Source organism: Oncorhynchus clarkii, chromosome 30 (assembly GCF_045791955.1).
Source record: "Oncorhynchus clarkii lewisi isolate Uvic-CL-2024 chromosome 30, UVic_Ocla_1.0, whole genome shotgun sequence".
In the NCBI taxonomy this organism is placed as follows: Eukaryota; Metazoa; Chordata; class Actinopteri; order Salmoniformes; family Salmonidae; genus Oncorhynchus; species Oncorhynchus clarkii.
In genome coordinates this window covers 38,140,311-38,212,399 of record NC_092176.1, presented here as the reverse complement: position 1 = coordinate 38,212,399, position 72,089 = coordinate 38,140,311, and the positions used below count along the sequence as shown (strand labels likewise).

Genomic DNA, 72,089 nt, shown 5'->3' with positions numbered 1-72,089 from the left:
GATTAACCTCTACATCACCAGAGGAACAGAGGAGAAGTAGGATAAGGGTACGGCTAAATGCTATACGAACTGGCCGTCTAGCACGTTCGGAACAGAGAGTAAAAGGAGCAGGTTTCTGGGCACGATAGCGTAGACTCAAGGCATAGTGTACAGACAAAGGTAAGGTAGGATGTGAGTACATTGGAGGTAAACCTAGGCATTGAGTAATGATGACAGAGATATAGTCTCTAGAGACGTTTAAACCAGGTGATGCCATCGCATATGTAGGAGGTGGAACAACATGGTTGGTTAAGGCATATTGAGCAGGGCTAGAGGCTCTACAGTGAAATAAGACAGTAATCACTAACCAGGACAGTAATGGACGAGGCATATACTATACCGACATCTATGGATAGCATACTTGTGTCTGTCAAACAGGTAGGCTTACCACTTATTTTTGGGAATAGGATGAAATAGGCTCCGATTATATATGTAATTCAATGATTATGCCCATAACAAAAGTAGGTGCACATGTGCACCTATAGGAGGTCCCAGGCAGAAGGGAATTTGACTTTAACCCCTGCATCGGAGAGTTACATTGTTGCTATCACTATGCAGCCAGTTGCCTATAGTAGGAAACAGAGTTTCTTACTAATAACATGTAACGGTTTTCTTGGTGAGAAGGAGAGTCGGACCAAAAGGCAGCGTGTAGATTGCGATCCATGTTTATTCAACAAACGAAACACGAATCTAAATACAAACACTACAAAACAATAAACGTAACGAAAACCGAAACAGCCTATACTAGTGTAAACTAACACAGAATAATGACATCAAGACACTAAGGACAATCACCCACGACAAACTCAAAGAATATGGCTGCCTAAATATGGTTCCCAATCAGAGACAACGATAAACACCTGCCTCTGATTGAGAACCACTCCAGACAGCCATAGACTTTGCTAGATAACCCCACTAGCTACAATCCCAATACATACACACCAAAACCCCCAGACAAAACACACCACAATACAAAAACCCGATGCCACACCCTGGCCTGACCCAATACATGAAGAAAAACACAAAATACTTAGACCAGGGCGTGACATAATATGACACCTGTTATCAAACATGGCACAACCCCACAATTGTTACAATAAAATAACACTTTTATGTTTTTAATATACGAGTAGAACTGTAAAAAAAAAAAAATTAAAAAAAGAGTGAGATAATTGTAGCTTTAGAAACGAGTGCTTTCATAAATGCATGGTGGGCCTCGTTTCACTGGAGCTGTGTAAAATAAGCTTTATGTCAATGACTCAGCTTCAACAGAATTTTGTTTATTTACATATTGAATTTCATTGACCAACATCAGTTTCACCATTTATTTATTTTGTCTGCGCCTAAAGTTGGCATCTTTCCTCTTCTGTGGCGCTGCAATGCAAGTCAGCGATGTTTTCTCTCGGTAGCTGTCCATGGTCCTGAAATCATATCATCTGAGAGAGAGAGAGAGAGAGAGAGAGATGTAGTCTATTTCAATCAAAAAAACAACAACAAAGTAAACAGGTGATAGATAATTGAGTAATCTTACAAATGAATGCGAGTGTATGATCAACGCTTACCTTCTATTCAGACAAGTTGACTCGCCTGGCCTTCCAGGTAGCAAAAGCATGCACTGCTTCTTGGAGGTTGAATTTTGTAAGACAACTTGTGCTCAATTGATATGGTGGCGTGTCCTTTGAGTCTCTCTTGACTCATAGTAGAGCGCAGGTGGTTTTTGATGAGTTTGAGCTTGGAGAATGTGCGCTCTCCACTGTCACCGGGAGTGGGAGAAGAACTCTCGGGGCAACAAAGGCATTGGGATATAAGGAGGCCATTTGGTGTCTGGATATGTACTCGAGTGCGTCCAGTGGTTTTGCCTCACAGTCCAGTCTCTTGCTCAAGACTTTGAGCTCATTAAACACATCTTTTGCCTCGATGTCCCTAGAATCCCCATATGTAAGGGCCCTCTCCAGTGTTGCGCAGTCCCTGGTAAGTGCTGCAGTGTCCATGTCCTTGATGGTGGGGATGTTGTACAGGATGCTGAAAACACTGCTGTGCTCTCAAGATGCATAAAGCGTTCGTTGACGGACTGGATAGCAGAATCCAGAATCTGATTAAAGAAAACTACTTTGAATTTCTGCTGAGGGTCAGTCACAGGCTCATCCTCTCCCTCGTAGCCAAACAAAACAGATTAATTTTCTTCCTGGGACGGACCGTGGGCTGCCCTGGGAAACAGGGCTCAATACCCATCTCCTCTGCCAACTCTTCTGCGCTTGCTAATGCGCCAGTGAAAGCTGCATCGGAGCGGTAGTCTTGGCGGAATACCCTGGTTGAGTTCAATTGAGCCACTGCTAGTGAAAGGTTAAAACTAACTGCCTGCAAACTCTTACTGGTCATGTTCACTTCGAACAAGATGTCATACCAAACGACCACTGCGCACATGAAGCCCAAAGTTGTTCATCTTGGCAGCAATGCTGTTTGCCCCCAACCTTGTTTTAGCACCACAGCTGCCTGTGAGCTTGGTGTCGGTGGCGATCGACAACAGGGCATCATAAATCTCCCCGAGTTGGTAACGCACAGGTTTCACAGCCTCCACCCGGCTCTCCCATCTCGTGGTGATGAGGGGTTTCACAGCCTCCACCCGGCTCTCCCATCTCGTGGTGCTGAGGGGTTTCACAGCCTCCACCCGGCTCTCCCATCTCGTGGTGCTGAGGGGTTTCACAGCCTCCACCCGGCTCTCCCATCTCGTGGTGCTGAGGGGTTTCACAGCCTCCACCCGGCTCTCCCATCTCGTGGTGCTGAGGGGTTTCACAGCCTCCACCCGGCTCTCCCATCTCGTGGTGCTGAGGGGTTTCACAGCCTCCACCCGGCTCTCCCATCTCGTGGTGCTGAGGGGTTTCACAGCCTCCACCCGGCTCTCCCATCTCGTGGTGCTGAGGGGTTTCACAGCCTCCACCCGGCTCTCCCATCTCGTGGTGCTGAGGGGTTTCACAGACTCCACCCGGCTCTCCCATCTCGTGGTGCTGAGGGGTTTCACAGCCTCCACCTGGCTCTCCCATCTCGTGGTGCTGAGGGGTTTCACAGCCTCCACCCGGCTCTCCCATCTCATGGTGATGAGGGGATTCACAGCCTCCACCCGGCTCTCCCATCTCGTGGTGATGAGGGGTTTCACTTTGAGTCCATCTTTTACGTGCTCTTTCAGCAAGGCCCCAGCAGTGTGTAGATCCGGATAAAAATGTATAAATCTCTTGGATGGTGTTAAAAAAAACTCACCGCCTCAAAGCAACACCATGCTGCATCAGAGAGAACCAGGTTCAGCGAGTGCGCGCTGCTTGGCACAAAAAAGGCCCTCGGATTGATATCCTACACTCTCTTTTGAACTCTGCTGTGCCTCCCACGCATATTCACCCCGTTGTCATAACCCTGCCCTCTCATGTCCATGATGGCGATGCCATGTTTCAGTAGTTTTGAGATGAGCAACTCGGTCATGCCCCCCCCCTCCCCCCCCCCCCCTCCCCCGTTGTGTCAAGCAGTTCCCTCAACTCCAGGAAGTTGCTCTCTCGTGCGCACTGACCCATCATCCTCGATTGAAACAAAACGCACCACCATGGTCATCTGCTCTGTTTTGATCTTGTCTGGTGTGCAATCCAAAATGAGGTAAAATGTTTGTTTATATGATGATGATCCCATATAAACAGACACATCTGTGACACACACATTCTATATCACCTGTACGCCACACACAGAGACGTGTAGAAAGCTCTCCCTTGCCCTCTATTTGGTAAATCTGACCACAATTCTATCCTCCTGATTCCTGCTTACAAGCAAAAATTAAAGCAGGAAGCACCAGTGACTCGGTCTATAAAAAGTGGTTCGATTAAGCAGATGCTACGCTACAGGACTGTTTTGCTATCACAGACTGGAATATGTTCTGGGATTCTTCCGATGACATTGAGGAGCACACCACATCAGTCACTGGCTTCATCAATAAGTGCGTTGAGGACGTCGTCCTCACAGTGACTGTACGTACATACCCCAACCAGAAGCCATGGATTACAGGCAACATTCGCACTGAGCTAAAGGGTAGAGCTGCCACTTTCAGGGTGCGGGACTCTAACCTTGAAGCTTATCAGAAATCCTGCTATGCCCTGTGACGAACCAACAAACAGGCAAAGAGCCAATACAGGGCTAAGATTGAATCATACTACACTGGCTCCGACGCTTGTTTTATGTGGCAGGGCTTGCAAACTATTACAGACTACAAAGGGAAGCACAGCCGCGAGCTGACCAGTGACACGAGCCTACCAGACGAGCTAAATCACTTCTATGCTCACTTCGAGGCAAGCAACACAGAGGCATGTGTGAGAGAATCAGCTGTTCTGGACGACTGTGTGATCACGCTTTCCGTAGCCGACATGAGTAAGACCTTTAAACAGGTCAACATTCACAAGGCCGCTGGGCCAGACTGATTACCAGGACGTGTGCTCCGGGCATGTGCTGACTAACTGTCAGGTGTCTTCACTGACATTTTCAACATGTCCCTGATTGAGTCTGTAATACCAACATGTCTCAAGCCGACCAGCATAGTCCCTGTGCCCAAGTACACCAAGGCAACCTGCCTAAATGACTACAGACCCGTAGCACTCGCGTCCGCAGCCATGAAGTGCTTTGAAATGCTGGTAATGGCTCACATCAACATTATCCCAGAACCCCTAGATCCACTCCAATTTGCATACCGTCCAAACAGATCCACAGATGACGCAATCTCTATTGCACTCCACACTGCCCTTTCCCATTAGCTATTTGTATCTAGTCTCTTAATAATTGCATTAAGGTGCAAGTTAGATATGTTCATTATAGTCATTCCGAGTCGGTGATGCAATGATTCGCTATCTTGCTAGATCCTCCAGAGACGCACAGGCCCTGTTGCATTTTTTTTTAAAGAAAAGAAAACCACGGAACCACCACTGCAGTATAGGCCTATACTCAGATAAAAGATGCTATCTACAACCTAAAAGGATTATTCCGCTGACCCCCCCCCCCCCCCCCACACACACACACACAACTGTAGCATCTCGTTTACATTTCTCACATTTTAGGCGTCCAGTTGAGGCCTTGGATTGATCATGTTGCAATGAGATGGGCACAGACCTTTTCAGTGTGGTGGCAAATGAGTTGAACAGGAGAAGAGGATGTGGTTGCTTGTGGAGCAGAGCAGAGCAGTGGGGGGGTAGAACAGCTGCAGTGAAGTTGATTGGTTGCTCTGACTCATCACTTCTTGACTAAAAGATAGATTTAGAAATTAGTTCGACTTTGACATAGTTCAACAGCTGAAAAGCCTTCATTAACATACTCCCAGAGATAGCAAGACATTCATTATTCACTGAATGAAGTAGCCTACCCATCCCCATTTACAATGTCATTCATCAATTAAATAACTTATAGTATAGCACATTCGATGACATCATTATTGTAGACTATAGACCACTCCTCTATCTACCTTGTACAATACCGTAATCATTGAATGAAGTAGCGTACCCATCCACATTTACAATTTCATCTATCAATTAGATAAATAATACTAGCACATAGTTACATTATTGTAGATTAGGCTACTCCTGTATCCACACTATATCAGGATAGCGTTATGATTGCATCGGCCTTGTCAGGCATGAATTTAGGTCTTCGATCAAAGTCGTATGTTGTACCACGTTTCCCTTCAGTAAAAAGTACTTAAGCATCCCCCATTCAATTCAGATCGAGTGTAAAATGTGTAGGCCTAGTGACAGTGGAAAAATAAACCCATAGCTCCAGCACACAATGGCATGTAGGAGTAGTGTATTACAATGTCAAATATGTACTGTAAATATGCTATAGTACAATGGCATGTAGGAGTAGTGTATTACAATGTCAAATATGTATACGTATATCCTATAGCATCACATATGCATCTTTTCATTTACAATTTAATCCATGAAATAAATAATACTAACATAAAATGACGTTATTATTATACACTATCCCACTCCCCTATCGACACAGTAAATAATATTGCCTACGTGCTTTCGACAATACGTTATCAACTCATTATCAACCAAAAGGATTTGCCTTTTCAACACAGTAGGCCTAAATATTTCCTAACGATATCGCCACTTAAATATAGCCTGCTTACTCCTCAATCAGATCAAGGACATCTTGGTAATTATTTTCATCGTCTCGAAGGAAACTATCTGGGGCATTAACTCACGTCTGCCTCTTGTAAAAAAAAAATGTTTTTAAATGAACGTCTGTGTCACCGCCGAGCTCTCAAATACCAAGTCCCTCTCTCACTTGTATGAACGGTCACTGCTATCCGGATTCCTTGGGACATCCCTACCCTAAACCCTAAACTATAACCCTTAACACTAAACTTAACCATTTTACATGCATACTTGATAGAGGTAGGGGCATCCCAAGGGTCCCGAATAGCACGGACCCGCTAGGAAGGCATATGAACTCCATTCGACTGAACGCCACAACTCTTATTGGTTGTCTGATGTAGGCTACTGGGAACTGGTAACAACACAGTCTGTGATTGGCTAACAACATTTAGATCTGTATACAGTGAGATAAGATAACATACCATGAGGTGTTGAGGGAAAGACAGATTACCTATTGATTGGACATCATCTTTTCTAGGCCATTAGCGATAACAGGAAATAAGGCGTTGGTATGACGACATGGTAGTTACACGCAGGCGTCATGCAGACGTTAGTATCGTGTCATGTCAGTCAGACGTTCAATGGTAGGCGACAGCCACACGGTAGTACGGTTGCCTAGGCTTAATTCTGGCACTTATCACCCCTCATATGGTTGAGACAGAGAACTTTTGCTGCTGCCGGCAGCTCAGCTGAGTCATGTCAGTGAGAGAGCAGCACACGCTCACATCATGAAGTCATGTGAGGTTCAACAACGGACAGCAGCACTAGCTAAAGTACACTAACCCCATTCCATACAAATGTGCGCAACCGCGACATTCAAACGAGGCTGCAGAGACAACTAATGGGACTGTAGCGACTGTGTTGACGTCAAAATCGGGGGTGTGAACTAGGTTTCTATTCAAGCGTTGATTGACATGGTAATGGCTCTATAGTATTGGAGAAAAGTTGAAAAAACTGGCCCCTCCGACGCTGTACGTTACATCGTGACGTGTCATGGCATAACGTACAGCACGCACAAAGCAACTAATTATGTCTTACAGCCTCTCTCCACCAGGTGGAGCACTTCTCTCACTGTTTAAAAACAAGAAAGGGACAGGGACAGGGATGGGGACAGGGATGGGGACAGGGTAAGGGACAGGGATGGGGATGGAGACAGGGATGGGGATGGGGACAGGGACAGGGTAAGGGACAGGGTAATGGGGATACCTAGTCATTTTCTGCGTCATCACTGCAAGCAACCAAGACTCTCAAAAGCCTCTGTTTACATCTGAAGATCACTTTAGCACCGCCCTAAAAACCAGATTCAGATTCAACACAAACCTTCAGATAGGTATGTAATGACACATTATATACTCTTTATTGTGTTTTATTTACATTTTAGAGGCGATAAGGTGATGAGTTGGACAGATCGTTTCCCCACACTCTCATCGCTCCTTCTCACTATCACGCAATAGGTTTAGCTTCCCCACGTGACATCTGTCTTTCTCACTATCACGCAATAGGTTTGGCTTCCCCACGTGACATCTCTCCTTCTCACTATCACGTAATAGGTTTGGCTTCCCCACGTGACATCTGTCTTTCTCACTATCACGCAATAGGTGTCGCTTCCCCACCCGCCATATTTAAAAAGACCAGACGGAGCTCACTGCCTTCTTGAATCATGCAGAGATGGGCATCATAAAGGTCTCATCAATGATTTTGTTGGAAAGGGGATAAAATTGTGCTTTACATTGGTATTAATATTACAGTTGATCTGGAAGTATTACATTTTTGGGGGCGCTAAAATAAGGTCAATTGTACGGACCAGCGCGATGTACAAAAGTGAGTGAGTTTACGTTAGCTACATACTTCCCCCTCAAAATGATTCTTTGCATCCTGACTGCCCCCAGTCTTAACAATTATTACAGGCAGCACAGCAAGGCAGAGAAATTGAGAAATAATTATCCAACAGCTTCAGAGAGAGGATCGAACAATGTGTTTTCTCTCTGGGTATGTAGCTTGCTAGCTAACATTGGCCAGAAAGTTGAAGTCAGAGGAGAGAGGACAGATCGATGAACCGATTTGACAGGCTAGTTTACTGGCCATCAGGCTGTTAAACAGCCATCACTAGCACAGAGAGGCTGCTGTCTACATACAGACTTGATATCATTGGCCACTTTAATAAATGGATCACTAGTCACTTTAATAATGCCACTTTAATCATGTTTACATATATTGCATTACTCATCTCATATGTATATACTGTATTTTATACCATCTATTGCATCTCAGCCTATGCCGCTCTGTCATTGCTCATCCATATATTTATATTTATATATTCTTATTCCATTCCTTTACTTAGATATGTGTGTATTAGGTATTTGTGACCAATAACATCTGCTAACCATGTGTATGTGACCAATAACATCTGCTAACCGTGTGTATGTGACCAATAACATCTGCTAACCGTGTGTATGTGACCAATAACATCTGCTAACCGTGTGTATGTGACCAATAACATCTGCTAACCATGTGTATGTGACCAATAACATCTGCTAACCATGTGTATGTGACCAATAACATCTGCTAACCATGTGTATGTGACCATTAACATCTGCTAACCGTGTGTATGTGACCAATAACATCTGCTAACCATGTGTATGTGACCAATAACATCTGCTAACCGTGTGTATGTGACCAATAACATCTGCTAACCGTGTGTATGTGACCAATAACATCTGCTAACCGTGTGTATGTGACCAATAACATCTGCTAACCATGTGTATGTGACCAATAACATCTGCTAACTGTGTGTATGTGACCAATAACATCTGCTAACCATGTGTATGTGACCAATAACATCTGCTAACCATGTGTATGTGACCAATAACATCTGCTAACCATGTGTATGTGACCAATAACATCTGCTAACCGTGTGTATGTGACCAATAACATCTGCTAACCATGTGTATGTGACCAATAAAAATTGATTCGATTTAGACACGATTCTACTGTCAGAATGCCAGGTAAATTGACAAAATATTGCAAAGACTGGTAAAGAGAATGGGGTATAAAAGGAAGGGATTAAGAGCATCCCAGGAGATGACAGAAAAACTTACTGTTAAGGTATTGCAAATCAGAAAAGCTCACCACGCCGATCTTATTTCTCATGCACAAACTCCAGCATTGCAACTGTAGATCGCCTGGGATGTGTTGTTGATGACATTGCAAAGAAAGGAATCAATATCCACAGAACAACATGCACAGCCCTCGTGAAGGGCCTGCAGTGCCATGAATAACTAATGAAAGGACACTGGGACTGACGTCACAACCAAGAAGCAGCTGTGTGTGGTGATAAGATACCACAGTAAGAAACTCTCTCAAATCACTGGAAAAACACAAGAAAAAAAGCAGGGTGAGTAACTTTTATTTTTTTATTTTTTTTACAAGCGTTATTTTTGAGTCTACAGACAGACACTTCCTGGAGTCTTCTGTTACGTCTCATTCCTCCCATTTCTCTAACACATCCCTCATTAGATCTCTGTCTGTGCCACGACGTTAAGCTTTATTTTAAAACGTTAGTTTTGGACTGATTCCATTAGCATTGGTAGCTAATGACAACATTGCCATCTGTCTAAAGTACATTTGACAATGTGATAATGCTGGCAAAGTAGTTTCCTACAAAACATTTGACTACTTTAGCGATGTCATCATATTTCCAGACACTATAGTGTAATTTAGACAAAACGGTTTATTAAACCCATCAGCTCTTATTGGCTCACAAAACAGACATTCAAGAAGATCTACATGCATATTACCATGAAACTGATTGACATCAATCGATCGCCATGCAGACGCAGTTAGTACATTTAGATAGAACGTGAAGAATTGTTATTCACGATCGCCATGCAGACGCAGTTAGTACATTTCTCTGATAGAACGTGAATAATTGTTATTCACAATTGACAGTGATTATGCCATAGGCATACCTAATCTCAAAATAGCCTAACTTGGTGTTTGAGGGTATAAAAAAAACGAACTATGGGTGCGTTCGTAAATTCACTCTGGCTGTCTACTCCGACTTTCAGAGCACTCGTCTGAGTGTGCCAGTGTGCAGAATAACTGATGAATTTACAAACACTCAACACCCGTTGAATATGGCCGGTGTCAGTAGACGTCGGCAAAAATGCTCCACGGTTCTGACTAGAGGGAATACAGCTGATCGGAAGTTACTTTTCCGTAAAAGGTTTAGGAGAATTTACCCAGCAGGTTAGGATAGTTAACGTAACAGGTTAGGAGAATTTACACAGCAGGTTAGGATAGTTAACGTAACAGGTTAGGAGAATTTACCCAGCAGGTTAGGATAGTTAACGTAACAGGTTAGGAGAATTTACCCAGCAGGTTAGGATAGTTAACGTAACATGTTAGGAGAATTTACACAGCAGGTTAGGATAGTTAACGTAACAGGTTAGGAGAATTTACCCAGCAGGTTAGGATAGTTAACGTAACAGGTTAAGAGACTTGGGTTAAGGTTAGGAAAGGTTAGGGTTAGCTAAAATGCTCTCCTAACCTGCTACTAAAAGTCATACTTGCACTCTAGTCAGAACTGAGCTTCACAGGGTCCGGACGTCATTTAGACATTAATTGTAGCCATGGACGCTCTGTAGAGTTGCTATTGGGCGCATCTGAGTAGTAAGACGAAAGTAGCAGACTTCTGGAGACAACTTCTACTGTTTCTAGAAAACACAACAGTAGCAGACTTCTGGAGACAACTTCTACTGTTTCTAGAAAACACAACAGTAGCAGACTTCTGGAGACAACTTCTACTGTTTCTAGAAAACACAACAGTAGCAGACTTCTGGAGACAACTTCTACTGTTTCTAGAAAACACAACAGTAGCAGACTTCTGGAGACAACTTCTACTGTTTCTAGAAAACACAACAGTAGCAGACTTCTGGAGACAACTTCTACTGTTTCTAGAAAACACAACAATGGCAGACATTCACCTTCGGGTTATTGCCGATGAAGTGGATGCTATCAAAATTCCTCGTCTCCTTCTCGTTCTTGTCTCGGTATTGGATACATTTGTGCTCATCGGACATTGATGACTCATAATTTCTTCCTGAGACCAACAGAGTAAATAACTCAGCTTCCATTCAGTCAGCACATAAAAACGCTTCGCCAGGCCAAATACAGTATATACACTCCTTTCTTATAACATGCATATTGTACCTGCAGTCATGACGGACTTAAGACAGTGGTGCAGAACGCTTCAAGATAAAAAGGTCATATTGAAAATCTGTAAATTTGACTAAATATTAGCACTTCACTCCACATACTGTTCTCATGGGAAATAACCTTCAATCTGGGAAAACAACACAACACAAATGATAAGGCTAGAGAAACGTATCGACCAATAATGCCAACACAGTCAACACCAAAACACGTCAGAGAGTAAGCATGGAGAACCAAACCCCAAAAGAAAACGAGACTCCTCGACAGACATGGGCGATCTAGGCTTTACTCCAACGGGGAATGGTAAGTGTAGAAACCGACTTGCTACAGTTGATAGATGATAAACTGGGCATACTTAAACTAGTCAGTGAAGATATAAAGGAGTTGGAAGGCAAGCCTCGAGACGAGTGACCACAAAGCTGCAACAAAGGAGAAAGTGTCGTGGAAATATTCAGTCAATCACATTTCTCAAATACCAGAGCCTGTGAGTTCAAATAGACTTTTATTATAATATAACAAAAGCCGACCTTGGTTCATGAAAAACAACTAACTTTCCAATCTTGGCACATACTTCTTATACATTTTTTCCTACCCCTGCTCCCTAACAAAGCAGAGGCTAGGAAAGAGATGAACCTAACCCCTGCTCCCTAACAAAGCAGAGGTTAGGAAAGAGATTAACCTAACCCCTGCTCCCTAACAAAGCAGAGGCTAGGAAAGAGATGATGAACCTAACCCCTGCTCCCTAACAAAGCAGAGGCTAGGAAAGAGATGATGAACCTAACCCCTGCTCCCTAACAAAGCAGAGGCTAGGAAAGAGATGAACCTAACCCCTGCTCCCTAACAAAGCAGAGGTTAGGAAAGAGATGAACCTAACCCCTGCTCCCTAACAAAGCAGAGGCTAGGAAAGAGATGATGAACCTAACCCCTGCTCCCTAACAAAGCAGAGGCTAGGAAAGAGATGAACCTAACCCCTGCTCCCTAACAAAGCAGAGGTTAGGAAAGAGATGAAGACCCTACCCCTGCTCCCTAACAAAGCAGAGGTTAGGAAAGAGATGATGAACCTAACCCCTGCTCCCTAACAAAGCAGAGGTTAGGAAAGAGAAGGCTGTTTCAAAATATCACCTTTTTTTTGACAGTGTTAAGTTCCCATGACAAGTTGTGTAGGAAAATACGATGTATTTTTTTCTCTTTTATGCCGTTATATTCTTAATGTAAAATATGCGTTGACTGTGATCAGGGTAGGTGTGTTTAATCTGTTTTAATTAACAACATACTGAACTATTGATTTCATTCATTTGACATTCTATTGTTTTATAAATCTATTTTATTAATCTTATGTTTCTTAGGACATGCCTAAACAAATTAATAATGGATTTATTTTTGATGGTGTATATTCAATGGATTTATTCAAATAAACCTCACCCACATCTGCACACCACTACCACCAGTCCTCATCGGCATCGGAAGGTACAAAAGGCTATACAGGCAAGAATGTGGTAAAAATGTTCCTGTTTCTAAATGGGTCATATAAACATTGCACATACAATTTTTTTTTTGTGGTAAAATACTGTAAATCCTGTGTGAAAGTAGTATTATTGTACAATGATGTTACTGTGTTCTCTGCCGCCCTCTACCCCCTCTCTCACTGGCTGGTATGTTATGTGTATGTGTGATAGGGAGTGTCTGTGTACATGTCAAGACCTGAGGAAGAGAGAACATTCTAGAAGTGCATTCTAATGTTCTTTGAATCTGTCCTGGAATTGCATGCGTTTCTTTACAGAGAAATGTTAAGTCAAAGACATTTGAATGCATGTGAAACCTAGCTAACAGTCTTTAGAAAATACATTTAAAATGATGTTTATATTCTATGGTACAACGCATGGTTTAGAAGAAAAAGAAACGCACACCTATTAAGACGTTTCAGCGCATGGTTAACAATGTGTTGCTAACTGGCTGTGTCCATCAAAACACATCTACACACTGGACAGAATAATCTCAAGAATTAATTTATGTTTTTATAGCTGGGGGCTAATTTGATCCAGACTATCGGGTACAATTTCCAAGTTCGGATTAATTTGAAATTAATAGGACTAAGATCGGGGAGCGCATGAAAGAAAATTTTACCCAGTCAGTCAATCAGTAAACAAAGTGTGTTTGTCCTTCTTGAAGAGCCCAGGGTACACCACGTTGGGAAATAACATATTAAGTATAGTATAACAATAGTTTATGGGGAGGGGCCCAGGGTACACCACGTTGGGAAATAACATATTAAGTATAGTATAACAATAGTTTATGGGGAGGGGCCCAGGGTACACCACGTTGGGAAATAACATATTAAGTATAGTATAACTGTAATATATGGGGAGGGGCCCAGGGTACACCACGTTGGGAAATAACATATTAAGTATAGTATAACTGTAATATATGGGGAGGGGCCCAGGGTACACCACGTGGTGAAATAACATATTAAGTATAGTATAACAATAGTTTATGGGGAGGGGCCCAGGGTACACCACGTGGTGAAATAACATATTAAGTATAGTATAACTGTAATATATGGGGAGGGGCCAGGGTACACCACGTTGGGAAATAACATATTAAGTACAGTATAACTGTAATACAGTGCCTTGCGAAAGTATTCGGCCCCCTTGAACTTTGCGAACTTTTGCCACATTTTAGGCTTCAAACATAAAGATATAAAACTGTATTTTTTTGTGAAGAATCAACAACAAGTGGGACACAATCATGAAGTGGAACGACATTTATTTGATATTTCAAACTTTTTTTACAAATCAAAAACTGAAAAATTGGGCGTGCAAAATTATTCAGCCCCCTTAAGTTAATACTTTGTAGCGCCACCTTTTGCTGCGATTACATCTGTAAGTCGCTTGGGGTATGTCTCTATCAGTTTTGCACATCGAGAGACTGACATTTTTTCCCATTCCTCCTTGCAAAACAGCTCGAGCTCAGTGAGGTTGGATGGAGAGCATTTGTGAACAGCAGTTTTCAGTTCTTTCCACAGATTCTCGATTGGATTCAGGTCTGGACTTTGACTTGGCCATTCTAACACCTGGATATGTTTATTTTTGAACCATTCCATTGTAGATTTTTCTTTATGTTTTGGATCATTGTCTTGTTGGAAGACAAATCTCCGTCCCAGTCTCAGGTCTTTTGCAGACTCCATCAGGTTCTTCCAGAATGGTCCTGTATTTGGCTCCATCCATCTTCCCATCAATTTTAACCATCTTCCCTGTCCCTGCTGAAGAAAAGCAGGCCCAAACCATGATGCTGCCACCACCATGTTTGACAGTGGGGATGGTGTGTTCAGCTGTGTTGCTTTTACGCCAAACATAACGTTTTGCATTGTTGCCAAAAAGTTCAATTTTGGTTTCATCTGACCAGAGCACCTTCTTCCACATGTTTGGTGTGTCTCCCAGGTGGCTTGTGGCAAACTTTAAACGACACTTTTTATGGATATCTTTAAGAAATGGCTTTCTTCTTGCCACTCTTCCATAAAGGCCAGATTTGTGCAATATACGACTGATTGTTGTCCTATGGACAGAGTCTCCCACCTCAGCTGTAGATCTCTGCAGTTCATCCAGAGTGATCATGGGCCTCTTGGCTGCATCTCTGATCAGTCTTCTCCTTGTATGAGCTGAAAGTTTAGAGGGACGGCCAGGTCTTGGTAGATTTGCAGTGGTCTGATACTCCTTCCATTTCAATATTATCGCTTGCACAGTGCTCCTTGGGATGTTTAAAGCTTGGGAAATCTTTTTGTATCCAAATCCGGCTTTAAACTTCTTCACAACAGTATCTCGGACCTGCCTGGTGTGTTCCTTGTTCTTCATGATGCTCTCTGCGCTTTTAACGGACCTCTGAGACTATCACAGTGCAGGTGCATTTATACGGAGACTTGATTACACACAGGTGGATTGTATTTATCATCATTAGTCATTTAGGTCAACATTGGATCATTCAGAGATCCTCACTGAACTTCTGGAGAGAGTTTGCTGCACTGAAAGTAAAGGGGCTGAATAATTTTGCACGCCCAAGTTTTCAGTTTTTGATTTGTTAAAAAAGTTTGAAATATCCAATAAATGTCGTTCCACTTCATGATTGTGTCCCACTTGTTGTTGATTCTTCACAAAAAAATACAGTTTTATATCTTTATGTTTGAAGCCTGAAATGTGGCAAAAGGTCGCAAAGTTCAAGGGGGCCGAATACTTTCGCAAGGCACTGTATATGGGGAGGGGCCCAGGGTACACCACGTGGTGAAATAACATATTAAGTATAGTATAACTGTAATATATGGGGAGGGGCCAGGGTACACCACGTGGTGAAATAACATTTTAATAGGGGTCAGAAGTGGAAGAGTATCTTCTTGTTTCTGCCACTGTCACTATGGATGTACGCATCACCAGGAACCCTGTGTCACCTTTTCCTATTGGACACCTGTCTTCCTGTTCCCCCCATCACTAGGGGAGCACTTCAGCACTGTGACACCTCTTCCCACAGAATATCTGTCTCTTCCATCACTAGGGGAACACTTCAGCACTGTGACACCTCTTCCCACAGAATATCTGTCTCTTCCATCACTAGGGGAACACTTCAGCACTGTGACACTTTTCCTACAGAACATCTGCAGACACGCAGGGCTGAGCTTCACAGGAGAGCAGAGAGCGAGAGAGAGAGAGAGAGAGAGAGAGAGAGAGAGAGAGAGAGAGAGAGAGAGAGAGAGAGGGGAACTTACACCGGGGAGGCTCAGAAACTGTCTGCCTCTTATCTCTTAAGATTCTCTCTTTCCTTTCTTCAGTAAGTGAGAAGTTGTCAAAATGTCTCGGTGTTGCCTTAATCTTTTTCACCCTCCTTCCATTTTTATACGACTACCTGATGATAAACAACGTGGCGCCGAGAGACACGGTCTCCCTGTTTCTAGCTCTTAGCCAATTTCACAGTATGAGCCGTTGTTGCTCCTAGACGTTTCCACTTCACAAGAACAGCACTTACAGTTGACCAGGGGGAAGCTCTAGCAGGGCAGAAATTTGACTTGAACTGACTTGTTGTTATGGTGGCATCCTATGACGGTGCCACATTGAAAGTCACTGAGCTCTTCAGTAAGGTCATTCTACTGCCAATGTTTCCCGATGGAGATTGTATGGCTATGTGCTCGATTTTACACAGTGGCTAATTTAAAGGGGTGTCCACATTTATTTATATATAATATAGTGTACATGACACAGGCCATCCTGCAGGGATACACAACACACAGATGCACTGAGTGTACAAAACGACAAGAACACCTGCTCTTTCCATTACATAATAATCAGTACATAATAATCAGTACATAATAATCATTACATAATAATCAGTACATAATAATCAGTACATAATAATCAGTACATAATAATCAGTACATAATAATCAGTACATAATAACCATTACATAATAATCAAATAATACATGGGACTTATGTAGCGCTTTTGGGGGGGGGGGGGGTGCACCGGTTTGTGTCAAGAACTGCAACGCTGCTGGGTTTTTCATGCTCAACAATTTCCTGTGTGTATAAAGAATCGGCCACCAACCAAAGCACATCCAGCCTTCTTTACACAACTGCGGGAAGCATTGGAGTCAACATGGGCCAGCATCCCTGTGGGACGTTTTTGACATCTTGCAGAGCCCCGACGAATTGAGCCGGTTCTGAGCCAGCAGTGGGATGCAGGGTGTTGTGCTGCTGGATAGTTGTTGGCTCTATGACTGGAAGTCTATGGGAACAGCTAGCATGTCATCATTCTGCCACCACTAACAAACAAAGATCCTAGAGGAAATACTGAATACCTCAGAGTAGCAGCCTCTCACTAATGAGAAACCAATACCTCAGAGTAGCAGCCTCTCACTAATGAGAAACCAATACTTCAGAGTAGCAGCCTCTCACTAATGACCTAGCTAGTTAGCAATCTAGTTAGCTACAGATAGTTAGCCAGTTAACTATACAGAACAAAAATATGTAAAGTGTTGGTCCCATATTGCAAGAGCTGAAATAAAAGATCCCAGAAATGTTCCATACAAACAAAAAACGTATTTCTCTCAGATTTTGTCCACAATTTTGTTTACATCCATGTTAGTGAGTAGTTCTCATTTGCCAAAATAATCCATCCACCTGACAGGTGTGGCATATCAAGAAGCTGATTTAAACAGCATGATCATTAAACAGGTGCACCTTCAAATCAAATCAAATTGGTCACATACACATGGTTAGCAGATTTTAATGCAAGTGTAGCGAAATGCTTGTGCTTCTAGTTCCGACCATGCAGTCATAACAAGTAATCTAACAATTTCACAAAAACTACCTTATACACACAAGTGTAAAGGAATGAGTAAGAGTATGTACATAAAAATATACACTGCTCAAAAAAAATAAAGGGAACACTTAAACAACACAATGTAACTCCAAGTCAATCACACTCCTGTGAAATCAAACTGTCCACTTAGGAAGCAACACTGATTGACAATAAATTTCACATGCTGTTGTGCAAATGGAATAGACAACAGGTGGAAATTATAGGCATTTAGCAAGACACCCCCCAATAAAGGAGTGGTTCTGCAGGTGGTGACCACAGACCACTTCTCAGTTCCTATGCTTCCTGGCTGATGTTTTGGTCACTTTTGAATGCTGGCGGTGCTTTCACTCTAGTGGTAACATGAGACGGAGTCTACAACCCACACAAGTGGCTCAGGTAGTGCAGTTCATCCAGGATGGAACATCAATGCGAGCTGTGGCAAGAAGGTTTGCTGTGTCTGTCAGCGTAGTGTCCAGAGCATGGAGGCGCTACCAGGAGACAGGCCAGTACATCAGGAGATGTGGAGGAGGCCGTAGGAGGGCAACAACCCAGCAGCAGGACCGCTACCTCCGCCTTTGTGCAAGGAGGAGCAGGAGGAGCACTGCCAGAGCCCTGCAAAATGACCTCCAGCAGGCCACAAATGTGTACGTGTCTGCTCAAACGGTCAGAAACAGACTTCATGAGGGTGGTATGAGGGCCCGACATCCACAGGTGGGGGTTGTGCTTACAGCCCAACACCGTGCAGGACGTTTGGCATTTGCCAGAGAACACCAAGATTGGCAAATTCGCCACTGGCGCCCTGTGCTCTTCACAGATGAAAGCAGGTTCACACTGAGCACATGTGACAGAGGCTGGAGACGCCGTGGAGAACGTTCTGCTGCCTGCAACATCCTCCAGCATGACCGGTTTGGCTGTGGGTCAGTCATGGTGTGGCATTTCTTTGGGGGACCGCACAGCCCTCCATGTGCTCGCCAGAGGTAGCCTGACTGACATTAGGTACCGAGATGAGATCCTCAGACCCCTTGTGAGACCATATGCTGGTGCGGTTGGCACTGGGTTCCTCCTAATGCAAGACCTCATGTGGCTGGAGTGTGTCAGCAGTTCCTGCAAGAGGAAGGCATTGATGCTATGGACTGGCCCGCCGTTCCCCAGACCTGAATCCAATTGAGCACATCTGGGACATCATGTCTCGCTCCATCCACCAACGCCACGTTGCACCACAGACTGTCCAGGAGTTGGCGGATGCTTTAGTCCAGGTCTGGGAGGAGATCCCTCAGGAGACCAACCGCCACCTCATCAGGAGCATGCCCAGGCGTTGTAGGGAGGTCATACAGGCACGTGGAGGCCACACACACTACTGAGCCTCATTTTGACTTGTTTTAAGGACATTACATCAAAGTTGGATCAGCCTGTAGTGTGGTTTTCCACTTTAATTTTGAGTCCAGATTAATTTTTGAGTCCAAATCCAGACCTCCATGGGTTGATACATTTGATTTCCATTGATCATTTTTGTGTGATTTTGTTGACAGCACATTCAACTATGTAAAGAAAAAAGTATTTATTAAGAATATTTCATTCATTCAGATCTAGGATGTGTTATTTTAGTGTTCCCTTAATTTTTTTTGAGCAGTGTATATGGATGAGCGATGGCCGGACGGCATAGGCAAGATGCAGTAGATGGTATAGAGTACAGTATATACATATGAGATGAGTAGTGTAGGGTATGTAAACATTATATAAAGTGGCATAGTTTAAAGTGACTAGGTGCTGGGAACAATAAAAGGCCACTCAAAAAATTGCAGTTTTGTCACAATACAATGCCATAGATGTCTACATTTTTAATTGAGTGTGCAATTGGCATGCTGACTGCAGGAATGTCCCCCAGAGCTGTTGCCCGAGAATTGAATGTAAATGTTTCTACCATAAGCCACCTCTGTCATTTTAGAGAATTTGGCAGTACTTGCAACTGTCCTCACAACAGCAGACCACATGTAAGCACGCCAACCCAGGACCATCCTCATCCGGCTTCTTCCCCTGCGGGATCATCTGAGACCAGACACCCGGACAGCTGATGAAACTGTGGGTTTGCACAACCAAATAATTTCTGCACAAACTGTCAGGAACCATCTCAGGGAAGCTCATCTGCATGCTCGTCGTTCTCACCAGGGTCTTGACCTGACTGTAGTTCAGCGTCGTAACCGACTTCCTTCCTGGCACGCTGGAGAAGCGTGCTCTTCATAGATGAATCCCGGTCTCAACTGTACCGGGCAGATGTGGGCGAGCGGTTTGTTCATGTCCACGTTGTGAACACAGTGCCCCATGGTGGCAGTGGGGTTATGCTATGAGCAGGCATAAGCCACGGATAACAAACACAATTGCATTTTATCAACAGCAATTAGAACGCACAGATACCGTGACGAGATCCTGAGGCCCATTGTCGCTCGACTCGTGTCATTCATCTGCCGCCATCACCTCATGTTTCATTATGATAATGCAATGCCCCATGTCACAAGGATCTGTATACAATTCCTGGAAGCTGAAAGTGTCCCAGTTCTTCCATGGCCTACATACTCACCAGACATGTCACCCATTGAGCCTGTTTGGGATGCTCTGGATCGACGTGTACAACAGCGTGTTCCAGTTCCCGCCAATATCCAGCAACTTCACACAGCCATTGAAGAGGAGTGGGACAACATCCCACAGGTCAAAATCAACAACCTGATCAACTCTATGTGAAGGAGATGTGTCACGCTGCATGAGACAAATGGTGGTCACACCAGATACTGACTGGTTGTCTGATCCACAACCCTACTTCTTCTCTTTAAAAGGTATCTGTGACCAACAGATGCATATCTGTATTCCCAGTCATGTGAAACCCATATTAGAGCCTTATGAATTTATTTCAAATTGACTGATTTCCTTTTGAACTTTAACTCTTTGAAATAGTTACATTCATATTTTTGTTCAGTGAAGCTACACATAGTGAGCTGGCAAATCATTCAGCTCAAAACGAGTTGGTTTGTATGTACTAGCAAGCTTAGCTACAAAGCATTGGTTAACCCCATTAAACCAGGTCATTGTCCATAAGCACAATGATAAACTCACCTCTTTTGTAATCTATGGCCATTATGAACTGTGCCACTTGAAGTGTTTATAAACACCCATTACAAAACCTCTTAGTGCCTATAGTACTTCAGAAATCATTCATAAGCAAATGTCATGTATTATAAAAGGGTGGCAAAAAAAAGCCAAGCTTTAAAACGTTAATTTATAAGTTATCTGTTTAGAATATATGTATTAGTTCAAAAAAAAAAAAGACTTTATGAAGTACTTTTAACGTTATACCTTGTATATTGTGTAACAAAGTAATGAGACACGAGTTAATTTAGGAAAATTGTTTATAAAAAAAAAAACACGTTCCCAGCTCCCACAACACACTGCAAAAAGTACAACACTTCCTTGACACCCACTATTCACCGACATCTTTACGTCACCAATAAATAACTTCTTTAAAAAGTCTAAAGTCAGTTTGAATCAGAGTTGGGGTCAATTCCATTTGAATTCAGGAAGTACACCGAAATTCCAAATCAGGAAGTACACCGACATTCCAAATCAGGAAGTACACCGAAATTCCAATTCAGGAAGTACACCGAAATTCCAAATCAGGAAGTACACCGAAATTCCAAATCAGGAAGTACACCGAAATTCCAAATCAGGAAGTACACCGAAATTCCAAATCAGGAAGTACACCGAAATTCCAAATCAAATTCTCAATTAACAACATTCGGAATTGGAATTTTGGTTTTACGTTCTGAATTGACACCAACCCTGGTAAGTCACACACAAGTAAGTGTTTCAGACAGCAAAATCCCGCATGGAGGTATGGACTTGTCGAAATGGAGACTGAAGACGTCGAGGTGGAAATGTGTGTTGACTGTGTATGTACTCTGATTTCATACGTGTTGTATTGATGTATCCATATGACTAACAAATCTGTTTTACATGTGCAAAAATGTAAAATGATCGCTAAGAAGAAAATGAATAAAAACAACAAAAAAATAGTGCAGCATTGTCTAGTTTCACATGGCTTGTATTTCTAAAACAAAAGAAGTGTGTAACGTGCATAAACTTAAAATGTAAAATGCATTTCAAAACATTATGGCTTAAACAATAACGCTGATTATCCATACAACTAACCGTTTCAAAACGTTCCAATACATTATGGTTGCCATTGTACAATTCATGAGATGGTTTATTTCATATAGATTAACTCAGAAAAGTGAAAGAACAATTACTCACCTAATCTTTAAGATTTTAATCTATTCTATGCCAATAAAAACAAGATAAATTTTGGCCCGACATTGAAGTCAATGCATAGCAACTATAGTACAGCTCTGAGCAAATACTCAATGAAGGGGGGGAAATATTATCCACTGCTTTATGCTGATTCATTTCAGAGGCAGTGTCTCCCTCTAGGGGTCACTTATAATATTACACACAATTGCATCTGCTAAATGGTACAATTCGTTCTCTCCAAATAAATTCTGTCGAGACTGAGGAAGCCTGAGGAAGGAAGTCCTGCATCATCATGGTCTTACAGTTTTGTTGACCTCCTGTCACAGCACATTTTTGTTACTACCACACCGGTCCCTGGTGGCAAAGCTATAACAACTGTTAACTTATAACTTCTCTCTTCGTATCAACTGTTATATAACCCTATAGCACTGTCATGACCCCAGCACTAATATAATACGTATTATATTATAATACGTACTTTATAACTCACTGATCTAATCAACCATTGACATTGTAGAAGCTGAATATTCATTACATGGCAAGCCTTACAGATTCAACCATGTGGTTTGGGCATTGCTACATGAATGACACCCTCGGTCACTGAAGGAGTGAGATGGTTTCTATAGGGTGTTGGATAAGGACAAAAACATCTTAAAAATTGAGTAGTTCAGTATTTTACAACTTTATGTTAGATGGTTCCTCACCCTGAAAGTAGTCTATGGCGCTGGAGTGCACCCTGACACGGTGTTTTCTCCGACACATTGATGCGGCTGGCTTCCTCGTTAAATGGGCATTGTTGTCAAGAAGCAGTGCGGCTTGGTTGTGTTTCGGAGAACGCACAGCTCTTGACCGCCTCTCCCAACACAACCTGCACTGCTTCTTGACACAATGCCCATTTAACGAGGAAGCCAGCCGCATGAATGTGTCAGGGTGCACTGTGCCTGGCCCGCCACAGGGGTCGCTAGTGCGCGATGGGACAAGAACATCCCTGCAGGCCAAACCTTCACCCTAACAGCGCTGGGGCAATTGTGCACAGCACCATGGGTCTCCCTGTCGCGGCCGGCTGTGACAGAGCCTGGCCTCGAACCCAGAATATCTAGTGGCACAGCTAGCACTGCTATGCAGTGCCTTGCGCCACTCGGGACTGACTGACTTGCCTAGTTAAATACAAAATTCCGTTTTCATTAAACAGCCATTACCAACTTCGGCCACCGCTAGCTAAACATCTATGGAAGTGATTGGGGCTGTGAGCATGTTTTTTTCTTTTTAAAGGCCAAATCACTTTAAAGTTACAGCACACAAAATATAGAATTGATTTTGGGCGATTTGGACATTTTACTTTTTAAAAGCTGCCCATCACTTCCATAGATTTTTAGCCAGCGATGGGGGCAAAAGCTGAAGTTTGTTGTGGATGTTTAAAGAAAACTGAACCATGGATTACAGTTTCTCCCGGCCCATCGACTATGTTCAGGGTGAGGAACCATCTCAACATTATCTTGTAAAATAGTGAACTCCTCCTTTAAGTGTGACTAGGATTCTGGGTGTACGGTCTTTGATTCTAAACATTCATTCATTACATACAAATAATACAACAATAGACGTTATCTCAAAATGACAACGGTATGGATAAGGAATGGAGGATTGCATTCATAGAGATTAGAGTCTTAGAAAAATCAGGTCAACGACATATGAAGGGCACAGATGGTTAGCTAGATGGGGGAACTGATCGGGAGAAATAGACCGTGGCGTCAGGTGCCACCATAGTCCGTCCATCCATCAAACATAGGCTCTGTCCAAAATGGCACTCTATTCCCTACAGAAAACCTTATTTTAGGAAGTGTACTATAATAGGGAGCTATTTGCTGAGATCTTAGTAGAGAACAATGACAACCGAGGAAACCAGGACAGAAAGCTACAAATCAGAGGAGGTTCTTGTTCTTCACACTTGTCACACTTTGGAGGAAAAACAAGTCCCAGTGGAGTCCATCATAAACGGTCTGTCTGTCCACATGTTGTTGTTGTTGTTAAAATTCACACGCGTTGCATTTGTCTGGTTCCTCCTGAAGTAAAACATAACACAGACACATCAGTCCTATGTTGGGGAAAGGATTTGATCTTCTTCACGGCGGCTTGCTCAACTTTCCAGTTGATCTGTGTGTTATATATATATATATATATATAGAACACTTTCTTTTTGGTATGTATTGAAAAAAAGGGTTTGCACTCTGACAATGAAAAAAAGGTCCAAGGATGTCTACAATACAACTGCTATTACCTGATTGTGCTGCGCAGGCCACCGTAGTTTGGCCCATGGGCACTCAGAGGCATATGGGTAACATAAATACACTATTTCCAAGTCGTTGGACCATGGGGTGGAATCATTACGCTGATTCTGTTGCAAAATGTTTTGCAACAGAAACCAAACAACCGTTTCTATTGGACAAATTCTGGTAGGTTCCTTACCATTTCGTTCCATTTGCTCTGTTTGCTACTGTTTGGTTCTCAAACGGTTTCCGTAATGAATACACCCCTGGTTGCTCAAAATGTCCAACTCGACGCTCATCATGCATGTCCAAACTAACCAATGACAGAATGATCTCCATGACAACAGCAAGAGTCTTTGTAGAGCCGAAATGGTCTCTCAGTAGTCTGGGGAACAAGGAAGTGTTTGATTAAATAACTTTATTTATACCTAGTTATAGTTTATATATGAACTGTGTTTGTATAAATGGTTTGTAGATATTGCATGTCTGTTGGTCATCAGCATAAGAGATAATATGGTGGTCCTACCCCCTGCCTATGACTCGTTCCTGTCCCTGCAGGTGGCATAGAACAGAGGGGAAAGGGATCTCTAGGCTAGTCACCTAGCTGGCAAGGGGGGGCTTGTCAGAGAAGGCCCAAGAGAGATGAGGGAGGGTGGTACCCCTGCCAGTGTACTAGGGGGGTCAGAGAAGGCCCAAGAGAGATAGATGGAGGGTGGTACCCCTGTCAGTGTACTAGGGGGGGGTCAGAGAAGGCCCAAGAGAGATAGATGGAGGGTGGTACCCCTGTCAGTGTACTAGGGGGGTCAGAGAAGGCCCAAGAGAGATAGATGGAGGGTGGTACCCCTGTCAGTGTACAAGGGGGGTCAGAGAAGGCCCAAGAGAGATGAGGGAGGGTGGTACCCCTGTCAGTGTACTAGGGGGGTCAGAGAAGGCCCAAGAGAGATGATGGCGGGCGGTTCCCCTGTCAGTGTACTAGGGGGGTCAGAGAAGGCCCAAGAGAGATGAGGGAGGGCGGTTCCCCTGCCAGTATACTAGGGGAGTCAGAGAAGGCCCAAGAGAGATGAGGGAGGGCGGTTCCCCTGCCAGTATACTAGGGGGGTCAGAGAAGGCCCAAGAGAGATGAGGGAGGCCTGTTCCCCTGCCAGTGTACTAGTAGCTACTGCATTTGGGAACTGCTTAAGTCTTATAGGGTGCGTTCCTGCCGCACTAGTACTGAAGCCCCGGGTCTCTAAAGTCCTGAGGGAGAATCGGGGGCAAAATGGGGCTTGAGAGGGAGCGGAGGGATAGGCGGGCATTTCCATTCAGCTCCAAAAGGAATCATTACAGTTGAAAGCGGTTGGATCTGGTTAAAACCGACAGGGTGTAGTTGTGTGAATAATAATGCTAGTCTATAGTGATGGCTCCAGAGTAGGTGGTCAGAAGCAGCATGATGGCAAAGCCGGTTAGGAGGCCCGCGTTCTGGATGATGAAGGTCACAAGGAAGCTGCTTCCACCCGCCTCCTCCTCCTCACGACTCACCTCGTTCATCTCCGGGAACTACGGATAGAAGGGGGGAGGGGGGGGGGGCAGGTCAGTTACTTATTGCCCACACACAGAGTTATCCTTAGACATAACATTGGATGGGCAAACGGTATGTTGTGCTCCATATCTATTATCAGTGGACACACAAACAGACCCCCCCCCCCCTCACTCCACCGGACCATCACATCACCGACCGTGTCCACCCCCCTACGCCCATCCCCTCTCTCACCATGTCTGCCAGGGCGATGTAGAGAAACATGCCCCCTGCCAGGGCAAAGATCCATTGAGGTGAGAAGCTGTTTCCTGCCAGGATGCCAAAACCCATGCCCAGGTAGCAGCAGCAGGCAGACAGGAAGTTAAAGAACAGAGCCTGCTGGATGCTCATCCCAGCATTCAACAAGATCACAAAGTCTCCTGGAGGGAGAGAAGGAGATGGTGAGAGAGAAGAGGACAATATCAGCACAGCCAGACATATATTGCTTGGATAGGTGGAAGAGTGCTGGATTCACATAAGCCTACTTATACAGTGCACTTGGGAAAGTATTCAGACCCCTTGACTTATTCCACATTTTGTTACGTTACAGCCTTATTCTAAAATGTATTAAATTGTTTTTTCCCCTTCATCAATCTACACACAATACCCCATAATAACAAAGCAAAAATAGGTGTAGACACCACCATGCTTCACCGTAAGGACGGTGCCAGATTTTCTCCAGATATGACGCTTGGCATTCAGGCAAAAGGGTTAAACCTTGGTTTCATCAGACCAGAGAAACTTGTTTCTCACTGTCAGAGTCCTTTAGGTGCCTTTTGGCAAACTCTAAGCAAGCGGTCATGTGCCTTTTACTGAGGAGTGGCTTTTGTCTGGCCACTCTACCATAAAGGCCTGATTGGTGGAGTGCTGCAGAGATGGTTGTCCTTCTGGAAGGTTCTTCCATCTCCACAGAGGAACTCTGGAGCTCTGTCAGAGTGACCATCGGGGTCTTGGTCACCTCCCTGACGAAGGCCCTTCTCCCCTGAATGCTCAGTTTGGCCTGGCGGCCAGAGGCTTGCTGGTTCCAAACTTCTTCCATTTAACAACGATGGAGGTCACTGTGTTCTTGGGGACCTTCAATGCTGCAGAATTTTTTTTTGTACCCTTCCCCAGATCTGTGCCTCGACACAATCCTGTCTCGGAGCTCTACGGACAATTCCTTCGATCTCATGGCTTGGTTTTTGCTCTGACATGCACTGTCAACTATGGGACCTTATATAGACAGGTGTGTGCCTTTCCAAATCATGCCCAATCAATTTAATTTACCGCAGGTGGACTCCAAGTTGTAGAAACATCTCAAGTATGATCAAAGGAAACAGGATGCACCTGAGCTCAATTTCAACTCTCATAGCAAAGGGTCTAAAAACCAGTTTTCGCTTTGTCATTATGGGGTATTGTGATGTCATTATGGGGTACTGTGATGTCATTATGGGGTGTTGTGATGTCATTATGGGGTACTGTGATGTCATTATGGGGTACTGTGATGTCATTATGGGGTACTGTGATGTCATTATGGGGTACTGTGATGTCATTATGGGGTACTGTGATGTCATTATGGGGTGTTGTGATGTCATTATGGGGTACTGTGCGCAGATTGATGAGTAAAAAAAATATATCTTTATTCCATTTTAGAATAAGACCGTAACGTTACAAAATGTGGTAAAAGTCAAGGGGTCTGAATACTTTCCGAATGCACTGTAAGCCCAAACATTAGAAAGTAAATGTAATGATTTATAGAGGTCTTTTGTTTTTGGGGTGCTGGACCCATTCATTAGACTGTAACACTCACCCAGTTCATGGGGAAACTCCTCACAGAGTATAGCCACGGAGGTGCTGATGCCCTGGAAGGTCGAGGCAGTGAAGGAGGCTCCGATGGCCAGGCCGTCGATGAAGTTATGGAGCCCGTCGCTCAACGTGATCATCCAGGCCAGAGTGCCGATGTCAGAGTATGCTGTACCCTTCAGCCAATAGCAGCCTCCTCTGCTGTTGTTCCCTCCACCCAGGCTCTGAGAGTCCTGTTGGAGAGGAGGAGAGGTGTGAGGGAGAGTGTATGACTCACCGGTGGGTTCGGTGCGGGCGTGTGAGTGAGTATGTGTGACGGCGTGTGTGTGCGCTCGCGCTCTCACACCGGTGGGGTACGTGCTGGGTGAGTATGTGTGTTTTAGAGCTGGGACAATTACCGACGTTCACTCGCTCTTACCGACACTGCCCTGCTCTTACCGACACTGCCCTGCTCTTACCGACAATCCCCTGCTCTTACCGACAATCCCCTGCTCTTACCGACAATCCCCTGCTCTTACCGACAATCCCCTGCTCTTACCGACAATCCCCTGATCTTACCGACAATCCCCTGCTCTTACCGACAATCCCCTGCTCTTACCGACAATCCCCTGCTCTTACCGACAATCCCCTGCTCTTACCGACAATCCCCTGCTCTTACCGACAATCCCCTGCTCTTACCGACAATCCCCTGATCTTACCGACAATGCCCTGCTCTTACCGACAATGCCCTGCTCTTACCGACAATCCCCTGCTCTTACCGACAATCCCCTGCTCTTACCGACAATCCCCTGCTCTTACCGACAATCCCCTGATCTTACCGACAATCCCCTGATCTTACCGACAATGCCCTGCTCTTACCGACAATCCCCTGATCTTACCGACAATGCCCTGCTCTTACCGACAATCCCCTGATCTTACCGACAATGCCCTGCTCTTACCGACAATCCCCTGATCTTACCGACAATGCCCTGCTCTTACCGACAATCCCCTGATCTTACCGACAATGCCCTGCTCTTACCGACAATCCCCTGCTCTTACCGACAATCCCCTGCTCTTACCGACAATCCCCTGCTCTTACCGACAATCCCCTGATCTTACCGACAATGCCCTGCTCTTACCGACAATGCCCTGCTCTTACCGACAATGCCCTGCTCTTACCGACAATGCCCTGCTCTTACCGACAATCCCCTGCTCTTACCGACAATCCCCTGATCTTACCGACAATCCCCTGATCTTACCGACAATGCCCTGCTCTTACCGACAATCCCCTGATCTTACCGACAATGCCCTGCTCTTACCGACAATCCCCTGATCTTACCGACAATGCCCTGCTCTTACCGACAATCCCCTGCTCTTACCGACAATCCCCTGCTCTTACCGACAATCCCCTGCTCTTACCGACAATCCCCTGCTCTTACCGACAATCCCCTGCTCTTACCGACAATCCCCTGATCTTACCGAAGCATTTTGCTTTGGTCGGTAATTTCCTCCGATTTTGCTACACAATGTTCCGGCAGATTGTTTTGTTCTAAAACCATTATTTGGCCAACAGTAATCTCCTATTCATTATGTTGATTCCTGCTATGAAAGTATCAGCCTGTCCCTGTTTCTCTGTCGGATGCTCGATGAGCGAGCCACTTTCACTCCCTCTCGCCACTGTGCGCACAGAGGAGAAAGAGGTGCATTTTGATAAGCAAAGCATATAACTGTTGCTGAAAAACGCAATTTCAAAGCAACTACTGTTGTTCTAGTTACAGAGAGTCACAGCTTTCTAGGAGTATATAACTTCTCTCTCACCTCTCAACATTGAGCTCAGGGCACCACTAGCCGAGCGGAGGGCACCAACTGCAGTGAACAGGGCTACATCAAGTAGCCGAGGCCTGGTACTGGAACGTTTAGTAGGATGTTACATTTACTGATACATTCATCAATTAGCCTATATGGCTATCGAGCAACAATATCATATTCAGAGTCAATCAATCTATTGATTTGAGTTCACTCTTCCTCAGGTGGTGAATTATATAGCCTATAGGCCAATGCCCAACGATGTCAGCAAATTCATCTCGGAAGCGCTCAAAAATAAATCCAATCATTCTGGATCCTATTTCAACAGGTTGCACATCAACATATGCATTCCCTGGATACGTTATATGAAATAGTTCATCCTATGATGAAAAAAAAAGTAAACTCTCTCAATTGTCTTACTTTGCACTGGAGACAAATCCCTGCTGCTAATGAAAAGTAGGTCTAACTGTAATCATTGTATTTATCATTATCAAAGCAAAAGTTACACATTTATAGAACGACCCTACTGAGTCCACTGGTCCCACTCACATAGAACTACCCTACTGAGTCCACTGGTCCCACTCAGACAGAACGACCCTACTGAGTCCACTGGTCCCACTCAGACAGAACGACCCTACTGAGTCCACTGGTCCCACTCAGACAGAACGACCCTACTGAGTCCACTGGTCCCACCCAGACAGAACGACCCTACTGAGTCCACTGGTCCCACTCACATAGAACTACCCTACTGAGTCCACTGGTCCCACTCACATAGAACGACCCTACTGAGTCCACTGGTCCCACTCAGACAGAACGACCCTACTGAGTCCACTGGTCCCACTCAGACAGAACGACCCTACTGAGTCCACTGGTCCCACTCAGACAGAACGACCCTACTGAGTCCACTGGTCCCACTCAGACAGAACGACCCTACTGAGTCCACTGGTCCCACTCAGACAGAACGACCCTACTGAGTCCACTGGTCCCACTCAGACAGAACGACCCTACTGAGTCCACTGGTCCCACTCACATAGAACGACCCTACTGAGTCCACTGGTCCCTCTCACATAGAACGACCCTACTGAGTCCACTGGTCCCACTCACATAGAACGACCCTACTGAGTCCACTGGTCCCTCTCACATAGAACGACCCTACTGAGTCCACTGGTCCCACTCACACAGAACTACCCTACTGAGTCCACTGGTCCCACTCACATAGAACGACCCTACTGAGTCCACTGGTCCCTCTCACATAGAACGACCCTACTGAGTCCACTGGTCCCTCTCACATAGAACGACCCTACTGAGTCCACTGGTCCCACTCACATAGAACGACCCTACTGAGTCCACTGGTCCCTCTCACATAGAACGACCCTACTGAGTCCACTGGTCCCACTCACATAGAACGACCCTACTGAGTCCACTGGTCCCTCTCACATAGAACGACCCTACTGAGTCCACTGGTCCCACTCACATAGAACGACCCTACTGAGTCCACTGGTCCCTCTCACATAGAACGACCCTACTGAGTCCACTGGTCCCACTCACATAGAACGACCCTACTGAGTCCACTGGTCCCTCTCACATAGAACGACCCTACTGAGTCCACTGGTCCCTCTCACATAGAACGACCCTACTGAGTCCACTGGTCCCACTCACACAGAACGACCCTACTGAGTCCACTGGTCCCACTCAGACAGAACGATCCTACTGAGTCCACTGGTCCCACTCACATAGAACGACCCTACTGAGTCCACTGGTCCCACTCACACAGAACGACTCTACGCCCTGACCTTTCTCTCCTCTGTCTCCAGATGAAATCCTACGACTAGCGAGGTCAGGCCGCCGACAACCTGCCGCTCGACCCCATCCCCTCATCCCTTTTCCAGACCATCTCTAGAGACCGCCTCCCATTCCTCACTTCCCTCATCCTTGACCTCTGACTTCAAAATGGCCCGAGTCGCTGCCCTCCTCAAGAAAGCAACACTTCGACTCCTCTGACGTACAAACACTATAGACCTGTATCTTGTCTTGCTTTTCTTTCCATAATACTTGAGTCTGCTCTCTCAGAACAACTCTCGCGCTAAATCTCTCAGAATAATCTTCTTGACCCCTAACCAGTCAATCTTCAAGACGAGTCACTCAACCCGAGACTGCTCCGATGCTCAGTTCTGCCACCTCTGGTCTCTTGGCCCTCCCACCCCTACAGGAGGGCAGCTCCCACTCAGCCCAGGTCCTCTCTATCCGGGCACTCCAATGGTGGAAACAGCTTCCACCTGAAGCTGGGACGGCAGAGTCCCTGCCCGTCTTCTGGAAACATCTGCAACCGTACCTCTTCAAATAGCATCTTAAATAGTCCCATAGCATGTCCCCTCAACCGCCCCCCCACACATTTCTATGTGACCCCAAACCTTTAAACGGTAGTGTATATACAGTACCAGTCCAGAGTTTGGACTAGTGTAGACATCAAAACTATTAAATAACATATGGAATCATCTAGTAACCAAAAAAGTGTTACACAAATCAAAACATATTTTATATTTGAGGTTCTTCAAAGTAGCCACCCTTTGCCTAGATGACAGCTTTGCACACTCTTGGCATTCTCTCAACCAGCTTCATGAGGTAGTCACCTGGAATGCATTTCAATTAACAGGTGTGCCTTGTTAAAGGTTCATTTGTGGAATTTCTTTCCTTCTTAATGCGTTTGAGCCAATCAGTTCTGTTTTGACAAGGTAGGGGGGTTATACAGAAGACAGCCCTATGTGGTAAAAGACCAAGTCCATATTATGGAAAGAACAGCTCAAATAAGCAAAGAGAAATGACACTCCATTACTTTAAGACATGAAGATCAGTCAATCCGGAAAAAGTGCAGTAGCAAAAACCATCAAGAGCTATGATGAAACTGGCTCTCATGAGGACCGCCACAGGAAAGGACGACCCAGAGTTAACCTCAGATTGCAGCCCAAATAAATGCTTCAGCGTTCCAAGTAACAGAGACATCTCAACAACAACTGTTCAGAGGAGACTGTGTGAATCGGGCCTTCATGGTCCAATTACTGAAAAGAGAAACCATTACTAAAAGGACGGCAAAAAGGAGACTTGATTGGGCCAAGAAACACGAGCAACGAACATTAGACCGGTGGAAATCTGTCCTTTGGTCCGAGTAGTCCAAATGTGAGATTTTTGGTTCCAACTCACGTGTCTTTGTGAGATGCAGAGTAGGTGAACGGATGATCTCTGCATGTGTAGTTCCCACCGTGAAGCATGGAGGAGGTGGTGTGATGGTGCTTTGCTGGTGACACTGATTTATTTAGAATTCAAGGCACACTTAACCAGCATGGCTACCACAGCATTCGGCAGCGATACGCCATCCCATCTGGTTTGTGCTTAGTGGGACTATCATGTGTTTTTCACAGGACAATGACCCAAAACACACCTCCAGGCTGTGTAAGGGCTCTTTGACCAAGAATGAGAGTGATGGAGTGCTGCATCAGATGACCTGGCCCCACAATCACCCGACCTCAACCCAATTGAGATCGTTTGGGATGAGTTGGACCGCAGCGTGAAGGAAAAGCAGCCAACAACTGCTCAGCATATGTGGGAACTCCTTCAAGACTGTTGGAAAAGCATTCCTCATGAAGCTGGTTGAGAGAATGCCATGAGAGTGCAAAGCTGTCATCAAGGCAAAGGGTGGCTACTTTGAAGAATCTAAAACCTAAAATGTTGATTTTTTTAATCACTTTTTTGGTAACTACATTATTCCCTATTATTATTTAATAGCTTTGGCGTCTTCACTATTATTCGACAATGTAGAAAATAATAAAAATAACAAAAAACCCTTGAATGAGTAAGTGTCCAAACTTTTGACTGGTACTGTACATACACAACACAATGAGGACACCACTACAATTTAGTGGATTTGGCTATTTCAGCCACACCCGCTGCTGACAGATGAATTAAATCAATCACACAGACATGCAATCTCCATAGACAAACATTAGCAGTTGAATGGCCTTTACTGAAGACCTCAGTGACTTTCAACGTGGCACTGTCATACCGATGCCACCGTTCCAACAAGTCATTTCTTCAAATTTCTGCCCTGCTAGAGCTGCCCCGGTCAACTATAAGTTATGTTATTGTGAAGTAGAAACGTCTAGGAGCAACAACGGCTCAGCCACGAAGTGGTAGGCCACACAAGCTCACAGAACTGGACCGCCGGGTGCTGAAGCGTGTAGAGTGTAAAAATCATTGTCCTCGGTTGCAACACTCACTACTGAGTTCCAAACTACCTCTGGAAGCAACGTCAGCACAATAACTGTTCGTCGGGTTTCCATGACCGAGCAGCCGCACACAAGCCTAAGATCACCATGCGCAATGCCAAGCATCGGCTGGAGTGATGTAAAGCTCTCCGCCATTGGACTCTGGAGCTGTGGAAACGTATTCTCTGGAGTGATGAATCACGCTTCACAATCTGGCAGTCCGATGAATGAATCTGGGTTTGGCGGATGCCAGGAGATCGCTAACTGCCCCAACACATAGAGCCAACTGTAAAGTTTGGTGGAGGAGGAATAATGGTCTGGGGCTGTTTTTCATGGTTCAGGCTAGGCCTCTTAGTTCCAGTGAAGGGAAATCTGAACGCTACAGTATACTATGACATTCTAGACGATTCTGTGCTTCCAACTTTGTGGAGTGCCCTCGTGCACAAAGCGATGTCCATAAAGAAATGGTTTGTTGAGACCGCTGTGGAACACCTTGACTGGCCTGCACAGAGCCCTGACCTCAACCCCATTGAACACCTTTGGGATGAATTGGAAAGCCAACTGCGAGCCAGACCTCACTAATTCTCTTCGACGAGCAGGTGTCCACGTACACTACACGACCAAAAGTATCTTAAGATGAACGCTTGAACGCTAAACTATATTACAAAAAAGTTCAATGTAAATTGTCTCACCGGTGGTGTCAGTGTGGAGGTGAGTGTCTCTCTCACCGGTGGTGTCAGTGTGGAGGTGAGTGTCTCTCTCACCGGTGGTGTCAGTGTGGAGGTGAGTGTCTCTCTCACCGGTGGTGTCAGTGTGGAGGTGAGTGTCTCTCTCACCGGTGGTGTCAGTGTGGAGGTGAGTGTCTCTCTCACCGGTGGTGTCAGTGTGGAGGTGAGTGTCTCTCTCACCGGTGGTGTCAGTGTGGAGGTGAGTGTCTCTCTCACCGGTGGTGTCAGTGTGGAGGTGAGTGTCTCTCTCACCGGTGGTGTCAGTGTGGAGGTGAGTGTGTCTGTCACTCTCACCGGTGGGGTCAGTGCAGGGGTGAGCATGCGGTCCCCCTCTCCTCCGTCCACTTTGGGCAGGTTAAGCCCCGCCTCTCCACTCTGCTGCAGCTTCTCTGTCACGCCCTCTTCCATGTCTCCGTTGGCTGGGAAATGGCTGTGGTCATGGCCCTGGAGGGGGGAGCAAGAGAGAGAGCGCAAGAGCGAGAGAGCGGGCGAGAGAGGGAGCGAGAGAGGGAGAGAGAGGGAGCGCGAGAGAGAGAGAGCAAGAGAGAGAGCGAGAGAGAGAGAGCAACAGAGAGAGCAAGAGAGAGAGCGAGAGAGAGAGCGAGAGAGAGAGCGAGAGAGAGAGCGAGAGAGAGAGCGAGAGAGAGAGCGAGAGAGAGAGCGAGAGAGAGAGCGAGCGAGCGAGCGAGAGAGAGAGAGCGAGAGAGAGCGAGAGAGAGAGCGAGAGAGAGAGAGCGAGAGAGAGAGAGAGAGGGAGAGCGAGAGAGAGAGCGAGAGAGAGAGAGAGAGGGAGAGAGAGAGCGAGAGAGAGAGAGCGAGAGAGAGAGAGCGAGAGAGAGAGAGAGAGAGAGAGGGAGAGAGGACCGTTAGCAAGGGAATCAGAAGTCCCTACCAGTCACATGAAAAGTATTTTAACGACGCCACGGTAAAGCACAGCTTTCAGTCGGCCCCTGTTCAGTATATGGGTCAAGTAGACCATATGATTGGTTTAAGAGGCCACACCTGACCCATTTTTGTTAAGGTATTACATTGGCTTGGCAGTTCAGGTCTTAATCATATGGCTCAAAGCTGCACTATGCTGAAGGTCCAATAGGAGGAAGCATCACCTCAAACAATGTCAACAACAGACCCGTATGGCAGATGGCATGAGTGTGTGTGTGTCTCTACTACACTACTACATACAGGGGTTACTCTGGGTCATAGCAAAGCATCAAATAAACATCTCATCAAACACTACTGACTAGATTAAAACTATCCACTGATAGTAGCATCGCTAAGCAACCTTCCCGGGACTTTCCCTGGGCTACAGAGACGGGTTCAGTGATGGTAGTACAGTGTTCTTTCATGTCTCTATTCTACATTCTCATGGCTTGATTGTTTACTGTGGAAAAATGGCACCAATGTGAAGCATCTTTTTAAGACAGTTCACATCGTCGCTCCAAATCAAACTGGTTTCTTTCCAGGAAGGTAATTCTCATTTGTCATCAGTGGATTTATCATCGTCTCACACTAAACGATGTGACGCATCTCACTCGGCGTCTAGCTGGTTGGTCTGACACGTACAGTAGTCACTGATAAATTAGAATATATTCAGAGGAAGGAATAGTTACAGCAGTTAACCCACTATTCCCCGGGCGCCGAAGATGTGGATATCGATTAAGGCAGCCCCCCCCCCCCCCCCCGCACCTCTCTGATTCAGAGGGGTTGGGTTAAATGCAGGAGACACATTCCAGTTGTACAACTGACTTGGTATTCCCCTTTCCCTTTCATTACACGCTTACAGTGCCTTCAGAAAGTTGTGTTACAGCCTGAATTCAAAATGGATTAAACATTCTCTCACCCATCTACACACAATACCCCATCATGACAAAGTTTTTACTTTTTTTTTTTTTAAATAGCCAATTTACGTAAGTGCACACACCTCTGGGTCAATACTTTGGAGAAGCACCTGTAGCAGCGAGTAGAGCTGCAAGTCTTTCTGGGTAAGTCTAACATGCTGACCAGACAGCACGCTGGTTTTTGATCATCCACACCAGATGCTAATCGGGACACGCAGATTGAAATATCAAAACAAACTCTGAACCAACTATATTCACTTGGGGACAGGTTGAAAAGCATTAAACATTTATGGCAATTTAGTTAGCTAGCATGCTGTTGCTAGCTAATCTGTCCTGGGATATAAACATTGGGTTGTTATTTTACCTGAAATGCACAAGGTCCTTTACTCCGACAATTAATCCACTGATAAAAGGGTAAAAGTTAGTTTCTAGTAATCTCTCCTCCTTCAGGCTTCTTCTTCTTTGGACTTTATATGGCGGTTGACAACCAACTTTAAGGTGCATTACCACCACCAACCGGACTGGAGTGTGGACCTCAGTTCATCTTTCAATCACCCAAGTGGGCATATGCTCCTAAAAAACACGCTGACCAGGTCGCCAGGTGTACGGTGTTTCCTCCGACACATTGGTGCGGCTGGCTTCCGGGTTGGATGTGCATTGTGTCAAGAAGCTTGGTTGGGTTGTGTTTCGGAGGACGCATGGCTCTCGACCTTCGCGTCTCCAGAGTCCGTACGGGAGTTTCAGCGATGAGACAAGACTAACTACTACCAATTGGATACCACGAAATTGGGGAGAAATAAGGGGTAAAAAAAAGATTAGGTCAAAACTGTAGCTCGGCCATTCAGGTAAATTCCCTGTCTATTAAGCAACTTCTGTAGATTTGGCCTTGTGTTTTAGGTTATTGTCCTGCTGAAAGGTGAATTCAGTGTTTGGTTGTCTACTTTCCACCAGGTTTTCCTCTAGGATTTTGCCTGCTTAGCTTCATTTAGCGTCCTTCTGTATTTTTCTGAGTATTACTTTAGAGCCTTGATGCAAAACAGGAAGCTTGTTTTGGAATATTTATATTCTGTACAGGCTTCTTTCTTTTCACTCTGTCATTTAGATTAGTATTTCGGGACTAACTACATTACAGACTCACCGACACAACGCTACAGACTCACCGACACAACGCTACAGACTCACCGCTACAGACTCCCCGACACAACGCTACAGACTCACCGACACAACGCTACAGACTCACCGACACAACGCTACCGACAGAACGCTACAGACTCCCCGACAGAACGCTACAGACTCCCCGACAGAACGCTACAGACTCCCCGACAGAACGCTACAGACTCCCCGACAGAACGCTACAGACTCCCCGACAGAACGCTACAGACTCCCCGACAGAACGCTACAGACTCCCCGACAGAACGCTACAGACTCCCCGACAGAACGCTACAGACTCCCCGACACAACGCTACAGACTCCCCGACACAACGCTACAGACTCCCCGACACAACGCTACAGACTCACCGACACAACGCTACAGACTCACCGACAGAACGCTACAGACTCCCCGACAGAAAGCTACAGACTCCCCGACAGAACGCTACAGACTCCCCGACAGAACGCTACAGACACCCCGACAGAACGCTACAGACTCCCCGACAGAACGCTACAGAATCCCCGACAGAACGCTACAGACTCCCCGACAGAACGCTACAGACTCCCCGACAGAACGCTACAGACTCCCCGACAGAACGCTACAGACTCCCCGACAGAACGCTACAGACTCACCGACAGAACGCTACAGACTCCCCGACAGAACGCTAGAATCCCCGACAGAACGCTACAGACTCCACGACAGAACGCTACAGACTCCCCGACAGAACGCTACAGACTCCCCGACAGAACGCTACAGACTCCCCGACAGAACGCTACAGACTCCCCGACAGAACGCTACAGACTCCCCGACAGAACGCTACAGACTCCCCGACAGAACGCTACAGACTCCCCGACAGAACGCTACAGACTCCCCGACAGAACGCTACAGACTCCCCGACAGAACGCTACAGACTCCCCGACAGAACGCTACAGACTCCCCGACAGAACGCTACAGACTCCCCGACAGAACGCTACAGACTCCCCGACAGAACGCTACAGACTCACCGCTTTCTCTTGTTGAGCTCTTTACAACGAACACGTGACAGGTGGCTCAGCTGTTCTGGGGAACTACGAAGTGCTTCATAATGTGACAGGTGAAATGAAGAACATAATCTGCTTAATCTAACGTTTTGCACAAGTTGACTGCTGGTATTAACTTTAAAAAGTTGATACAAATATTAAAATAAATAGTTGTGACGCTATAGACTGTATTAACCATCCCAAGGCTTTTCCCAAATACCCTGGAATACCGACCCAGCCTAATTCAATGTCTGCTTTTTAAATGTTTACCCATCTACCAATAGGTGCCCTTCTTTGTGAGGTAAAACCTCTCTCGTCTTTGTGGTTGAACCTGTGTTTGAAATTCACTGCTCGATTGAGGGACCTTACAGATGTGTGGGGTACAGAGATGAGGTAGTCATTCAAAAATCACATTAAAACACTATTATAGCACAGAGAGAGCCCATGCAACTTATTAAGCAAATGTGTACTCCTGAACTTCTGAGTCTTCCCATAACAAAGGGGTTGAATACTTATTTTTTATTAATTTGTTCAAATAAAATGACATTATTGTAAGTAGGTCTGTGAAAAATAAATCTCTATTTAATCCATGTTAAATTCAGGCTGTAACAAAACGGGGTTAAAAGTCCAGGGATGTGAATCATTTTCTGAAGACTCTGCATGTGAACTTGTGTTGCAGGTGTCTACTTCACTTCAGTCTGTCTTAAGTACACGTGTAATTATGAACGTGTCATTGACTCACGTCCAAGTAAGGTCTCCTCCAGGCTACACCACACAAAGCAAACAGACCCAACAACAACCGTCTGACGTCGTCATCCCAGATGCATTAAGCAGAGGCAACATTCCACACCCGTTTCAGTTGAAGGGCAACGGTTACTGTTCATAAAACCAACGCCCTGATACACAAGCTAAACCAGCCTTGACTCATATGATTTTATCCACATGGTCACAATGCAAACCGTAATATCTCTCCAATCCATCTAAAGAGCGGATGCTTATCGGTGTGTGTGTGAAAAGCCCTGGTCGAGACTATGTTTATGAGCACTACAGAGCAAGATTTCTCAACCTAATCTCTTTGGAAGTTGGAATACCAGTCTTTTCACATTTGCTCAATTCCAACACCAGCACACCTGATTGAACTAGCCAAAAGGTGTTACGATAAATGAGTTGACGAGTTGAAATCAGGTGATCTCGTGTTGGCACAAACATACTAGATGACTGTTGGTCCTGAAGCCTGGGTTCATTGGGCTGAGAAACGCTACAATACGGTCAGGTGTATTGGGTCACGTCTATAAGGTTATGAACTCACCAAAAAAAGAAACATGCCTTTTTCAAAAGATCATTCGTAAAAGTCCAAATAACTTCACAGATCTTCATTGCAAAGGGCTTAAACACTGTTTCCCATGCTTGTTCAATGAACCATAAACAATTAGCGAACATGCACCTGTGGAACGGTCGTTAAGACACTAACAGCTTACAGACGGTAGGCAATTAAGGTCACAGTTCTGAAAATGTAGGACACTAAAGAGGCCTTTCTATGGACTCTGAAAAACACCAAAAGAAAGATGCCCAAGGTCTCTGCTCATCTGCGTGAACGTGCCTTAGGCATGCTGCAAGGAGGCATGAGGACTGCAGATGTGGCCAGGGCAATAAACTACAATGTCTGTACTGTGAGACGCCTAAGACAGTGCTACAGGGAGACGGGACGGACAGCTGATCATCCTCGCAGTGGCAGAGCACGTGTAACAACACATGCACAGGATCGGTACATCCGAACACCACACCTGCGGGACAGGTACAGGATGGCACCAACAACTGCCCGAGTTACACCAGGAACGCACAATCCCTCCGTCAGTGCTCAGACTGTCCGCAATAGGCTGAGAGAGGATGGACTGAGGGCTTGTAGGCCTGTTGTAAGGTAGGTCCTCACCAGACATCACCGGCAACAACGTTGCCTATGGGCACAAACCCGCCGTCACTGGACCAGACAGGACTGGCAAAAAGTGCTCTTCACTGACGAGTCGCGGTTTTGTCTCACCAGGGGTGATGGTCGGATTTGCGTTTATCGTCAAAGGAATGAGCGTTACACCGAGGCCTGTACTCTGGAGCGGGATCGATTTGGAGGTGGAGGGTCCGTCATGGTCTGGGGCGGTGTGTCACAGCATCATCGGACTGAGCTTGTTGTCATTGGAGGCAATCTCAACACTGTGCTTTACAGGGAAGACATCCTCCTCCCTCATGTGGCACCCTTCCTGCAGGTTCATCCTGACATGACTCTCCAGCATGACAATGCCACCAGACATACTGCTCGTTCTGTGTGTGATTTCCTGCAAGACAGGAATGTCAGTGTTCTACCATGGCCAGCAAAGAGCCTGGATCTCAATCCCATTGAGCACGTCTGGGACCTGTTGGATTGGAGGGTGAGGGCTAAGGTCATTCCCCCCAGAAATATCCGGGAACTTGCAGGTGCTTTGGTGGAAGAGTGGGGTAACATCTCACAGCAAGAACTAGCAAATCTGGTGCAGTCCATGAGGAGGAGATGCACTGCAGTACTTAATGCAGCTGGTGGCCACACCAGATACTGACTGTTACTTTTGACCCCCCCCCTTTGATCAGGGACACATTATTCCATTTCTGTTAGTCACATGTCTGTAGAACTTGTTCAGTTTATGTCTCAGATGTTGAATCTTGTTATGTTCATACAAATATTTACACACGTTAAGTTTGCTGAAAATAAACACAGTTGACAGTGAGAGGACGTTTTTTTTGCTGAGTTTATAATGCATGTGCAGTACATAACACTTCTCTGGTTTCTGACCAATCCCAATAGGTTCACACAGTCACACATTTGCACCAGGCAAACAAATGTCATGTTTTTAAAAATGTGCCATTTAAACCTCTTAAACCTTTAAACCATACAAAAACAGACAGGGTGAAAGCAATGACATATCTCATGTTTGTCATCCTTGTGCATTTTTCAGTCATTTACCTCACCGTTACCCAAAACAAAAGTTGTTGAACGCAGACTCACCTTATCCTTGGGTTTGAGCAGCATCTTGAGGACCTTCTCAGTGAAGAAGAAGAGGTAGAACCCTCCGAACACCACCGTGGACTTAGACACATAGTTGTCCACCATAGGGTTAAAACCAAATGCCTAGGGAGGATAATATACATAGTTATCTATAATGCATCAGTCAAATTGGTTAATAGCAGGGTATTACATCGCACTGTGAAAAGATTTGTGTAAAAATATAATTGGCTTGATTGAACTAGCTAGGGACTCTTACATGGGAAGAGAATCAAATTGTGGCTGCGTCATGATTCAGCACAATTGAAGCTGCGGCCATTTTCTCACTCTAAATCGAGGTCACTGACCTACTGTATGTGTTTATATGTGGCATTGAGAAGGATTTTCAGTACATACATTTGTTTTTTTAAGATTGGTAATACCAATCCCTAACTTCACACTTGTCAGTGTTCTTTTATAAAATGGTATGTGAACAATACTAGGTGACAACTAATCTCAGGAAGTCCAAATGTTAAGTAAATTCTCCCTGATATCTTATTGAGACTATGGGAGAAAGACACAACAGCCCCTGGCTGGCTGGCTGCAGGGACAGGATATTACAAACACTAGCCAGTTTCTCTCCTCAAGGACACAGTACCAGGCTAAGAGATAGCCTACTGTTATAAACATCACCAATAAAAATATGGTTTAGAGTGCTATCAAATGGCAAAATGCTGCTTCAAGTGTTTAAAAAAAAAACAGACGTTGTATCTGTATTTCACTGTAATCAGCACATTCGCTAACACCTTGGGCTGTTTGTCTGCGAAGGTCATCTACTGTCTGGTTCCAAATATGACTCTTCTCTGCCATGTTGGTTTGGGATCATGTGACAACTGATATGTGATGGGTTTTCTGGTGCAAAATGGACCCAGGTGGAGGAGGTGAATTTTGTAATTAATCTAAGAACAGACTAAAGCTACAGATTCTATTTTTCCTCAGTGTTTCCCTCTTTCCAGGAAGGCCCACCAGCAGCTCAACGGATCTGCTTTTCAGAACCATATAAGGGGGCAATAAAGTAACCCTGGTAATTAAGTGTGTTGTTCTCCTAATTAATCTATGGGCCGGGCATGACCGTAGTTAAGTCTGGTTTCATTTGGGCTGAGGGCTGCTTGAAGCGAGGGAACATCTGAGGTAGAGGAGCACATCCTATTTCCTATATAGTGCACTACTTTTGGCCATAGCCTCAGCCAAACGTAGGGCACTATAAAAGGAAATAGGGTGCCAGAAGTAGTGCACTACTTAGGGAATAGGTTTCTGAAGTTGTTCTCTAAATAAGGGAGTGCACTACGTAGGGAATAGGGTGCCTAAAGGAGTGCACTACGTAGGGAATAGGGCACTAAAGTATTTCACTACATAGGGAATAGGTTTCTGAAGTTGTTCAATAAATAAGGGAGTGCACTACGTAGGGTATAGGGTGCCTAAAGGAGTGCACTACGTAGGGAATAGAGTGCCCTTCACACTACCTCTGGGATGAGCTGAAACAGGGCGTTGGAGTAGAGCGTGCCAATGGCCAGGGCTATGAAGTAGAGCAGCAGACGCTTGTAAAAGGTTTTCCTCATGAAGGGGACCACACTGGCCCCAACCAGCGAACACAGAGAAATGAAGGTCACACACAGGAAGCCATAACCCCAAACTGACCACGACCAGGGAGAGAAGGGGGACCAAAGAGAGGAAAAAAGGAAAGGGGAAAATTAGTTAAATTAACATCATGAAATCATTAAAGATATTATTTTTTTGCAGTAGAAGGATTAACCTGAGAACACCAGTTAATGTCAGCCCTGAAGAAAATAAATCACATCACCCTCAACAGTTATGTTCCCAGAGAACAGGAAATGCCCAATCAATGGACACTGACTGTCTATTCACAATCAATGTCCATTCACAGACCTGTGTGTGTGTGTGTGTGTGTGTGTGTGTGTGATCACTGTATGAAGAGGAGACACCATGATTTGTTTCCCATCAGACCAGTGTTCCAACCCCAAACAGCCTGTGATTAAGAGACGAGGGAGTAATTATGTCATCGCAGATCAGAGGAAGCAGAATCCTCAGGCCTTCATGATGCAACCTGGAACCACTGGTGCTTACACTGGAGCGGTCACACGATACAGGCGGGTATTAGGGAGTACGCAACGCAAGACCGATCAGATAAAACCAGAGAAAGATAGGGAAAGGGTAGCTAGGAACACACACACACGCCATTGTCTTTCGGGCCAGGTCTGCTCTGCACCACTCCACAAGCTAGCTGCCAGCGGCCCCAGGGCATGGTCTGAGCTCCTGCTGTCTCACTGCAGACAGACTAAACAGTCCCACTGCCTGAGAGACTCATTTTATTCTTTACACCAAATTCACCAATCGTATTTTGAGAAAGGGGGTAAAGTTGTGGAACACGGAGAGCAGCAAATACACACTTGGCCTGGTTTCCCCTGAGGTGAGCTTAGAGGGGTACGATGCACTGTGCAGCCAGCCAACCAGCAGGTCAGCCAGCCAGCCTCTCTCAAAGGAGAATCAGTCTCACAGATGGCACATATATTCCACAGCCAGCGAAGAGTGCAGAGTAGCCAGACCAGCCCGTGTAGACTCACACACAGATAAGAGAGAGAGAGAACAATCAGTCCACAATTCCAGTGGTAGGAAAGAAATCATTGAAGCAACTGTAGAATCACAGTAGCTCTTTGATGACCACTGGTTGGTTGAACAAGACAATTCCCAAGCTGCTAATTACACCCCCAGGAAGAAAGAGAAGGAAATGCCCAGGAGGAGGTGAAGAATAGAGAAGAGTGCTGTGGTCGGTGGGGCATTGTAGTTAAGGGAGTATATAGAAAGAGGGGATGGGGGAGAAATCTTTTTTGGGGGGTGACTTTTTCCCCCAACAGGGGATTGATGGATACCGCACCTCTGGCAAGAGCTGGAACACAGCGGTGGAGTAGAGCGTCCCGATGGACAGGGCGATGAAAAAGACGAGCGCCCGGCGCATGTGACTCGTCCTCATGAGGGGAACCAGGAACACACCGGTGAGAGAGAAGGCACTGACCAGGGTCACACTCAGAATAGAGAAACCCCACACTGATGGGAGAAGGAGGGAGAAGAGGAGGCACACGACACACCAAAGAGAGAGTTTGAAGTGAACACTGAAGCACACATGCCATTTGTTTATTATGAGAATTACTCTGTGTGCTGTGACAATGATCACAGAGGACTGTGACTACAGGAGCAGTAATGATCACAGAGGACTGTGACTACAGGAGCAGTAATGATCACAGAGGACTGTGACTACAGGAGCAGTAATGATCACAGAGGACTGTGACTACAGGAGCAGTAATGATCACAGAGGACTGTGACTACAGGAGCAGTAATGATCACAGAGGACTGTGACTACAGGAGCAGTAATGATCACAGAGGACTGTGACTACAGGAGCAGTAATGATCACAGAGGACTGTGACTACAGGAGCAGTAATGATCACAGATCATGTGTGTGATGTCTGAGGGGGAGGTATCACAGGGCGGTATGGAAGAGAAAGGAGATCAGTGGAAAGGGAAGGAGGAGGGGAGAAGTCACACTGTGGAAAGGGAAGGAGGAGGGGAGAAGTCACACTGTGGAAAGGGAAGGAGGAGGGGAGGAGTCACACTGTGGAAAGGCGCAGTCAACATGTAGACCACATTGCGATGGTTTTGAGCATAAAACTCCTGTAATGTCAATGAAGAGTTAAGAGTTTCCTTTCAGCACACATAAAACACATGTATCCTGTGGGAGAGGAAGATTGGTTAACTTTGGTTGTGGTGTGGATTGCAGAAGTGACAAGGTCTGTAAGAAGAATTTAGTTTATTAATTCGACCATTTCAAAAAACAAGCACACATAAAACTTGACAAAGCCACATACACGTACATCAGTAAAATCATGGAGGATAACAAAGTCTGGGACTTATTTCCATTGTGGTCCTCTTCAAACCAGATGACTAGGCAAGATCCAACACTGTTAAACACAGTATGACAGAGAGATAATAAAACATTACAAATAAAGAAAAATAAGATCCAACACGGTTGAACACAGTTTGACAGAGAGATAATAAAACATTACAAATAAAGAAAAATAAGATCCAACACGGTTGAACACAGTTTGACAGAGAGATAATAAAACATTACAAATAAAGAAAAATAAGATCCAACACGGTTGAACACAGTTTGACAGAGAGATAATAAAACATTACAAATAAAGAAAAATAAGATCCAACACGGTTGAACACAGTTTGACAGAGAGATAATAAAACATTACAAATAAAGAAAAATAAGATCCAACACGGTTGAACACAGTTTGACAGAGAGATAATAAAACATTACAAATAAAGAAAAATAAGATCCAACACGGTTGAACACAGTTTGACAGAGAGATAATAAAACATTACAAATAAAGAAAAATAAGATCCAACACGGTTGAACACAGTTTGACAGAGAGATAATAAAACATTACAAATAAAGAAAAATAAGATCCAACACGGTTGAACACAGTTTGACAGAGAGATAATAAAACATTACAAATAAAGAAAAATAAGATCCAACACGGTTGAACACAGTTTGACAGAGAGATAATAAAAACAAAGAAGAACATCGATCTCATCATTGCAGTGACATCATAAGGTACATTCAAATGGACACAAAAGACAAACAGTTTTTTTTAATCTTAATTGTTTAAAGCCGGGCAGAGAGGATGTAGTGTTTATGGGCGGAGGAAACTCGTTCCTATGTAATTCAAACAGGACTAGACTACTACGGTGTAAACTAGACGTCGACCGATTATGATTTTTCAACGCCGACACCGAATATTGGGGGACCAAAAAAAGCTGATACCGATTAAATCGGACGATTTATTTTTTACATGTATTTGTAATAATGACAATTACAACAATACTTGAATGAACACTTATTTTCACTTAATGTAATACATCAATAACATCAATTTAGCCTCAAGTAAATAATGAAACATGTTCAATTTGGTTTAAATAATGCAAAAACAAAGTGTTTGGAGAAGAAAGTAAAAGTGCAATATGCGCCATGTAAAAAAGCTAACGTTTAAGTTCCTTGCTCAGAACATGAGAACATATGAAAGCTGGTGGTTCCTTTTAACATGAGTCTTCAATATTCCCAGGTAAGAAGTTTTAGGTTGTAGTTAATATAGTATTTATAGGACTATTTCTCTCTATCTCTCTATTTGTATTTCATCAACCTTTGACTATTGGATGTTCTTATAGGCACTTTAGTATTGCCAGTGTAACAGTATAGCTTCCGTCCCTCTCCTCGCTCCTCCCTGGGCTCGAACCAGGAACACAACGACAACAGCCACCCTCGAAGCAGCGTTACCCATGCAGAGCAAGGGAAACAACTACTCCAAGGCTCAGAGCGAGTGACGTTTGAAACGCTATTAGCGCGCGCTAACTAGCTAGCCATTTCACTTCGGTTACACCAGCCTCATCTCGGGAGTTGATAGGCTTGAAGTCATAAACAGCGCAATGCTTGACGCACAACGAAGAGCTGCTGGCAAAACACACAAAAGTGCTGTTTGAATGAATGCTTACGCGCCTGCTTCTGCCTACCACCGCTCAGTCAGATACTTAGATACTCGCATGCTCAGTCAGATTATATGCAACGCAGGACACGCTAGATAATATCTAGTAATATCATCAACCATGTGTAGTTAACTAGTGCATAATGAACACACATTGTCTCAATAGGAAGCAGTCATCTTCAAATACAGTGCTTGAAATCCTAAACCAAATGGGACAAGCACAGATCTTGGAGCAAAACAGAGACGGCCATTTCATGAACAGACTTTTAAAAGGAGGGCAATAGAACGCATTGAACCGACGTCACTCTGCCCCCACTGCAGCAGCTAGTAGCACTTCAGCCCGAGTCACAGCTGGCCAAATACCCTGTCCCAGACCTGGGTTCAAATAGTATTCAAAATCTTTAAATGTACTTAAGCTGTGATTGAGCTTGCCTGGCGCAATAGGGCCAATGAAATAGTTTCAAAAGTATAAACCATGCCATCTACCACTCCAGTTTTGGCTTAAGCAAACACAATAGATTTCAAATACTATTTGAACCCAGGACTGCACTGGGGAGAGCGCTCTAGACATTAGCCAAAACACATCCTGTATCAATGCTTCTCTTGACAGAAATTAGGACACAGAAAGGGACAAACACCATAAAGAGTGAGAATTTTTTAAACATCTTCTTGAAGAACATCCAGATAAAAATCACTGAAACAATCACAGTACAGAGCTCTCTTCCAGCAGTGTCAGTTCATGGGTTAGAATCTTTGCAAATTGCAACTAGAACTGTTAGCTGGTATAGAAATGGGAGGGCAAGGCATATCAACATTCTTGCGTTTGGTTTCTAAAAACACACCACAAGTGCTGTTAGACCACAGAAAACAGAAAACAGAAGAGGTAGTACCTGACACAGTTGTAAAATCATCATGACTTTCTACAGAGAGTTACAATGTCCTTTCTATGTAGTGTAATTCTAGGTGCAGCGCCCCAGTGGGAGGATCACACTAGTTTACTACATTCTCAAAGCCTGTCATCAACAGTCTTTTAATATCCACCAGCTACACCAATTTAGACTGGGTCAACTTAGACTGGGTCAATTTAGACTGGGCCAACTTAGACTGGGCCAACTTAGACTGGGCCAACTTAGACTGGGCCAACTTAGACTGGGCCAACTTAGACTGGGCCAACTTAGACTGGGCCAACTTAGACTGGGCCAACTTAGACTGGGCCAACTTAGACTGGGCCAACTTAGACTGGGCCAACTTAGACTGGGCCAACTTAGACTGGGCCAACTTAGACTGGGCCAACTTAGACTGGGCCAACTTAGACTGGGTCAACTTAGACTGGGTCAATTTAGACTGGGTCAATTTAGACTGGGCTCTGATGAGAGCTAGCTAGTAGCTACTGTTCTTGTTTGCATGTTAAATACTGCCAATTTGTACGTAATAAAACTAAACTATACCCTAAAAGCGCCTGTACAAAAGCCTAGGCTGCAGCCTACATACATCTACAACACAATCACCTAGATTAGAACCAGATACTAAAATGGCTTCCAGAGTAATAACAAGGACATCCAGTTTCATGGCCTGCCAACCTCTGATGTCAGCAGGCTGAGAAGCTGTGGGCAGTGTGAGCCAGATCGATCCAAGATGGAGGTGCCTTTACGTATCATCTGTACCCGCTAAGAGGATTCTGTACCTAGTATCTGCTGACAGTGGCATTCTAATAATGGCTGTTCTGTGCTAAAGTGGACCAGGAAGTACAAGATGCTGAAAGCTAGAGGAGAAACATCACCAACGGCCTTTGATTTTTAACCTTCCTCTGAACTTCATACTGCAGACCAATTCTAACCCACAGTAGACTTCTAGAGGAGAGGGAATTGTGTTGTTCTAATGAAAACTTCTTGGGAGAGAGTTTCAAATAAGACATAAGACTAAACTGCCTTGATAAACAGAACATGAACAGTCAGCAGTATACTGTAACTGCAGTACTGGTATGCCAAACCAAAGTTGTCAACAACAAAAAATATGTGTAAAACACATATATAAAGTATGTAGAAAAGATAAGCTAAATAAATAAATTAAATAAATAAATAAAAACTAGTTGGGGAGAATCTAAAATTCCCAAAATGTCATTACATGGGTCCCCCATTGATTTGGTGATGCTGGAGTCAGACAGCATCACCACACTGCATAAACCATGGCAACGTGTAGAATTACAGGAAACTAGCTTTATAAATGTTTATTTAAAATAAAATAAAAAATCTACAGGACTGTCTCAACCATTGGCTACGTACACTACCACGCCCGCCCGCCCCCCTTTTACGTAGGGGAAACACTGCAAATGTATAATGAAAGACCATAGGAGTTGAGAGGCTCACCTTCAGCAGCAGTGGGTTTGGAAGGCGGGTCTATGATAAGCTCCTCCTTTTTCTCCACCCCACAGGCGCCAGAGTCCAATTGCTGAAGCATGGTGGGGCAGAGCTCCTGTAGGCCACGCCCATCCAGACGAGACTGCTCGTTCATACTGTAAACTGCCAGGGTGTCTCCAGGTAAGCACTGTGGAAGGAAACAGGCAAGCCGTCACACACACACACACACACTGACCACAAAAAGAAACCTCAATCATTTCCTATCTGATAAAGGACATGCTGTTTTCCCTTCATGGAAAACTAAAGTGAGATTAACTTATCCATGTAGATATGATGGAACTGGAAGGTTCCATGCCTGAGCACACAAACTCTGGACCAAAAGTCAACACTCATTCCCTTAGCTCAGGGACACATGAAACACACCTCTAACATGAAGAGAAGACAACTTTGTGTTAACTTATCCCTCTGCTCTCAAATCAACATGGTAGCGGCTAGTGAGTCAAGCCTACATGGCATTAAGCCGAGTAAGAATGCAAAGCCCCCCCCCCCCCCCCCATCTCAGTGTTTCCGTTGTAGTCATTTACACTGTATTTTACACTGTATTTTACACTGTATTTTACACTGTATTTTACACTGTATTTTACACTGTATTTTACACTGTATACAAACCGCTGATGCAGGCCTTTGGAACATCTACATTTTAAAAAGTCTAATAAATTAATTTAATATACACCATCACAATACATACCCTATGATGACCCCTCCACTGCATACATATGCTCAATGCATGGTCCAATATGTTCAATATGGTCCAATATTATTATTATTTATTATTTATTATTTTTTACCTTTATTTAACGAGGCAAGTCAGTTAAGAACAAATTCTTATTTTCAATGACGACCTAGGAACAGTGGGTTAACTGACTTGTTCAGGGGCAGAACGACAGATTTGTACCTTGTCAGCTTCGGGGGTTTGAACTTGCAACCTTCCGGTTACTAGTCCAACGCTCTAACCACTAGGCTACCCTGCCGCCCCAATATGTTCAATATGGTCCAATATGTTCAAATAATTAACAAATAATTGTACCGACATGTTATTGGGCTCATTTCTGGAGTTGGAAATTATATTTTAGACGGTGTCAGCATCATTTATTTTAAATCATTTTGGAGTAGAAAGTCCATTTAGAAAGTCACCTGAGATTCTCAGTCCTTCTACATAAAATGACCCGGGGGGGACCCGAACCTCCAAAAACAATGGGGGAGGATGCCCCATTCAACCCCCCCTCCCCACAACCCTGGACACAGACTGGACATAGGGATGTCACTTCCTTTGTTTTGACATGAACAGCAATAAATCAATATGCTCCGTCACAAATGTTTTGAAAACACAAACTGTCATTAAGGTTTGTGTGGGACAGATCTCAGGGAGAGGGTCTGAAAGGAAGGAAATGTAGGGAGAGAGCTGCTCCTAATGCTTAGTATAAAGTGAATATAAATCGATTTACTTTGGACAGGTTGCCTCTGGGCGGCGCTGGTGGAGCTGTCGCCTCTGCTGCGGTGCCGTTGTCCCCCAGGCCGGGTGCACCGAGTCGTGCCAACAAAGAGCGGAGCTGGGGGACAGAGATGGTGGCATTGTCCCCATATCGCTCCAACAGGCCCTGCAGCACCTGGGCTGGAGAAGCCTGGTCTTCACAGAGTGCTCTCCCCAGGGGACACAACAGCAGGGCAAGGGAGAGGAAGACTGTCAGCTGGGCCACACAGACCGAGCAGCCATGGACGGGACTCTGAGTCATGATGATTATGATGACCCCTCCACTGGCTGGGTTACGGCTGGGGAACAGGAAGAGAGCAAAATGGGTTAGTTAGTAGTTCTGGCTGGCTGAGGAGAGGTCACTGAGGTGGATTGGTAGGTAGGTCTGGCTGAGGAGACGGGAGAGCCAAGGTGGCTCAGTTAGTAGGCCAACACAGTGGACTCTGGCTGGGGAGAGGAGAGGTCATAAAGGTCACAGAGGGGGTCAGTAGGCCAACACAGTGGACTCTGGTTGGGGAGAGGAGAGGTCATAAAGGTCACAGAGGGGGTCAGTAGGCCAACACAGTGACTGGTTCTCAAACCTTTTTGTGCAGCCAGCCAGCCAGCCAGCCAACCAGCCAGCCAGCCAACCAGCCAGCCAGCCAGCCACACACACCAAGTTTCATTGTCTTACACCTAGTACAATGAACAGAGGAGAGAGCAGGGAAAACCCGATCCCCAGCAACCCGAGCCAAAACACAATTGCACCCTGATCTCACATAATAACAGTAGCCCTTCCACGACAGGAAGATGGGGCAGCTACAATGACGCACAGTTATGCATCAGAGGACCAATCAGAGGACCAATTCAGCCAACAGTCCAGAGTCAAACCCACACACAGAGGTCCAATTCAGCCAACAGTCCAGAGTCAAACCCACACACAGAGGTCCAATTCAGCCAACAGTCCAGAGTCAAACCCACACACAGAGGTCCAATTCAGCCAACAGTCCAGACATCAATAATCCATATTACATCATGGCAGTTGACTAACTGGGGAGGCTAAATAAACGCAGAGTAAACGGTTCAGAACAACGTTTCCATTCATTGCCTTAAGGTATGAAAGACTTACCTCTTCCAACCTGAGTAGTGTGACGAGGCTTAGAGCCCTTATGTAGAGCTCTTAGGTCTTCAGTCGGGCTTGGGTAGTAGAGTGAAGAGATGGAAAGAGCAGGGTAGTCAACTGTGGGAGAGAGAGAGAGAGAGAGAGAGAGAGAAAAAAAATGAGCTAAAACGGAATAGGGAAAAGTACAAACAAAACCTCATAGAACAGTGTAGCAGCCAGCCACAATGTAGACACAACTTGTATACCCACTTACCTCACACTAGAGCAGCCAGCCACAATGGAAACAACTTGTATACCCACTTACCTCACACTAGAGCAGCCAGCCACATTGGAAACACAACTTGTATACCCACTTACCTCACACTAGAGCAGCCAGCCACAATGGAAACACAACTTGTATACCCACTAGCCTCACACTAGAGCAGCCAGCCACAATGGAAACACAACTTGTATACCCACTAGCCTCACACTAGAGCAGCCAGTTTAGACATTGGGAAACCAAGCAGATGCCACAAACCCACAACAATCTAAGAACTCTAGTCACTTCAACTGACATTCCTTGTCGATTCTGGTTTAGTTTGAAGATAAAAACCAGTTTAGAATGTTTATGTGGCCTGTGCTATACAGATAGTTTTGGATGGACAGTCTGGTTCAGGGGCCAACAGTATACTGTCCCATAGCAGAACTTGGGAGTGTACAGTCTCTCTCTTGCCCTTGTTCTCTCGGTTTGTTTCTCTGTGTGTCTGCTGGGAAGAGGCTCAGTGTGACCTGTCCTTGTATGACACACGGAATTGGAGGGGCAGAGAGAGGTAAATAGCCATGAAGGGGCAGAGAGAGGTAAAGAGCCAATGAGGGGCAGAGAGAGGTAAAGAGCCACGGAGGGGCAGAGAGAGGTAAAGAGCCACGGGGGGGCAGAGAGAGGTAAAGAGCCACGGAGGGGCAGAGATAGGTAAAGAGCCACGGAGGGGCAGAGAGAGGTAAAGAGCCACGGAGGGGCAGAGAGAGGTAAAGAGCCACGGAGGGGCAGAGAGAGGTAAAGAGCCACGGAGGGGCAGAGAGAGGTAAAGAGCCACGGAGGGGCAGAGAGAGGTAAAGAGCCACAGAGGAGCAGAGAGAGGTAAAGAGCCACGGAGGGGCAGAGAGAGGTAAAGGGCCATGAAGGGGCAGAGAGAGGTAAAGAGCCACGGAGGGGCAGAGAGAGGTAAAGAGCCATGAAGGGGCAGAGAGAGGTAAAGAGCCATGGAGGGGCAGAGAGAGGTAAAGAGCCACGGAGGGGCAGAGAGAGGTAAAGAGCCACGAAGGGGCAGAGAGAGGTAAAGAGCCACGGAGGGGCAGAGAGAGGTAAAGAGCCACGGAGGGGCAGAGAGAGGTAAAGAGCCACGGAGGGGCAGAGAGAGGTAAAGAGCCAGCAGAGACCAGGCTTTGTGGACTCCAGCTCCGACTACAATGTAAATCATGAAACGCCCACCTTGTAGTTACGTTTGTCCTCTGTAGCATGTCTGTCTTTGTTTGTCAATGGCAACTCACAGCAAACGTGCCAGTTGATGTGTATAATGAACTTCCTCTTCCTTCACCATGGAGTGGCGTGAAGTCTGCCAGTGTAAATCAAGCTACTGGGGCTCAATGTTTCATGGTACTACCTCCAGAGTCTAGCTAGGTGTGGAGCTGGGTGGGTGTGGTAACCATATGGAACACAACCCAGACTACTAAATCATCAGGTTAGAACGAGATGTACAAGTTTAAAACACATCCAAGAGATTAAGCAGGAAGTGCTGAGTATACACATTAGAAAAAGAGGCCTAGTGCAGTCGACAATGTGATTCTCCTGGGTTTTATATACACTGAGTGGACAAAACATTAGGAAACACCTTCCCACTATTGAGCAGCACCTAGGGCTGTGGTGTAGTACAGTGTTACAGTGTGGTTAGGGCTGTGGTGTAGTACAGTGTTACAGTGTGGTTAGGGCTGTGGTGTAGTACAGTGTTACAGTGTGGTTAGGGCTGTGGTGTAGTACAGTGTTACAGTGTGGTTAGGGCTGTGGTGTAGTACAGTGTTACAGTGTGGTTAGGGCTGTGGTGTAGTACAGTGTTACAGTGTGGTTAGGGCTGTGGTGTAGTACAGTGTTACAGTGTGGTTAGGGCTGTGGTGTAGTACAGTGTTACAGTGTGGTTAGGGCTGTGGTGTAGTACAGTGTTACACTGTGGTTAGGGCTGTGGTGTAGTACAGTGTTACAGTGTGGTTAGGGCTGTGGTGTAGTACAGTGTTACAGTGTGGTTAGGGCTGTGGTGTAGTACAGTGTTACAGTGTGGTTAGGGCTGTGGTGTAGTACAGTGTTACAGTGTGGTTAGGGCTGTGGTGTAGTACAGTGTTACACTGTGGTTAGGGCTGTGGTGTAGTACAGTGTTACAGTGTGGTTAGGGCTGTGGTGTAGTACAGTGTTACAGTGTGGTTAGGGCTGTGGTGTAGTACAGTGTTACAGTGTGGTTAGGGCTGTGGTGTAGTACAGTGTTACAGTGTGGTTAGGGCTGTGGTGTAGTACAGTGTTACAGTGTGGTTAGGGCTGTGGTGTAGTACAGTGTTACAGTGTGGTTAGGGCTGTGGTGTAGTACAGTGTTACAGTGTGGTTAGGGCTGTGGTGTAGTACAGTGTTACAGTGTGGTTAGGGCTGTGGTGTAGTACAGTGTTACAGTGTGGTTAGGGCTGTGGTGTAGTACAGTGTTACAGTGTGGTTAGGGCTGTGGTGTAGTACAGTGTTACAGTGTGGTTAGGGCTGTGGTGTAGTACAGTGTTACAGTGTGGTTAGGGCTGTGGTGTAGTACAGTGTTACAGTGTGGTTAGGGCTGTGGTGTAGTACAGTGTTACAGTGTGGTTAGGGCTGTGGTGTAGTACAGTGTTACAGTGTGGTTAGGGCTGTGGTGTAGTACAGTGTTACACTGTGGTTAGGGCTGTGGTGTAGTACAGTGTTACAGTGTGGTTAGGGCTGTGGTGTAGTACAGTGTTACAGTGTGGTTAGGGCTGTGGTGTAGTACAGTGTTACAGTGTGGTTAGGGCTGTGGTGTAGTACAGTGTTACAGTGTGGTTAGGGCTGTGGTGTAGTACAGTGTTACACTGTGGTTAGGGCTGTGGTGTAGTACAGTGTTACAGTGTGGTTAGGGCTGTGGTGTAGTACAGTGTTACAGTGTGGTTAGGGCTGTGGTGTAGTACAGTGTTACACTGTGGTTAGGGCTGTGGTGTAGTACAGTGTTACAGTGTGGTTAGGGCTGTGGTGTAGTACAGTGTTACAGTGTGGTTAGGGCTGTGGTGTAGTACAGTGTTACACTGTGGTTAGGGCTGTGGTGTAGTACAGTGTTACAGTGTGGTTAGGGCTGTGGTGTAGTACAGTGTTACAGTGTGGTTAGGGCTGTGGTGTAGTACAGTGTTACAGTGTGGTTAGGGCTGTGGTGTAGTACAGTGTTACAGTGTGGTTAGGGCTGTGGTGTAGTACAGTGTTACAGTGTGGTTAGGGCTGTGGTGTAGTACAGTGTTACAGTGTGGTTAGGGCTGTGGTGTAGTACAGTGTTACAGTGTGGTTAGGGCTGTGGTGTAGTACAGTGTTACAGTGTGGTTAGGGCTGTGGTGTAGTACAGTGTTACAGTGTGGTTAGGGCTGTGGTGTAGTACAGTGTTACAGTGTGGTTAGGGCTGTGGTGTAGTACAGTGTTACAGTGTGGTTAGGGCTGTGGTGTAGTACAGTGTTACAGTGTGGTTAGGGCTGTGGTGTAGTACAGTGTTACAGTGTGGTTAGGGCTGTGGTGTAGTACAGTGTTACAGTGTGGTTAGGGCTGTGGTGTAGTACAGTGTTACAGTGTGGTTAGGGCTGTGGTGTAGTACAGTGTTACAGTGTGGTTAGGGCTGTGGTGTAGTACAGTGTTACAGTGTGGTTAGGGCTGTGGTGTAGTACAGTGTTACAGTGTGGTTAGGGCTGTGGTGTAGTACAGTGTTACAGTGTGGTTAGGGCTGTGGTGTAGTACAGTGTTACAGTGTGGTTAGGGCTGTGGTGGTCATGACATTTTGTCAGCCGGTTATTGTCATGTAAGAGACTGCTGGTCTCACTGTATTTGACTGTTTGTTAACATAAACCTTCCAGGTCTCCAGCTGTATTCAAGCCTCTGATGACGCCTTTGGAACATCTACATTAGAAAAAATTAAATAAATGAACCATGATTTATTTTAGTCAGCTCTAAAGAAACATTATGATATGAAGAAAATGCACTTCAGAAGAACAGAATATGAGTTTGCCTACTGCATGTTATCTGGCTATGCTCCGTGCCCTTGGCTGTAGGATTATTCATTTACCTGAAAAGATATGCTTTTAAGTCCCAGGCCATTATTTTATATTATAGTATTTTACAGTAAGAAGAATATAACTGAACTTAGCTGAATAAAATAGAAAGGATATTTTTCCCATCCGGAGCGAGTGCACATATGAAGTGGCTATACTGTATGTTGTAAAAGTGATCATTAGAAACAGGTCCTATATGCTATATTTAGAGTTATTTGGCTACTTAAGTTGTGAATGATACAAACCTTAGAATGTCTTAGAAATCTAGGCATATATGGGCTGCATGATGCGACTACAGGATATTGATGATTTTAGAAGGTTGCGGGAAAAAAAGATTTCTCTCTGTTCCTCAGGCTGCACAGCTGTTCTCTCATCAAGTGATCACATTTTCACCCATCAGAATATTCTCAACGTAATCTGGTCTTTACTAATATGTAAGATCAGTGTTGATTTAGAATGGCCCATTATCAAAAGGGGCGGGAAGAGGGGCAGGGGGATAGAAATACGTACTCTGTATGTACTCGAATAGCGAATGGGAGGCCGCGCATGGAGGTCCGTTTTGTAGGCTACCGCCTCAATTGGTTGGCGCATGGACTCTACAAGGTGTCGAAAGCGTTCCACAGGGATGCTGGCCCATGTTGACTCCAATGATTCCCACAGTTGTGGTCAAGTTGGCTGGATGTCCTTTGGGTGGTGGACTATTCTTGACACACACAGGAAACTGTTGAGGGTGAAAAACCCAGCAGTGTGGCTGTTCTTGATACACTCAAACCGGTGTGCCTGGCACCTAGTGCCATACCCTGTTCAAAAGCACCCCCTGAATGGCACATAGACACAACGCACGTCTCAATTGCAGCAAGGCTTAAAAACCCTTCTTTAAAATAAAATAATATTTGTCACATGCGCCGAATACAACCTTACAGTGAAATGCTTACAAGCCCTTAACCAACAATGCAGTTAAGAAAAATGAGTTTAAAAAAATAGATACGTAAAACAAATAATTAGAGCAGCAGTAAAATAACAATAGCGAGGATATATACAGGGGGTACCGGTACAGAGTCAATGTGGAGGCTATATACAGGGGGTACCGGTACAGAGTCAATGTGGAGGCTATATACAGGGGGTACCGGTACAGAGTCAATGTGGAGGCTATATACAGGGGGTACCGGTACAGAGTCAATGTGGAGGCTATATACAGGGGGTACCAGTACAGAGTCAATGTGGAGGCTATATACAGGGGGTACTGGTACAGAGTCAATGTGGAGGCTATATACAGGGGGTACCGGTACAGAGTCAATGTGGAGGATATATACAGGGGGTACCGGTACAGAGTCCATGTGGAGGCTATATACAGGGGGTACCGGTACAGAGTCAATGTGGAGGCTATATACAGGGGGTACTGGTACAGAGTCCATGTGGAGGCTATATACAGGGGGTACTGGTACAGAGTCAATGTGGAGGCTATATACAGGGTGTTACGGTACAGAGTCCATGTGGAGGCTATATACAGGGGGTACTGGTACAGAGTCAATGTGGAGGCTATATACAGGGGGTACCGGTACAGAGTCAATGTGGAGGCTATATACAGGGGGTACCAGTACAGAGTCAATGTGGAGGCTATATACAGGGGGTACCAGTACAGAGTCAATGTGGAGGCTATATACAGGGGGTACCAGTACAGAGTCAATGTGGAGGCTATATACAGGGGGTACTGGTACAGAGTCAATGTGGAGGCTATATACAGGGGGTACCGGTACAGAGTCAATGTGGAGGCTATATACAGGGGGTACCAGTACAGAGTCAATGTGGAGACTATATACAGGGGGTACCGGTACAGAGTCAATGTGGAGGCTATATACAGGGTGTTACGGTACAGAGTCAATGTGGAGGCTATATACAGGGGGGTACCGGTACAGAGTCAATGTGGAGGCTATATACAGGGGGTACCGGTACAGAGTCAATGTGGAGGTTATATACAGGGGGTACCAGTACAGAGTCAATGTGGAGGCTATATACAGGGAGTACCAGTACAGAGTCAATGTGGAGGCTATATACAGGGGGTACCGGTACAGAGTCAATGTGGAGCCTATATACAGGGGGTACTGGTACAGAGTCAATGTGGAGGCTATATACAGGGGGTACCGGTACAGAGTCAATGTGCAGGCTATATACAGGGGGTACCGGTACAGAGTCAATGTGGAGGCTATATACAGGGGGTACCAGTACAGAGTCCATGTGGAGGCTATATACAGGGTATTACGGTACAGAGTCAATGTGGAGGCTATATACAGGGTATTACAGTACAGAGTCAATGTGGAGGCTATATACAGGGGGTACCGGTACAGAGTCAATGTGCAGGCTATATACAGGGGGTACCGGTACAGAGTCAATGTGGAGGCTATATACAGGGGGTACCGGTACAGAGTCAATGTGGAGGCTATATACAGGGGGTACCGGTACAGAGTCAATGTGCTGGGGCACCGGTTAGTCAAGGTAATTGAGGTAATATGTACATGTAGGTAGAGTTATTAAAGTGACTATGCATAGATAACAAACAGAGTAGCAGCAGTGTAAATGCAAATAGTCTGGGTGGCCATTTGATTAGCTGTTCAGGAGTCTGGCTTGGGGGTAGAAGCTGTTTAGAAGCCACTTGGATCTAGCCCTGGCGCCCCGGTACCATTTGTTATGCGGTAGCAGAGAGAATAGTTTATGACTAGGGTGGCTGGAGTCTTTGACAATTTCTAGGGCCTTCCTCTGACTGATTACACTGATGGAGGTGGATTTAACAAGTGACATCAACAAGGGATCATGGCTTTCACCTGGATTCACCTGGTCAGACGGTCATGGAAAGAGTGTTCCTAATGTTTTTTACACTCAGTGTATATTTCTAAACTATGAGATTGGAATTATACTGTGAAATTGTAAAAAAAAAATCATGCACTTTTAGTGTAAGATCGCCTGAAATATCAGCCTGTTTTGGTGAGATGGAGTTTTGGCCTGACATCACCAGCCAGTAAATGAGTTAGACCAAGAAGAAAACATCTCTGCCAATAACAGATGGGTTTTCAGTTTTCCCCTTCCCAAGCCAGACCACTCAGACAGTCCGAGCTAAATTCTTGCTTGAGAAATTCCTCTCTGCTAAGTAGATATTTCTCTTCTTTTTTGACCACAAAAATCACAGTAAGGTACTTCAATTGTTACCCAGAAATGATTTGATATTGAGATAAAAACCAGTTGCACTGGACCTTTAAAATACTGTGGTCCTGAATGGATAAAAAAATACCCATAATCCTGTGCAGGGCTGACTCAAGACTTCTCAGGAAGACAAGGTAAAGCAATAGTAGTGAAGAGGTTTACAATGTCCAGGCATGTCTCCAGAGGTTATATTTAGACCACATATAGATAAGGTGGTAGGATCGGTCAACACCAGCCAGCCAACCTGCCAGGACCCTGGTCTCTGACCTGTGTGTAGGCTACACTGCTGCATAACAAACCTAGGGTTTGGGACTATGATGTAAAAGATCACACATATTTTAGGTTGTTAAAAGGAACATACAGTACTTGACATGGATGGAGAGAGAAGAGACGGGGAACCAATAGGCTACATGGATGGAGAGAGAAGAGACAGGGAACCAATAGGCTACATGGATGGAGAGAGAAGAGACAGGGAACCAATAGGCTACATGGATGGAGAGAGAAGAGACAGGGAACCAATAGGCTACATGGATGGAGAGAGAAGAGACAGGGAACCAATAGGCTACATGGAAGGAGAGAGAAGAGACAGGGAACCAATAGGCTACATGGAAGGAGAGAGAAGAGACAGGGAACCAATAGGCTACATGGATGGAGAGAAGAGACAGGGAACCAATAAGCTACATGGATGGAGAGAGAAGAGACAGGGAACCAATAGGCTACATGGATGAAGAGAGAAGAGACAGGGAACCAATAGGCTACATGGATGAAGAGAGAAGAGACAGGGAACCAATAGGCTACATGGAAGGAGAGAGAAGAGACAGGGAACCAATAGGCTACATGGATGGAGAGAGAAGAGACAGGGAACCAATAGGCTACATGGATGGAGAGAAGAGACAGGGAACCAATAAGCTACATGGATGGAGAGAGAAGAGACAGGGAACCAATAGGCTACATGGATGAAGAGAGAAGAGACAGGGAACCAATAGGCTACATGGATGAAGAGAGAAGAGACAGGGAACCAATAGGCTACATGGAAGGAGAGAGAAGAGACAGGGAACCAATAGGCTACATGGATGGAGAGAGAAGAGACAGGGAACCAATAGGCTACATGGATGGAGAGAGAAGAGACAGGGAACCAATAAGCTACATGGATGGAGAGAGAAGAGACGGGGAACCAATAAGCTACATGGATGAAGAGAGAAGAGACAGGGAACCAATAAGCTACATGGATGGAGAGAGAAGAGACAGGGAACCAATAAGCTACATGGATGGAGAGAGAAGAGACAGGGAACCAATAGGCTACATGGATGGAGAGAGAAGAGACAGGGAACCAATAGGCTACATGGATGGAGAGAAGAGACAGGGAACCAATAGGCTACATGGATGGAGAGAGAAGAGACAGGGAACCAATAAGCTACATGGATGGAGAGAGAAGAGACAGGGAACCAATAAGCTACATGGATGGAGAGAGAAGAGACGGGGAACCAATAGGCTACATGGATGGAGAGAGAAGAGACAGGGAACCAATAGGCTACATGGATGGAGAGAGAAGAGACAGGGAACCAATAAGCTACATGGATGGAGAGAGAAGAGACAGGGAACCAATAGGCTACATGGATGGAGAGAGAAGAGACAGGGAACCAATAGGCTACATGGATGAAGAGAGAAGAGACAGGGAACCAATAGGCTACATGGATGAAGAGAGAAGAGACAGGGAACCAATAGGCTACATGGATGGAGAGAGAAGAGACAGGGAACCAATAAGCTACATGGATGGAGAGAGAAGAGACAGGGAACCAATAAGCTACATGGATGGAGAGAGAAGAGACGGGGAACCAATAGGCTACATGGATGGAGAGAGAAGAGACAGGGAACCAATAGGCTACATGGATGGAGAGAGAAGAGACGGGGAACCAATAGGCTACATGGATGGAGAGAGAAGAGACAGGGAACCAATAGGCTACATGGATGGAGAGAGAAGAGACAGGGAACCAATAGGCTACATGGATGGAGAGAGAAGAGACAGGGAACCAATAAGCTACATGGATGGAGAGAGAAGAGACAGGGAACCAATAAGCTACATGGATGGAGAGAGAAGAGACAGGGAACCAATAGGCTACATGGATGAAGAGAGAAGAGACAGGGAACCAATAGGCTACATGGATGAAGAGAGAAGAGACAGGGAACCAATAGGCTACATGGATGGAGAGAGAAGAGACAGGGAACCAATAGGCTACATGGATGGAGAGAGAAGAGACAGGGAACCAATAGGCTACATGGATGGAGAGAGAAGAGACAGGGAACCAATAGGCTACATGGATGGAGAGAGAAGAGACAGGGAACCAATAGGCTACATGGATGGAGAGAGAAGAGACAGGGAACCAATAGGCTACATGGATGGAGAGAGAAGAGACGGGGAACCAATAAGCTACATGGATGAAGAGAGAAGAGACAGGGAACCAATAGGCTACATGGATGGAGAGAGAAGAGACAGGGAACCAATAGGCTACATGGATGGAGAGAGAAGAGACAGGGAACCAATAGGCTACATGGATGGAGACAGGGAACCAATAGGCTACATGGATGGAAACAGGGAACCAATAGGCTACATGGAGACGAGGTCACCAGTGCCCCATCACTGTTCCCACATCGCAACCTGGACCCTAATCCACAAAGTCTCTCAGGAGTACTGATCTATGATCAGTTTTGCCTTTTAAATCATAAGGAATCAGATGATATGGATTTATGTACAGATCCTAGATCAGCACTCCTACTCCTTGCGGATACGAGTCCTGATCTGTCAAAGAGTGAAAGAGCGAGTGAGCTCGTCATCGATTACATAACAGTGCAATCAGCAGTGCTATCAAAACAGTGTTGCCCCAATGATTTGTTTTCTCGGGCAGCGGTGGCTAAGTTAGCGTGGCACAGTCTCTGACCTAACATTTTAGAGGTCCTTCCTCTTGGCTGCACAGAAAACATGTTGCTGTTTTATCATTTCATTTTTTATTTTTTTTTCCCATATCATAAGCCCCCTGAGTGACTTAAACACTAGAACAAAATCAATGTGGGGGCCATGAAAGGACATTTTGAATTTTAGATTTGTATTTTTTTTAATCTTGTGTTTGTTAGTTCTCAAAGATGATATTATTTTAAAAAAATATACAGCTCTATTTTCAACATACTTTATATCTTGTTTTAGTCATTTGAAAAGTTTAAAAACTGAAAACTTTCTATCATCCTAAAAATTATTTTGGAGATGGTAAAAGAGCCGAGAAGAGGTTTATTTTTTTAGCATTTTAATTTAAAACGAATCACAGTAAGGTTCTTGTTAGACAGTAATGATATTGAGATAAAAAAAATGTAAAAATGCTGCACTGTACCTTTAACTAGCCTGCGACAGCACAAACAGCTCTGGGATCAGGTTAAATGACCTTTATCTGCAGAGTCAGCAGGAAACTCATGATAGAACTCAGGGAAAGTGGAAGGCAATCAGCAGGAAACTGTGCAGTATTACTATAACAACCTCAAATAAAGGACGGGTGTTCTGTTTCATCACCGCGTCTGCCTGACACCACACTGCCCCAGGTCTGCTAGAGGTTATTCAATGTAGGCTATCACAACACACAGACAGGACATCTAGGAGGGGGGGGGGGGGTCAATGGAAGGAAGTGAGACGGCGTTACAGTTAGACACTACAGTAACTTAAATGAGCTCGGCGTTTATGCATGCAATACACACACAGATGACTTTCTCTAAAATCAGCAACAAGTTGTGCCATAAAGGCTATATATATATATATATATGCCATGACATAAACCATATATTTATGAGAGAAAGTCAATCATTAAATGAAGGCCCTACTTTTGACTGAACGTGTCACATCTTCTCTCAACTGTGAAGTCAGCCTGGCACAGACAACCCACATTCAGCGACCGTGACAAGTTGCCGGCTGGCCTCTATAACAAAAGTTATAAAAGTTGATCAAAGCAATTTGACGAATGTAAAAAAAAAAAAAAAAAAAAAAAATGAATAAAGTTAAAAAGAACAGTGACGGAACATTTTAAAGTTTGTTTATAAAGTTGTCACAAAATCTTGCTGAAAACAGCACTATCCTGAAGACGTAGGCTAGACACATGATACACCAGCACACTTAAAGAGTTCTCAGCCTACTTTAGAAACATTTGTAATATTCTGTCTCCGACAAAACCACAATTCCCCCGAACTCCACATAGCCTAATAAGGAACAAACGATGTACAGGTTGAAAATCAAAAAGTAACTTGCCAGCTTCAGAAGATCTTTCTCGTCAGACAAGAAAAAACGTTGATAAAAGCTGAAGCTTTCGCCTCAGAAACAGGTTGCACTTTGAATCTTCTTCAAGAGGTTTTGACTGACAAGAGTATCTTATAGTGTAGGGGGAGATGGGGGAGGGGTGGGAGGGGGTGTAAACTATGTAGAGGGGAGATGGGGGAGAAAGCCCACAACACAACCCTAACATTCTGTGAGAACGTAATTACAGAGTTCAGTAAAATCTCAGGACAGGTGATGTTATTAACCAACACTGACACTGTCATTAGATGACAAAGCATTTAATAGATCAGGGACACTCAGAAAGCACACACACACACACACACAAATCCTTCCATTAATAGAATTCCTCACAGTAGTGAAATAATAAATTCCGCAAACTTCCAAAACAGTTTCTGGCAAGATGTCTTTTTTTTTTTAAATACAGTGTGCTTCTTCGCCGAGGGCAGCCTTGTGAGAATCCGTAGGCGAGCGAGTAAACTCCTACTGCCATCCGCTCTTCATGCTAAAGTGCAAACATCCCTGTATATATTGTTATTCTTCTTTACTGCTGCTCTTTAATTACTTGGTACTTTTATCATTTTATTTTTTAAACTGCACTATCGGTTAGGGGCTCGTAAGTAAGCATTTCATTGTAAGGTTGTATTCCGCACATGTGACTAATTTGATTTGATTATTGGAAAATAAAATTGATAACCTACAATTAAGATTATCCTACCAACGGGACATCAAAAACAAACATTTTATGTTTCACCGAGATGTGTCTAAACGACGAACCGGACAATATAGAGCGAGCGGGATTTTCCATGTACCTCTGGTAAAACGAGGGGAGGGGGTGTGTGACTATTTGTCAATAACAGCTTGTGCGTAATGTCTAATATTAAAGTATTGAGGTATTGCTCGCCTGAGGTAGAGTACCTTATGATAAGCTGTAGACCACACTATCTACCAAGAGAGTTCTCATCTATATTATTCGTAGCCGTCTATTTACCACCCCAGAACGAAGCTGGCATTAAGACCGCTCTCAACCAACTCTATAAGGCCATAAGCAAAGAAAATGCTCACCCTGAAGAGACACTCCTAGCGGCCCGGGAACATTAATGCAGGAAAACTTAAATCAGTTTGACCAAATCTTTACCAGCATGTCACATGTGCAACCAGGAAAAAAAAATAATAAATCCTAGATCACCTTTATGCATACAAAACTCTCCCCCGCCCTCGATTTGGCAAATCTGACCATAATTCTATCCTCCTGATTCCTGCTTACAAGTAAAAGCTAAAGCAGGAAGCACCCGTGACTCGCTCAATACGGAAGTGGTCAGATGACGCGGATGCTAAACTACATGACTGTTTTGCTAGAACAAACTGGAATATGCTCCGGGATTCATCCAATGGCATTGAGGAGTACACCATCCCAGTCATCGGCTTCATCAATAAGTGCATCAACGACATCGTCCCCACAGTGACTGTACGTACATATCCCAACCAGAAGCCATGGATTACAGGCAACATTCGCGTTGAGCTAAATGCTAGAGCTGCCGCTTTCAAGGAGCGGGAGACTAATCCGGACGCTTATAAGAAATCCCGCTATGCCCTCAGATGAACCATCAAACAAGCAAAGCGTCAATACAGGATTAAGATTAGATCCTACTACCCCGGCTCTGACGTTCATCGAATGTGGCAGGGCTTGAAAACTATTACGGACTACAAAAAGGGAAACTCAGACACGAGCTGCCCATTTACGCATGCCTACCAGATGAGCTAAATGCCTTTTGTGCTCGCGTCGAAGCATGCAACACTGAAGCATGCACAAGAGCACCAGCTGTTCTGGATGACTGTGTGATCACGCTCTCGGTAGCCGATGTGAACAAAACCTTTAAAACAGGTCAACATTCACAAAGCCGCAAGGCCAGACGGTTTACCAGGACGTGTATACAAAGCATGCGCGGACCAACTCGTCAAGTGTCTTCGCTGACATTTTCAACCTCTCCCTGACCAAATCTGTAATACCTAAGTTTCAAGCAGACTACCATAGTCTCTGTGCCCAAGGAAGTGAAGGTAACCTGACTAAATGATTACCGCCCCGTGGCACTCACGTCGGTAGGCATAAAGTGCTTTGAAAGGCTGGTCATGGCTCACATCAACAACATCCTCCCGGACACCCTAGACCCACTCCAATTTGCATACCACCCTCAACAGATCCACAGAGGACGCAATCTCAATCGCACTCCACACTGCCCTTTCTCACCATGACAAAAGGAACACCTATGTGAGAATGCTGTTCATTGACAACAGCTCAGCGTCCAACACCATAGTGCCCACGAAGCTCAACACTAAGCTAAGGACTCTAGGACTAAACGCCTCCCTCTGCAACTGGATCCTGGACTTCCTGACGGGCCGCCCCCAGGTGGTAAGAGTAGGCAACAACACGTCTGCCACGCTGATCCTTAATACTGGGGCCCCTCAGGGGTGTGTACTTAGTCCTCTCCCGTATTCCTTGTTCACCAACGACTGCGTGGCCAAACACAACTCCAACACCATCATTAAGTTTGCTGACGACACAACAGTGGTAGGCCTGATCACCGACAACGATGAGACAGCCTGTAGGGAGGTGGTCAGAAAACTGGCAGTGTGGTGCCACACTCAACAACCTCTCCCTCAATGTGAGCAAGACAAAGGAACTAATCGTGGACTACAGGAAAAGGCAGGCCGAACAGGCCCCCTTTAACATCGACGGGGCTGTAGTGGAGCGGGTCGAGAGTTTCAAGTTCCTTGGTGTCCACATCACCAACGAACTATCATGGTCCAAACATACCAAGACAGTCGTGAAGAGGGCACGACAAAACCTTTTCCCCCCTCAGGAGACTGAAAATATTTGCTATTGGTCCTCAGATCCTCAAAAGGTTCTACAGCTGCACCATCGAGAGCATCCTGACTGGATGCATTACCACCTGGTATGGCAACTGCTCGGCATCTGACCAAAAGGCGCTACAGAGGGTAGTGCATACGGCCCAGTACATCACTGGGGCCAAGCTTCCTGCCATCCAGGACCTATATAATAGGTGGGTGGCGTCAGATGAAAGCCCATAAAATTGTCAGACTCCAGTCACCCAAGTTATTGACTGTTCTCTGCAACCGCACGGCAAGCGGTACCAGAGCGCCAAGTCTAGGACCAAAAGGCTCCTCAACAGCTTATGCCCCCAAGCCATAAGACCGCTGAACAATTAATAAAATTGCCACCGACATTGAACCCACCCCCTTTTGTACACTGATGCTACTCGCTATTTATTATCTGTGCATAGACATTTCACCCCCACCTACATATAGAAATGACCTCAACTAACCTGTACCCCCGCTCAGTGACTCTGTACCGGTGCACCCGAAATATAGCCTCGTTATGGTTATTCTTATTGTGTTACTTCTTATTTTAGTCTACTTGGTAACTATTTTCTTAACTCTTCTTGAACTGCACTGTTGGTTAAGGGTTTGTAAGTAATACTGTAAAGTCTACACTTGTTGTATTCGGCGCATGTGACAAATAAAGTTTGATTTGATTTCATCACGTTGAAACAATAGCTATTGAAGAGAATAAAAGTGGTTTAATGAATGACAGAGATAGTGACAATCAACCCTCTTTAGTCCTAGATAGTCTACTGCATTCCCTCTCTCCCTCATCCCTGATCAAACAGGTCAGATCAAATCCAATCCAATTTTATTTGTCACATGCACCGAATACAACAGGTGTAGAAGAACTTACAGTGAAATGCTGAATACAACAGGTGTAGTAGACCTTACAGTGAAATGCTGAATACAACAGGTGTAGTAGACCTTACAGTGAAATGCTGAATACAACAGGTGTAGTAGACCTTACAGTGAAATGCTAACTTACAAGCCCTTAACTCGATTTCTTGAACTGCATTGTTGGTTAAGAAAATATTTACTAAATAAAGTTTAAAAAATAACAATAACGAGGATACATACAGAGGGTACCGGTAACAAGTAAATGTGCAGGGTAGGTTAGGGTTAGTTGAGGATTATGCTAGTATCTTCTGGCCGGGGAGGTTTTGTTAGACTGCGGTACTTTGGCGACTAAGAACGTATTCTTTAAAACATCCCACTTTGGGCTGGAAGTGTCCATGTGTAGTACATACAGTGCCTTAAAGTATTCACCCCCCGGATACTTTCTCTACATTTTGTTGTGCCCGAATTTAAAAAGGATTTAATTGAGATTTTGTCACTGGCCTATACACAATACCCTAAAATGACAAAGTGGAATTATGTTTATATACATTTTAACAAATTAAAAGCTGAAATGTCTTTATTCAATAATTATTCAACCCCTTTGTTATGTCAAGCATAAATAACTTCAGGAGCAAAAATGTGGTTTAACCCTTAAAAGTCAATATAAATATAAACTTGTCAAATTTAAACCTGACAGTTTAAGTTAGAGATGTGTTGAATTGTCTCCATTCACCGATGTAACACTTCAGCATCTGTAGTGAAAGGTGACATAGAGAGATGTGTCAGACCATAAGACACCACGAAAATCTGTCTTCTCACAAAGTCGTCTGTAGCGTCTGAACGGTTTGCCCTAAAAACTATTACGACCCGTCGATGGAAAGCTGAGACTCTTACGATGTCAGTGTTTTTCTCTGGGACGCCCACAGACCTCAAGACTTATTGAAGGTCCCCTGTACAAGTCGAAAAAATAAATAATGGAAGTATACTGAAAAAATATATAAAAACAACATGTAATAATTGCAGTAACGATTTTACTGAGTTACAATTCATTTAAGGAAATGTTTCAATTTAAATCAATTCATTAGGCCCTACTCTATGGATTTCACATGACTGGGCAGTGGCACAGCCATGGGTGAGAATAGGCCTTGGGAGCCAGGCCGTCCCACTGGGGAGCCAGGCCCAGCCAATCAGAATGAGTTTTTCCCCACACAAGGGCTTTATTACAGACAGAAATACTCCTCAATTTCACCAGCTTTCCGGGTGGCTGGTCTCAAGACGATCCTGCAGGTTTAGAAACCTGTATTGGAGGTCCTGGGCTGGCGTGGTTATACATTGTCTGTGGTTGTGAGGCCGGTTGGAAGTACTGCCAAATTCTCTAAAACGACGTTGGAGGCGGTTTGTGGTAGAGAAATTAACATTACATTTTCTGGCAACAGCTCTGGTGAACATTCCTGCAGTCAGCATACCAATTGCACGCTCCATCAAAACTTGAGGAATCTGTGGCATTGTGTTGTGAAACTTTTTGTCCCCCGTACAAAAGTGCACCTGTTTAATGATCATGCTGTTTAAAATCAGCTTCTTGATATGCCACACCTGTCAGGTGTATCTTGGCAAAGCAGAACTTCTCACTAACAGGGATGTAAACACATTTGTGGACAACATTTGAGAGAAATAAGGTTTTTGTTCGTATGGAACATTTCTGGGATTTTTTTATTTCAGCTCAAGAAACATGGGACCAACACTTGTTGCGTTTATATTTTTGTTCAGTATATGACTGTTTAGTGCAAAAAATAGAAGGATAAATACAAAAATATATATATATTATTTTTGTTTCCTGATCTCTCAGATATAGGTAGACAGTTCAGAATAAACTTCCTTTAATTGTTTATTTTAGGACTGTTGTGCCATGTAGTAAATATGTTATTCAATGTGTTTGTATTGGCTAATAGCAAGAAAGGCCAAATAAATGTTACTAAAACATTTTTTTATATATTTTTCGATACTTCAAGGAGTCTTAAAATTCAATATCAAGTAGCAAAATGATCCTTGGTATGAACTTCTTTAAAAAAAATCCATGTAGATTAGTAGAACCCCCCCGACTTAGACAGGTCTTAACCCGGTCTTAGGTCTTAGACTTATCGGTTGGCAAGTAACATGATACGCTGCATGGACTCAATAATAGTGTTTAAAATGGTTTTTGAATGACTACATCATCTCTGTACACCACACATGCAATTATCTTTGGTCACTCGGTTGAGCAGTGACTTTAAAAACAGACTCAATCACAAAGACCAGGGAGGTTGGTAGAAAGCCGTCATTAAAAGCAGTCATTGAATATACCTTTGAGCACGGTGAAGTTATTAATTACACTTTGCATGATGAATCAATACACCCAGTCACTGCAAAGACACCGGCGTCCTTCCTAACACAGGTGACAAATAGAAAGTAAACCGCTCAGGGGTTTCACCATGAAGCCAATGGTGACTTTAAAACAGTTAAAGTTTAATGGCTGTGATAAGAGAAAACTGAGGATGGATCAACAACATTGTAGTTAGTCCACCATACTAACCTAAATGACACAGAGTGAAAAGAAGGAAGCCTGTACAGAATACAGATATTCCAAAAGATGCTTCCTGTTCGCAATGAGAAACTAAAGTAAAACTGCAAAAACATGTGGCAAAGAAATTAACTTAATGTCCTGAATAAAAAGCGGTAGGTTCTAGAAAAATCCAACACCACATCACTGAGTACCACTTCATAAATTCAAGCATGATGGTGGCTGCATCTATTATGGGTATGCTTGTCATCGGCAAGGACTAGGGAGTTTTTCAGTATAGAAAGAAACAGAATAGAGCTAAGCACAGGTAAAATGCTAGAGGAAAACAAATTCACCTTTCAGCGGGTCAATAACCTAAAACACAAGGCCAAATCTACACTGGAGCTTATAAAAAACAATTTTTTTAAAACACAACAAGCAGCAATTTGAACAATTTTACTGAGTTACAGTTCAAATAAGGGTATCAGTAAATTGAAAAATGAATGAGGCCCTAATCTGTGGCTTCGGGGAGCCCTGCCTAAAGGGTTAGGGTCCCCCACATGGCCATATTTCCATGTTTTACAGTGCTTGTTTATGGAAAACAGATGAAAGACAGCGGCGTACCTTTGCCTAAACATCAGACCGTTACCATGGTTACCCCATGGATATTCAGTCGGAAATAAATCTGCCTTAAAAAAAAAATACCACAAGGATCTCTACAACTCAGAATGTCGAATAAAATATTTACACACTGTTGCACAGTGCATTTGGAAAGTATTCAGTCCCCTTGACTTTTTCCACATTCCTACGCTACAGTCGTATTCTAAATTGTATTAAATTGCAGTTTCCCCCCCCCCCCTCAATCTACACACAACAACAATAAAAAAAACTTTATTTTTTATTTTTTTTATGTTAGCAAAAAATGAATTTACATAAGTATTCAGACACTTTACTCAGTACTTTGTTTTCACACCTTTGGCAGCGATTACAGCCTCGAGTCTTCTAGGCTACAAGCTTGGCACATCTTTACGTGGGGAGTTTCTCCCATTCTTCTCAACAGGTCCTCTCAAGCTCTGTCAGGTTAGATGGGGAGCGTCGCTGCACAGGTATTTTCAGGTCTCTCCAAAGATCTTCGATCGGGTTCAAGTCCAGGCTCCGGCTGGGCCACTCAAGGACATTCAGAGATTTGTCCCAAAGCCACCCCTGTAATTGCTGCCAAAGGTTCTTCAACAAAGTACTGAGTAACGAGTCTGAATACTTATGTAAATGTCATGAGTTTTTTACATTTTATATATACATTGGCTAACATTTTTTTTTAAACTGTTTTTGCTGTGTCATTATGGGGTATTGTGTGTAGATTGATGGGGGGGGGGGGGGAAATACACCTTTGAATAAGGCTGTAACGTATCAAAATGTGGAAAAAGTAAAGGGGTCTGAATAGTTTCCGAATGCCCTGTACATTCTGTTGGTCCTTTTGATGGCAGGTGGTGAGGTTTGCTTTTTGCAGCAGCCTTTGGTTCTGTCGCTTGTATTGTTAATTTCTAAACGCATTGCACAATATGTCAACAATAACTGATTGTGCCCCTCACTGCCTGTAACAACAATCTGTTCGCGTGGAGCTCAGGCCCAGTCAATGTAACAACAATCTGTTCGTGTGCAGCTCAGGCCCAGTCAATGTAACAACAATCTGTTAGCGTGCAGCTCAGGCCCAGTCAATGTAACAACAATCTGTTCGTGTGGAGCTCAGGCCCAGTCAATGTAACAACAATCTGTTCGCGTGCAGCTCAGGCCCAGTCAATGTAACAACAATCTGTTAGCGTGCAGATCAGGCCCAGTCAATGTAACAACAATCTGTTCGCGTGCAGCTCAGGCCCAGTCAATGTAACAACAATCTGTTCGTGTGCAGCTCAGGCCCAGTCAATGTAA

The 72,089-nt window shown here is 44.7% G+C and overlaps 1 protein-coding gene across 2 annotated transcripts; it reads right to left on the bottom strand.

Moving 5' to 3' along the window:
* Window positions 1–24,256: 24,256 nt before the first annotated feature.
* LOC139389961 (solute carrier family 39 member 14) lies at window positions 24,257–52,123 on the bottom strand. 2 transcript variants are annotated; one of them, XM_071137014.1, is made up of 9 exons: window positions 52,072–52,123; window positions 50,938–51,262; window positions 49,442–49,619; window positions 44,410–44,579; window positions 41,481–41,603; window positions 34,737–34,886; window positions 27,678–27,903; window positions 26,084–26,268; window positions 24,257–25,869 (listed from the first exon to the last, which is right to left on the bottom strand). In XM_071137014.1, exons 2-9 carry the CDS (start codon window positions 51,223–51,225, stop codon window positions 25,717–25,719), a joined length of 1,473 nt encoding a protein of 490 aa, XP_070993115.1. In that variant the 5' UTR covers window positions 51,226–51,262; window positions 52,072–52,123; the 3' UTR covers window positions 24,257–25,716. The 2 variants fall into 2 exon arrangements, with proteins under 2 accessions (XP_070993115.1, XP_070993114.1); XM_071137013.1 differs by lacking the exon at window positions 44,410–44,579 and adding an exon at window positions 42,980–43,149.
* Window positions 52,124–72,089: the final 19,966 nt, after the last annotated feature.

Bases quoted from the DNA above. Each gene is read 5' to 3' on its own strand.
- LOC139389961 (XM_071137014.1), bottom strand. From the start codon at position 51,225: ATGACTCAGAGTCCCGTCCATGGCTGCTCGGTCTGTGTGGCCCAGCTG. The intron at 44,580-49,441 runs GTGAGCCTCTCA...TTCTCCCATCAG, and splicing joins CAAACCCACTGCTGCTGAAG to TGTGGGGTTTCTCTATTCTG. The intron at 41,604-44,409 runs GTGCGGTATCCA...TATCCTCCCTAG, and splicing joins TGTTCCAGCTCTTGCCAGAG to GCATTTGGTTTTAACCCTAT.